Source organism: Choloepus didactylus, chromosome 7 (genome assembly GCF_015220235.1).
Source record: "Choloepus didactylus isolate mChoDid1 chromosome 7, mChoDid1.pri, whole genome shotgun sequence".
In the NCBI taxonomy this organism is placed as follows: Eukaryota; Metazoa; Chordata; class Mammalia; order Pilosa; family Megalonychidae; genus Choloepus; species Choloepus didactylus.
Genome location: NC_051313.1, coordinates 42,795,813 through 42,856,760, shown reverse-complemented (window position 1 = coordinate 42,856,760; position 60,948 = coordinate 42,795,813). Strand labels below are relative to the sequence as shown.

At 40.4% G+C, this 60,948-nt stretch overlaps 2 protein-coding genes and 1 pseudogene across 2 annotated transcripts; 1 reads left to right on the top strand and 2 right to left on the bottom strand.

The window, feature by feature from the left end:
* Positions 1-3,773: 3,773 nt before the first annotated feature.
* On the top strand, positions 3,774-4,572 carry LOC119540249 (annotated as a pseudogene).
* Positions 4,573-40,082: 35,510 nt separating this feature from the next.
* LOC119539600 (AP-3 complex subunit mu-1-like) lies at positions 40,083-42,413 on the bottom strand. Its single transcript, XM_037843280.1, has 2 exons — positions 42,301-42,413; positions 40,083-42,124 (listed from the first exon to the last, which is right to left on the bottom strand). The coding sequence occupies exon 2, from the start codon at positions 42,119-42,121 to the stop codon at positions 40,865-40,867; it is 1,257 nt and encodes a 418-aa protein (XP_037699208.1). The 5' UTR covers positions 42,122-42,124; positions 42,301-42,413; the 3' UTR covers positions 40,083-40,864.
* A 7,947-nt stretch (positions 42,414-50,360) lies between these two features.
* LOC119540544 (lupus La protein homolog) lies at positions 50,361-52,562 on the bottom strand. Its single transcript, XM_037844640.1, is given in 3 exon segments — positions 50,361-51,081; positions 51,083-51,278; positions 52,244-52,562. Coding segments are annotated over 3 exon segments (1,236 nt in total).
* Positions 52,563-60,948: the final 8,386 nt, after the last annotated feature.

The window sequence follows — 60,948 nt, the reverse complement described above, 5'->3', positions numbered from 1 at the left end:
TGTGTATCTGCTTCCCACTTTGTAATCCACCCCTCACCCCCGCCATGTAAAATGGAAACTTAACGTCAACCAATCAGAACATTTCCTCACTTGCTTCTGTTTCCCCTATATTGGCTCCTGGAGCTTTTCCACCCCCTCCACAGTGCTCCCTTCTACTTTCTGAATGGGATGCTGCATGATTCATGAATCACTCAATAAAGGTGTAAGATCCTAAATTTAATGAAAAGTTTTTCTTTTAATAGATGCCACAAAGAATGACTATGGTCCACTGAAACTGGGTAGCTAACTGATGAGATTCTCTAATCATTAATTCCATGTGCTGTGGTTTGTCTCTGGCTGAGACTCTTAATTGACAGAGGAGACTATTAGAAGGCGGACCTCTTCAGGTTGTAACAGTTGTGCCTAGAGCAGGAACTGGGGCTGAGTAACTTCAGAAGCAAATTAAAGTGTCCATGGCAATCAGCTGGGTTGGGAGCCTGCTTTGTAGCTGGGCTGCAGAGGGCTCCAGAGGAGGAGTAGCTGGGGCTGCTATGGTGGTCCTCTGTCCTCACAGCTCACATCAGAGTAGGGCAGACTCAGAGCACCCACCGAGAGCTGTTTGATCACCAGCCAAGAAGTCTGAGCATCAGTGGCATTTCTAGTTCATCAAAAGTACATTGGCTATGACTGCGTGGTATGTGAATATATCTCAATAAAATGATGATTAAAAAAAAAAAAAAAAAAAAAGTACATTGGCATGGGCCATCCCTGCCCACACTAACTTTGGACTACAGATCAACTAGTTTAGCACTCAATTTAATTTCCAATTCACTTGGCAAGTCCATAAGGGGTCAAATGTATTAAATAAATGAATAAACTTTCCCTACAAGTTAAATTGTTGTCTTGCTTTGCTATGTAATGAGAGACTGAGTATATAAACAGGTAAGGGCCAAACCATATATAACAACAGAGCTCTGACTGACAACCTCTACAGCAACCAGCCTGGAAAGCCAAACTACAAATAAAGACACCAGTCAGGGAAGCCGATGCACAATCTCTGCAGCAATCAGCACCAAACAGTCAGGACTCAGACAATAATTGCTGGCTTCCCAAGTTTTTGCACCTGCTTCCAACTCAGGATCAATCAGCCAGTACACTCCCCAAACCAACCATGTAAGACTTCCCACTTCTAGTTAGCCCATCTCCAGCTTCCCAGGCTGACAACCTCTGATCAGAACACACCCAAAGCCTTCCCTTTGTTGTTTTACAATGAAGCTTCCCCATTCCCCTGCCCACCTTTGAGTCTCTGCCAAACATAACTGATGGTGGCTGACTCCCCTGCTATAGCAAATTCTGGGTAAATTGCCTCTGTTTGTTTTTATTTGGGTGGTCTTGTTTATTTCCACAGTAGGTCAGCACTAAATGAGTTAATCTGAGCAGTTGTTGAATATGTCATGACGCATTCCAGTAGGTTAGCATAAATAGCTTTGTGATCTCCAAGCACCTTCATCTTTTCTCACCAAAACCAAGTCACTGTGGGGAAAAAGGCAGACAACTACAACCTGTTAACTGCCTGAATTTGAGACATGACTACAGGAATGAACAGCCTTTTAAATGAATGTTCTTCCTTAGTAGGGATGACAGATTTGACCCTCATAATTAGCCCTTCTTTATGCCCATTTGCATGTCATTCACTGTTTACCTGGATAAGAAGCAACTGCCAAACCTAATCACAGACATATACAAATGTGCTTTTCAAACTTTTTTGACTGTTGTTCATAGTAAGAAATATATTTTACATACTGACAGTGTTTTACTGAAAAGTTTCGTGAAAGAATGCTTAACCCTCACTATGTGCAACATACTATATTTTTCTATCTTGTTCTATACACTTCAATGTATTTAATATCAATAATATTAAATACATGCTTTATAAAAGGAATCCTCAGCTACAGTATGGAAGCTTTCTGAAGAAGTGTAGAGATGCTCAGCCTTAAAATACAGGTAAGTTTCTTTGGGACGGTGTGTTCCTGAACATTCTTTGTATTAGGAGGGGAACTTCCTATTTTGAAGAACTCCTCTGGAATATTAGTTCTCATGCTTTAGTTGCATCAGAATCATCTAGAGGGCTTATAAAAATGCATATCACTGGCTCCATCCCAGAGCTTCTGATTCTGTAGATCTGGGACACCCTGATAATTTGCATTTCTAACAAGTTCCCAGGTGATGCTGATGCTGCTGGCCTGGTGACCACACTTTGAGAACCACTGCTCTAGTGACTTGTTTTCATAAAACAAATAATCCTTCTGCATTGTGAATAACCACTTCCTAATTTATCTGTTTTTCCTTTGTTGAGTTTGCTGAAGCAAAGTATATGATACTGCTTGGATGTGTGTGAATGTCATTTGTGTATGTGCATGTGTACTGGGATGTTCAAAGGTAAGGAATTCAGGGATACAGCCAGCTTTCTGGTTCCTTCCTCCTGCCACTCTGGTGCTCTTTTTCAGGGTTATTTAATCATTCGTTTATTTATTTAACACGTATTTGAGACCTCGTACAAGAGTTATGTTAGACTCTGGATTACAGTCAGTCTGGGAATTGATAAGAAAACATTTTCCCTCAGAAAGCTGTAGAAGGAGCTGAGACCACTGTTCTGTTTTTTAAACCATTTAGTTCCTGATGGATAAGGATTAAGTGTCCTTCCAGAAACTGAGGAAGACAACAAAAGCAGGCAAGCACTGCAGATTTTAGATTTACTAATCCCTGGCCTTTGAAAGCAGTATTTCTCAAACCTCTCCTATGAGAAGGAGCCCTTGCGTGCTGGTTAAAATTCTAGCTCCCAGGACCTTGGTGATTCTGGGGCCTGGTAGTTGTATTCTAAATAAGTACCCCAGGTAAGTGTTAAAATCAAAGAAGTATAGGAAACACTGTTTTAAAGTATCTTTGAATAAAACACAAACCCAAGACTTGTATTAACTGAAAGGACAAAGTAGTGAGAATAAGTCAGTGATTCTCGAACTTGGTGGCAGATAAGAATCACTTTGGGACCCTTAAAATTTTTCCAATGCCTATGCCACTCCCCCACACCAGTTGTATCAGAATCTACCCCAGGTGATTCCGACTAGCAGCCAAATTTTTAGAAACAATTCAATCATTTACCTAAGTTAAGCCCTTCTCATGTTTTCAGTATCCTCCCATGTAGCTGCCTCTCATCACCATGACAACCCACATCCTGCTTAAATGCTGGGGGACTAAGAGCTGGGGAAGGGGAGTGAGGTCTCACCAGGTAATCTTGCCAGTTCTTAATATGCTGAGGCCAGCATCCTATTGGCTTTTGAAATCTCTGTACTGGATCACTACCTACTCTACAACTTAGTAGCTTCAGGATTTCTGATCAAAGCTGTGGACCCGTGTTTCTCAAACTTGAAGTGCACACGAATCCCCTGGGGATCTTATTTAAATGAAGGTTCTGATTCAGTAGGTCTGGGGTGAGATTTGTGATTCTGAATTTCTAACAAGTTCCCAGAGATGCCTAAGCTGCTGGTCCGCGAGGTATACTTTGAGTGGTAAAGATGTCGATCCTCCCCCAAATGCAGTGTTAGTAGATAAAAACAGCAGGAGTATACAGACATGGCAAATATGCTGAGATAAAAGGGAATGGTGGGCGGGGAAATTTAGGGGCCGGTTCCGGTCAGCGGCGGCTCCTCCTCAGTCACTCCGCCTCCTTGGTCTCCAAGAGCCCGCCAGGGGGCGCCCTCAGGCAGGAACCTCATCTCAGACCTTGGTGATAACAGATGCCCAGATTACCCGGTCACTTCTGGAGCTGTTCCTGTGCTAACAGTGGGAGGCACACAAAACACCTGAAAGCCAGGGCTGGAGAGGAATGGCAGCGAAAGTGGGAGAAATGATAAATTCGTCTGTTCCCAGCCCCTCTTTGCTGGTGGACCACAGTGGTCCGTCCGTTGACCCCTTTTGGAGAGGCGGCAGCACTGGTACCAGCATCCACAGTAGCCGCAGCAGCCCCACTAACAGTTGGCGTCATCACTTGGTGCAGAGGAGCCTTGTGCTTTTTTTCTTTGGGGTTGTCCTAGCCCTGGTGCTCTACCTGCTGCAGATACAGAGGAATGTCAACCTTTCCCCAGAAGAAACTATTTTCCTCAGTCTGGGTTCCTCCCTATCGTGGGACAGCAGCTTCTGTCGTGGGCTTACTCTGTATTGCCAGCCATCCTGGAGAATCACACAAGTTTAAGAGAGAGAGGGCCAGCCTAATGTGCTGTATAGCAGTTTTTGTTGGCATTAATCATGCCAGTTAAGTGGATTTTGCCAATAACATTCAGCTGTCCTGGACTTTAGCAGCCCTATCTTTGGGCCCTCGGTGAACATTTGATCATTCAAGACGTGGTCTTGGGCTTGGAATTACCATAGAATTTCTAGCTATGATCACTCAGTTTCTTGTTTGTAGTCAGTATACATCCCCCAAATTTCTCTGTATTTATTCTTGGCTCCATGCTTATTTTTCTCAGGAGGTGTAATGGTAGGAAACACAGAATGACAACTGGCTTTGGTAATCCCAAAAAGCCACATAGCGATTGAGTCTTCAAACCCTCTGATTCAGAAGAATAAGCAAGATTTGGGAAGAAAAGCTGTGATGTTGGATTATCTTTTTCCCAAATAACCTATTTAGATTGGGCTGACTGTACAAATGACTTCTGGAAAAAAATACTCACCTGTTTTAGAATAGTGGCATGGAAAGAATAACTACTAACCTTGAAATCTTCCTTTGATTGACTGCATTTGTACCTGTCTGTGCTCTGGAAGCATCTGATCCCAGGCTGTGTATAGAAGCTCAGGCAGGTGGCAATTTCCCAAGTATCAGATTTCATTTATATTATTAAAAACAAGTTGCCATATTTCAAAGGCTTGAACTGAAACTTAATTACCAATTACTGGTTTTGTATCAGTGTCCAAAAGGGATGGGTTGATGGTGCATAACAAAGATGAAGTGTGGTGTAATAGGAATAATATCTATCCAAAAAATATTTTAAAATAGGGATGTTAAAAAACAAAAAAACAAAAGCCAGAGTGAGTGTAGGGAGGTTCTCCTCCATGTCAGGTCATAGCATTGCCATGCTTTAGGAATCAAACTCTCATTTAATCCTGCGGTAGCACACTCAGTGACACACTTACGTAATATAACCAGTATATAAACTATACTTTTTGCTCTACCCATGGAATTTTGTGTAGACAACCTTACTGAAAGCAAAATGCAATGAAAACTCGGCGTTTGAAGTTATGCTATGTTGAAATTTCCACCTGTTTATGAAGTCTTACCCCAAATCCATGATCATCTAAGAGTGAATACGTCTCTGCCATGTATTTCAATCTCAGTTATCCAAAATTATTTGTTGTTTCTTTGGTACGCCAGAATAGAGATTACTATTTTTTTTCCACAGCCCTATACGATTTGCAATCTGTGACTGCCTTGTAAAAAGAAAAGTGCATATGTCACTACATTAACCATTTGGTGTTTCTAAATATTCAATTATATTGGTGAGTAAAATGTACTCTTTAATGGCATAGACCATATTAGACCTAATTTGCAAGTATTGAGTCTTAAACTTCAAGTGCAATATATGTGAAAACCAATCTGAGCCCTGTAGTCTCTGAAATATTTAGTATTTTTTTTAATGTTTGAGTTGTTCAGGAGAGAAATCTGCATTAATTTCAGTGCTGCATGGGGGCAAAATTCAGCAATAATTTCTTTCAGTTGTGAAGTTACTTTATTGTGCCTTCCACTAAACCATAGTCCTTTGAAATACTCATTTTGTGGTTTTAGTATACTCATAATTTTTACTTACAAATTTACTTTTTGTTATATAACTTAAATATTTTTGGTTTGTTTTAAATTCTGTTAGTTTAGGCTTGATTGAAAGGCTTTCCTTTTAAATAGAAGTCCCCAGCCAGGAGAATGGAAATTTAGACTAACTTGCCTATGAGTGTTGATGTAGGAATGTGGTTTTGTTTATGTGATAATCCTTGCTGGGGTTGTTTTGTTTTGTTTTGAGGGCAATATCTTGGAGTAAATTTTAGGTTACTAAAGCTAATTTGTTTTAGGGGGAAAATGGAATCATTCTGAACTTTGGAATGATCCCTTAAACATTTTTTGAAATTGAAAATGAATGATTAGTTATGTGAAATAATTTTCAATGGAGAGGTCAGCATTTTATGAAAAACCAGAAGTTATCAGATGAAAGCAGTAATTGAATCTTTAAACTCTGCTTGGTCATGCACAAACAATTTAAGTATATTTTCCTCTAAAAATGGAAGTAAGTCTATATCTGTTAGAAATAATATAGCCAAAAAATGTGACTTTGAAGAATTTTTTCTGCCTATACTTTATAGCAAGTATATGAACCAAACTGATTTGAGCTTGTAAAAAAATGTAAAATAGTATAAACAAAATTTGCACTATACCAGATTTGAACGTCTAGTGAGATTCACGTTCGTACAGTTTTCAACATTGTGTTCTTTTTGCATTCATTTTTTTACTTTTATTAAAGGTCCAAAACCAAAGAAAAAAAGAAAAAGAAAAAAGGGAATGGTGACTATCCTGGAGGCAAGATGCTATTGAACATGATGCGCAGAATTTGTGGAAACAAAAAGGAAAGAACTGTAGACCAAACTGATAGATTTGAGATAGTCAAAGTTAAACAAAGAGTGTGTGTAAAACAATACTGAAAGATATGGCTAGAGGAGCAGACTGAGGGAAAGCAAGGTAATATAAAGGTTAAGAGCAAGGGCTTCCGAGTCAGATTAAAATCCAAAACCTGGCTCTACCACTTACTACCTATGTCAACCTTAGGCAAATGGATTAATTTCATCTGTAAAATGGAAACAACTTTTTGTACTTTATAAAACTTTGTGCTCAGTAAATAAGTTAACATTTGAAAGGTGCCCAGCCTCTGTCCTGGCAATAGTAAGCCCTGAATAAGTGATTGCTATTATTAGATAAATTTGCCAGGTGTCTAGGCTTCACCAGAGGTAGGTTCACTTGGCCAATCTAAAGTCTCTCCATCTCTTCTGGGCAGGCTGCAGAAGTCCAGCCTTGTGCGGCAGTTCTGCAGATAACTGGGGCATACTCTTGTGTGCTTCTGTCAGACTTGCTTAGTGCTCTCTGCCATAGCTAATTAGCTTACAACCCTGCAGGTTCAGACAGCAGAAGCCAGAGAACCATTGCCTGGCCCTGATCACTATTGTTACCACTGCCTAAAAGCTGGAGCTGGAATGAAGCCTTTGCATCTTGATTGTTGAAATCCATGCTGTTGCTCTTCCAGAAAGAGGAGAATGTACTCTAGCATTACCTAAGTTGTTTTTCTAGAATTTGGTGATGAGAGTATGGTATTGGGGTGGAAGTAGGGGTGGCTAGTGGAGAAGTTCACAGAAAGGATCTTGAGTGCCAAAAGCTTACAGAATCTTCACACAGACATCTTCTCCCCAGAGCTCACAAATCAAGACAGCAGAATTTCTAGGGTCCATGGCCATTCCATCCAGAACAACCCACTACCCACTCCTGATGCTAAAGCCATGTTGCCGATAACACAAACAATTGCTGAGCACTTTACATACATCAGCTTATTTCATCTTCAAACAAACTGTGAAGTACTATAACTGCACCCATTTCCCACAGGTGAAAAATGAGGCTTAGAGAGGTTAAGAAATGTGCCCAGGTAAGCAGCAGAAGTGAGGTTAGGACCCAGGCAGTCTGAGTCCAGGACAGAGAGGGTCATCTCTGTGTGCACTCACTGTCCAGTTCCCTGCACCAGATTCCTCTTACCAATGTGCTTTCCGAGAAACCCAGCTTCCTCCTGGGGCTTTTAGTCAGACATGTCTATATATCTTGTCAACCAAGAAATAGCAAACTAAGCTGCAGGGCAACAAAGGCATTTATTTGGGGTCTTAGAATTGCAATTTGGGGAGCACAGATTCAGGTAGTAACCCAAATTGTGTCTCATCTTGGCGCTTCCAGGGAAGGGTTTTGTTTTCAATTTTTGCTAAAGCTGCCAAAATGCAAGGAATGGGTTGGCTTTTCAATGGAGTTTTATTAGGGTGCAAATTACAGTTCAAAGGCCAAGAAAATGTCCAAATTAAGGCATCAAGAAGAACATACCTTCTCTGAGGAAAGGCTGACGGCATCTGGGGATCCTCTTCATGTGCAAAGGCACATGGCGACATCTGCTGGTCCTTCTCTCCTGGTTCTGGTTTCAATGGCTGTCTCCAAATGTCTCTGAGTGTTTCCCTCTCTGTTCTCTCTTCAAATGTCTCTGCCTTTTATCCTCTCATAAAGGACTCCAGTAAAGGATTCAGACCCGCCTTGAATGGGCTGGGTTACATCTCAATTGCAATAGCCTAACTAAAAGTTCCCACCCAAAATAGGGCTGCACCCACAAGAATGGATTGAAAGAACACTGTATTTTCTGGGGTACATAACAGCTCCAAACCAGCACAGGTTTTTAAAGAAAATGAAGATAACATAAGTTGTTTATGATTGGTAGATATTTGGGGCACTCCAAATGTCCATCAGGTTAGATGGTTTACTGAATTCTTTACCCTTTGGGCTGTTTATGCTGTCTCGATGTCCTTAGGGTTTTGAGATTTTGCATACTTTGGCAATTTATGATATCTGGCTGAGATTTGCTTAAGAGTAACCTTCAGAATGACCTCCCTGACTCCATTTAAAATCTCTTAGCCATAGTAATTCCATTTTCTTTCATTTCTTTTTATAGTCTTAACCCATTGTAAACAGGGTTCAAGTATTTTACCCAAAGCAGAGAGGTCTTTAGCTCTGATGCAAATCAGTGAATGCAAATAGCTACATGGTGAAGAGGTTCTGGCTCCACTCTCCAGGGGTATCCAATGCTCAGCTCAGGATCAGCAAAGTCATCCAGCATGGGATTATGATAATAATGATGGAGCCAGTCTGTAAAGGGCTTTGAAGATCAGATGAGTGAATCTGGACTTTATAGGCAAATGTTATGACTATATCTTTAATATAATGGGCAGGGGGTGGGGAGGACAAAAAAGTACAAAAGGAAGAAAAAATTAATTCCAGGTCCATTTGATCAGGCCATCAGTGCCTGCAGATATGGGCAGCCTCGGGAGCTTCAGGTGTAGAGTCCCATCTCCAGTAAATGAATATAAGAAATAAATGAGCAAGAGGATGTATGAGATGGTTATATTAACTGGAGAATAATATATGCAATGCTGTAGCTGCAGTGACCACCCCACCCGCACCCCCACCTGCAGGTGTTAGATGAAGTGTCCTAAATGGAAATCAGGCAGGGAGAGAGAAGACAGAGGAGAGAGGATTGAAGTACACTCCAGAGTCCTGCCTAGGTTAATGGGTATGAGACTCTTTAAGATAAAGGTAGAGGATGTGGAGTTTCCAACATGATTTGACCACTGTCCTCTTTAAAAACAAAAACAAGCATAACGAGGATCTAGCATTCTGCAGAAACCACTTTGGGAAATGCTGGTGTAGTGTTTTTGGCAAAATGGATGCCACAATGACATTATTAAGAGTGGTTTCAATAGAGTAGTTGGGATAGGGAGAAGCCAGTTTGCAGAGATTGGAAGGGAAAAAAGAGAAGGAGCAAGTGAGAGTACTTTGCCTCTGGACTGCTTCATCAGGAAGAGAAGTAACAGGAAAGAACTGGAAGAAGGTGTGGTGGGGGGAGATTGAGGCAGAACTGATTGCCGTTGTTTTTATTATTTTTTAACATGGAGATTTTTTCATGTTTATATAACTCACTCTCAGCCCCACTGTTTTCTGTCCCTCGGTACACCTGTAGCTGCTCTCCTGGGAAGAACATTGTAGAAATCACCCTTGCCACCCTTCTCTAAAGCTGGGTCCCCTCCTGATCAGCCACGGGGTTCCCAAGCCCACCAAAGGCTGCAAAGGGGTCTAGGTCCTTCTCTGTTTCAGAACAGTGTGACTTCCAGTCCCTAAAGAAGGTTTGAGCAGCAGTTTACTCAAAGGTTCAGGAAAGAAGTCCTGAGCCAAGCTTTACTGGGGATGAGAGTAGGAGGGCCCGTAAGGTAAGGATCCTCAGGCCCCTAAACAGCCACCTTGCCCCAGGTACCACTCACAGACCAAATCCCCACTGCTGGGGCTTCCTGAAATCTTGCACATCTCACAGCCTCTGGCTTTGGTCCTAAGTGATCAGTGAGGGGCCCAAGCTCTGGTCTTGTGGATGAAGGGAAGAATAAATGCCACCATTTTTTTGTAATGAGTCTTACATTTGGGAATGTTGCTAGTCCCCTCTGATCTAGAGCAACTAAAATCAAACACATTCAATCACTTGGGTAGTAATTTCTTTTCAAAACCCATTTGGGTCATCTTAAGAAACCCAGTAACTGCACAGTGCCTCTATCTTGCGAACTAGTGATCTGGTCGTAGTCTGGTAAAAGAACATCTGCCTCTTCCATGTGTTAACTAAAGGAGAGAGAGAGACAGACAGAGACAGAGAGAGAGAAACAGAGAGAGAGAGAGGGAAGGAGAAGAATAGGAAGAAGGAAATTGCCTGTAGGTGAGTGGAATTAAAGATACAGAAAAGGGTATAATTCAAAAATTTATTTATGAACTCTAAACAGTTTTTAATTCTAATAACTAATATAGTTATAAATAAGCTTGACAAGAAAAATTCTTAGCAGAATTTATTGTTCCAATAGAGAAACTGTGACAGAAAACATTTTCTTAAATCTAATCCATTCTGTGGGTATGAACCCATTATAATCTGTACTCTGTACTTCAAGTTAAGGTGTGGCCCACCTCAATCAGGATAGGTCTTAATCTTATTATTGTAGTCCTTTATCAGGGGAATGAAATTCAAACAGAGAAAGCAAGAAAACCACGGAAGCAAGAAGCTCCAATTCAGCAGAACCCAAAAGACAATCAAGAGGCCAGAAGAGGCCGCCATGTGCTTTGCTGTGTGACAAGCTAAGAACCAAAGATCACCAAAAGCCAGCCCCAGAATGCCACAGTCTTTGGGAAGAAAGCCTCACCTTGATGATGTCTTAATTTGGACTTTTTCCCAGCCTCAAACCTTTAGCCAATAAATTACCATTGTTTAGCCAGACCCATTTCATGGTATTTTCTTAAGCAACCTAGGAATCTAAAATAGAAACACAAGTACAAAACTTTAAAATAATGCTCCTTAAAAAACATGGGTACTAGTTTTGAACATGCTAATTTTGTGACCTTGGGCAAGTCACTTTACATTGTATTTTAAAGTTGTGTGTTTGTTCTTGACTACACAATGGTATGATATTGCACACCTTATCTCTGTCACAGGGATGCCATGAAGGTCAAATCAGATCGTTTTAAAAAATATAATTACTTACCTTTGTATAGCATTTTGTCATTCACAAAGCATTTCCACATATGTAATTCCATTTGCCTGAAAGAGCTTTGAAAATTTATAAAGTACCATAAAAGGAAAACACCTAGGTTTGAAACCAGCTCCATTTTCCTCTCTACCTGGATTTTGTAATCAGTAAAATGGGGATAATAGTAGTATCTACCTCATAGGTTGTTAAGAGGATTAAGTAGTATGCAGCATATGAACTCTCAGCTCAGTGCCTGGCATAAGGTAAACACCAAACAGAATTCCCTTTGTTCAGATCTCTGTGCAAATGTGACCTCCTAAAGGCCTTTCCAAGAGTCCCTATGTAACACAGTACTTGATCTCCCCTATCTCTCCCTGGTCCCTTACCCTGCTTTATTTTTCTGAGTAGCACATCTTTACCCATCTTACTGAATTCTTTACTTACTGTCTGTTTCCCCATTAGAATAGGATCTCCATGAAGACAGAGATTTTTTTTTTTGTCTGTCTTAGTTACCTCTGTATCCCAACATGTAGACTTTAGTAGATGCTCAATGAATATTTATTGAAAGAATAAATGATTGAAGCTAGCTGTTATAATTGTTATTGTTGTCATCATCTAAGGTCCCTTCTTCACTTTGCTTGTTCTGGCATAAGAACAACTCTGCTTCAGGAGTGATCCCCCCACCACTTTTTTAACCATAATTTTATTAACATGTAATTCACATACCATAAAATTCAACCTTTTAAGGTATACAATTCAGTAGTGTTTAGTACATTCAGAGTTGTGTAACCATCACTACTATCTAATTTCAGAACATTTTCATGACCCAAAAAATAAATCTGTACTCAGTAGCAATCACCACCCCCCTCCCCCCTCTCCCCCCCACTTCCTGCAGTCTCTGGCAACCCCTAATCTACTTTCTGCCTCTATAGATTTGCCTATTCTGGGCATTTCATATAAATAGTCATAATTTGGTCTTTTGTGACAAGCTTCTTTCACTTAGCATAATGTCTTTGGGGTTTATCCATGTTCTAGCATGTATCAATCCTTCATTCCTTTTTATGGATGAATAACATCCCATTATATTACATATACCATATTTTGTTTCTCTATTCCTCAATTTATGGGCATTGGGTTGTTTCCATTTCTTGCTTATTATGAATAATGCTCCTGTGAACATTTGTGTACAGGTTTTTGTGTGAATATGTTTTCAGTTCTCTTGGGTATATACCTAGAAATGGAATTGCTGGGTCTTGGGGTAACTCTATGTTTAACTTTTTGAGAAACTGCCAAACTGTTTTCCAAAGCAGCTGCACCATTTTACATTCCCATTGGCAGTGTCTAAATGTTCCTATTTTTCCATCTCCTCCTCAACACTTGTTTTTGTCTGTCTTTTTTTATTTGAGCCATCCTAGTGGGTGTATGGTGGTTATAATTTGCATTTCCCTGATGACTAGTGATATTGACTGTGTTTTTGTGTGCTTATTGGCCATTTGTATGTCTTCTTGAAGAAATCCTTTGCCTATTTTTAAAATTGGGTTACCTGTCTTTTTGTTGTTGGGTTGTCAAAGTACTTCATATATTTGGGATATAAGTCCCTTCTCAGATACTGATCTGCAATTATTTTCTCCCATGCTATGGGTTGCCATTTTCACTTTTTTTGATGGTGTCCTTTGTAGCCCAAGGGTTTATAATTTTGATGAAGTCCAATCTATTTTGAAATCACATTGGCAATTTCTTTTTTCTAAGACCTGAGACAATGATTGGTCTTTGTCCTATTTCCCGAAGAGCTAGCAAGGATTCATTCTTCCCAAGAATCAGAGCACCAGCTCTGCAAAATTCAATCCTCCTCTTCCTCATGGTCTGTGCCTTTTGCATGTACTGTTCCTCACTTGTCATTTCAACCCTCCCACCATCTTCTCTGCCATTAGATTCTCATTGTCCTCCAAGACTTGGCTCAAACATTTCCTCCTTCTCTTTGGGCATTCCCAGCCCTCCTCCCCGGTGGCCGGACCTCGGCCTCATTCCTCACCACTGGTGATATGCAGCTCTGTCTTTCCTCCTGGACTATGAGCCATCGAGGGCAGGAAGTTTGTCTTATTGTCTCTGTTATTGGAGAGTGGAGTCTGACAGGCTTGCATTTGAATTTCAGCAGCATGATGAGCTATATGAATTTGGGCAATGTAAGGTGTTTTGAGCTGTGGTTGTTTTGTTTTTTGTTTTCTGTTTTTTATTTTTATGTTTTTGAATTCAGTTTTATTGAAATATATTCACATACCATACAGTCATCCGTGGTATACAATCAACTGTTCACAGCACCATCATATAGTTTTGCATTCATCACCCCAATCTATTTTTTGAACATTTTCCTTATACCAGAAAAAGCAAGAATAAGAATAAAAAATAAAAGTAAAAAAGAACATCCAAATCATCCCCTCTCTACTCTATTTTTCACCCAGTTTTTGTCCCCATTTTTCTACTCATCCACCCATACAGTGATTAAAGGGAGTATGATCCATAAGGCTTTCACAATCACACTGTCACCCAATTTAAACTACATTGTTATACAATCGTCTTCAAGAGTCAAGGCTACTGGGTTGCAGTTTGACAGTTTCAGGTATTTAATTCTAGCTATTCCAATGCATTAAACCCTAAAAAGGGTTATCTTTTTTGCATAAGAATGCCCACCAGAGTGACCTCTCAACTCCATTTGTAGTCTCTCAACCTCTGAAACTTTATTTTGTTTCATTTCACATCCCCCTTTTGGTCAAGAAGATGTTCTCATTCCCACAATGTCGGGTCCAGATTCATCCTTGGGAGTCATATCCTGCATTGCCAGGAGATTTACACCCCTGGGAGTAAGATCCCATGTAGAGGGGAGGGCAGTGAGTTCACCTGCAAAATTATCTTAGCTAGAGAGAGAGGGCCACATTTGAGCAACAAAGAAGCACTCAGGAGGAGACTCTCAGTACAATCACAAGCAGGTTTAGCCCCTCCTTTGCAGTAATGAGCTTCATAAGGGCAAGTCCCAAGATAGAGGGCTCAGTAAACCAAACCGCCAGTCCTCAGTTTTTGTGAGAACATCAGCAACAATCCAGGTGAGGAGGCCCAACACCTCCACATCTTCCCCCAGCTCCTCAGGGGGGGCCTGCATATATTTATTTTCTGCCCAAATTACTTTGGGATGTGTCGCTATTTCACACTAACCTATGCAAACCTACCAGGTCTCACTTCCTATTCAAAGTTCCATGTAATTATGTTATTTGAACAAGCTGTATGCCTTAAATTGTTTAGGAAATATAGATCTTGCACCAACTAAATATCTCTTCCCTTGGTCTCACATGGAAGTTGAAGTTTTAAAACACAGTATCGTCCTTTATGTGGTCGTTTTTTAAAAAAATGGAAATAATTTCTAAGCAGAGGTTGTCAAAGGATTAGGGATGCAGTATTAAATTTATCTATTTATACTATCTATATAGACAGTATAGATAGATAGATGCTGCCAGAGAGTATTTGGCTCATTTTAAGTTCTCATGAATGTCAGGTTTTTTTTTTTAATTTTCTAATTCTAACTACAATAATGAATGCTCTGGAGCAAAGAGAATGACTAGAAGCCTGTCATACCTGTGTGAGCACCTCAACTACCCTCCTCTTAAAGTTTCCCCGGAACAGTACTTCTTGAGCTATATAGCCATCTTTGGGCATCTGACGAAAGCAATGAACCATTCCCCCAGGAAATGTATATTACTCAACAGTTTGTGTATGCTTTTAGGGGATCCTGAAGCCTCCTGGCACTCACATGGTCCCAAGAACCTTTTATAGATACTGTATTAGTTAGGGTTCTCTAGGGAAACAGAATCAATGAGAGGTGTCTATGACTACAAAATTTATAAAAGTGACTCATGCAACAGTGGGTATGCACGAGTCCAAATTCTGTAAAGCAGTCAGCAAACTGTCAACTCCAAGGAAGATGTTCGATGAACTCCTCAGGAAACGAACCGACAACTTCGATGAACTCCTCAGGAAATGCTTTGCTGGGCAGCCGAAGAAGAAATGAAGGTCCTCTGTCTGTCTCACTTATAAGTCTTCAACTGATTAATTGGATTAAATCCAGCCAATTACATTCTCTCATTGTGGAAGACACACCCTTTGGTGAGTCATCAGTCACAGCTGCAGTCAACTGACTGATTATTTAATAAACCAGCCTGTTGGTTTATTAACCAGCCACAAACATCCTTGCAGCAATTGTTAGGCCAGTGTTTGCTTGATCAGACAGCTGGGTACTATCACCTGGCCAAGCTGACACATGAATCTAACCATCACAGATGCCCATAGCCAGTGCTGCCCACTTAGTACTCTTAAAAATGAGTAGCTCTTGTTTTTATTTAAGTATCTGTTTGTTCATTTTATTTATGTATTCCCCTTTATCCCCATTTCTTATTGTCATTCCCCTTCATTCCCTTAGTAACCATTCTAATGTAATTAGGTGTATTTTTTTATATGTGTTTTTTAAAAATGTGTATTCTTTTAGCTAGCATTTAAAAAATTATATATATATATATAACATGAGCAGCTGGTCCTGCCGAGTAGCAGTACAACCATCTTCCCAGTAAACAACCACACAAAGCATTTTCTGAGGGGCATGTTCTCCAGGAGCTTTGGCATGACTCTCTTATATCATCACAGGCATGAAAAATAACATTCTCTCTGGGGTTGCAAGAACTACTCAAACAGGAAAAATCAGGTTGCTGCAGTTTTCCTGGGAATTTTTATTTTCTGTATAGGGGTCCACCAGCAGATGGCAATCAAAGAATACCAAACCTGAGCTGATCCTATTTGAGATTTTGGTAAATAGCTTTAAGAATAATAAGATTATAAGTTTAAGATAAGCACACAACTGCATTATACCCCTTGAATACCAGTTCTTCACAGAGCCACGATCTCTTACGTTCCAAACAAACACAAATCTTCCAGCAGGGCCTAAAATAAATGTCTAGCCTCAGAAATTGCACTAGAGAAAAATTCCTGGCTTCTTTAGGCAACCAAATGGAAATTTTAGTTACTCTATATGAAAACGAATTGGCAAAGTTTGTTGTTTTTATTTAGACATTGTATTTCCTTTAGATTTTCTGCTTACATTGTGAGTCAGGGTAAATGTTCCTTTGTATGTAAAAAATCAACACTGGTGCAAATGCTTTTCCTACAGTAGAAAACATACAGTTGTGGCACAATCGAGCTGCAAAATTACAGGAAAGGGAAAGAATTTATATTGCTCAAAACAGTTCAGAGTATGTGCAGGGAAGTTGGGAGGGGGAGTTCATAACAAATAGAGGATTTTACAACTGGTTTTACAAAAATTAGAATTTCTTCTTTCCTTCTTTTTGACATTTGCTTTGGGAAATGCACTAGTAAGTAGATTCTCAATAAAATCAAGCACTATCAATAATGTGACTAATAAGCATGTAGGGTAATAGAAGACTTTGTCCTTGTTGGTGAATTCTGGTGTTTATGCCTTCCATTTGCTAAATTGCCATGAGTCCACAGAGTGAGTTGCAGTGTGATAGAACTTACATAAAATTAATATTGCCAATTTTTTTGTTAGCTTGAGACAAAGAGAATTTCAGTTTATAGTTTATAATTCAGGCATATTTGATGGTAAAACACAACTCACTTTATACCTGGCTAATGGGTACTATAGAAAATGATTAACCTGGGTGTTTTTGTTTTTTTTTTTTTAAGTTTTATTGGGATATATTCACATATACTAGTCATCCATAGTATACAATCAGTTATTCATAGTATCATCATATAGTTGTGCATTCATCACCAGAATCAATTTTTGAACATTTTCCTTACTCCAAAAAATAAAAAAGTAAAAAAGAACACCTAAAACATTTCATACCCACATCCCACCATATTTTTCATTTAGTTTTTGCCCCATTTTTCTACTCTTCCGTCCATATACTGGATAAAGGTGGCGTGAGCCTCCAGGTTTTCACAATTACACATTCACACCATGTAAGCTACATAATTATGCAATCACCTTCAAGAAACAAGGCTACTGGGTTGCAGTTCAACAGTTTCAGGTGTTTCCTTGCTATTCTAATACACTAAAAACTAAAAAGGGATATCTATATAGTACATAAGAATGCCCTCCACAGTGTCCTCTTGATTCCATTTGAAATTTGTCAGCCACTGAAACTTTATTTTTCTAATTTCACTTCCCCTATTGGTCAAGAAGATTTTCTTAATCCCATGATGCTGGGACAAGGCTCATTCCTGGGAGTCAAATCCCATGTTGCCAAGGAGATTTCCACCCCTGGAGTCATGTCCCACATTGTGGTGAGGGCAGTGAGTTCACGTGCCATGTGGACTTAGAGAGACAGCCACATCTGAGCAACAAAGAGGTTTTCTAGGGGAGACTCTTAGGCACAATTATAAATAGGCTTAGCCTCTGCTTTGCAGTAACAAGCTTCATAAGGGCAAGCCCCAAGGTCGAGGGCTTATTCTACTAAATTGTTAGTCCTCAATGTTTTTGAAAATATCAGTAATAACCCAGGGGGGGAAGTCCAGCATTTCTGAATTTTTCCCCAGTTCCTTGGGGGCTCTCCAAATATGTTTTTATTCTCTGCTGAAATTATTTGGGGATGTATTGGGATTTCACACTAACCTGTATAAACCTACCAGATCTCACTTCCCATTCAAAGTTTCTTGTAATTATGGTGTTTGAATAAACTTGACCATACAAGTTAAATTATTTAGTGTGCTGCAGAAAATATAGATCCTGCACCAAATAAACGTCTCTTCCCTTGGTCTCACACAGAAGTTGAAGTTTTAAAACACAGTCAGTATGATCCTATACCCTTTGGCCTGATTTGCCTTAGCTCTAATCATATCCGTTTCATTCATATCTCTAATTAAAGTCTGAAGTCTTCAGCTTAACAGTTGCTGTATGAGGTGATACTGTCATTCATAGCTGCTGAGCTCTAGCTCTGATTTCAGGTGTCACACAGATACCCAAAATTAACCTGGGTGTTTTTGAATAATACCTTTATGGAAAAAGGCTTCAACAAAGCACTTTAAAAAATTACACCTGGAGATTTTGGGGAATATTGAGTGTTTAAGAGAAATTATGAATGGAAATGATATTTCTTGGATCCTAATATGCATTAGGAAGTTTTGCAGTCTTATCTCAAGAGAGACAAATTATTTAGGCCCATATTAAAGATGAGGAAACTAAGGATCAGAAAGAGCCATAATTTGCCAAGGTTACACAGTAAATTGCTGACCTGGGATTTGAACCCAGACTGATTTGGGTAAATGTAAGTGTTGCTACACTATTACTTTTTATCTTACTCTAACAGATGGTCTTAAACATTTGACACCTCCTAGCCAATTCAGAAATTTATCCAAATTTATCCAGATCACCTGAGGAAGTTGTTAAAAATTTAGTCATAGGCTCTACCCCTAATTCTAGTTCAGTAAAGCTTCAGGGGACAGGGAAGGCATCCAGAATCTGAGTTTGGACAAGCTCCCCCAGTAGTTCTCATGCAGGCCATCTTCTGACCTTACTTTGAGAAAGCACAGGCCCAGCCCAGTGGATCTTAACCCTTCCCGGGCACAGAACACTTAGAGAACTTGATGAAAGCGATACACCTTTTTTTTTTTCCTTCAGAAAAAAAATGCACATTTTACACTGTCAAATTTGTACACAACTTTAGGGGACACGGACACTTGGTTCTCCTGTCCCAGTTAAAGGTGGTTTAATAAGAAGCCTCTTCCATCTCTCCACCGAGAGATGTCACTGTTTGGTCTCAAGCGAGCTCCCAAAAGACCCTTTAGTTTTTTTGTTTTTTCCTTTCTCCTCATCAACAGACAATAGTTTCCCAGAAAAATGAATTTACTGTTTGAAAAGGAGCTTCACCTTGTAAATAGAGCAGACGCTGATGCAGCGCTTCAATCTTAAGCTGAAACAGAATAGTAGTGTTATCTGTAATCACGATGAAAGCTGATCTGGAAATAAAGGTGTTATTAAAACCAACAGTAGGGACCAAAGAATAACATGGGAACAAACAGAAAGGAGAATCACTAAATTTATTTTGTCAAAAAATCCCTTCTCTAGCCTCTTTTTCCCATCCCGAGGTTTTGTCTTAGGTCTCCTTTTTAAAGCTAGGCTTTGCATTTTTTAAATAACTCAAGACTTAGCACATCATTTGAAAAAAGTACATGAGTAATATTGACCTAGAGTTCTCAAAAACTTACTTTTTATTGGTTTTGGCTTCTGTAAATTAGGGGAAGCATAAGGAAAATATGTTGTTCTCTCCGTAGCCAGGGACTCTAGACCTTGGGTCTAGTAGGACTATGGATGGACTTAAGGGGAGAAGCAGCTGCAAAATGTGTTGTATGTAAATTCCATGTGTTTTTGTAGTTTTCTGGGGAGACATTCCTTGGCTTTCATCAAATTCTTAAAGGGATTTTTGACTAAAATTAAAACAGTAGTCATTTACAAGAAAGGCCTTGTCTGATAAGGTCTAGACAAGCAAATAGGGTCAAAAGAGCCATTGGTATGGGCCTGGCAACTGTCTTCAGTTTACATGCCATTGTCAGACCACATGTCCTGATTTTGGTGTAGACTGGGGACACTCTGCCAGAAGGACCAGTTACCCAGAAATGTGTCTTCCCTGGTATGAGAAGAAAAACACATCCTTTGGAACCGCAAAGGCCTGTCTCAGTGACAAGGACAGATTGTCTAGCCTCCATGATTCCCAGTGTGATTGTAAATCAGAAATGGAACTCCCTGATTTGTCAGATTGTTGTGAGGCTTAAATAAAAGAGAAGATGGAAAGCTCCTAGCACAGAGTCTAACATATGGTGGGCACTCAGAAATGCTTGTTTTTGTCCCCAGTCCTCCCCAGCACACTAAGACAGCTCCCCACAGTTGAGATGTTGAGGACAAACTATCTACTATTCAGATGGGGCTAGACCTAGTTAGGTTGACCCAGAGCCTGGGCTGGGAAATCTGAAGGAAAACAAGTTTTCCTGTAGGAATTCCCATATTTAGGTCTACCATCCAACTCTGGAAAGTCAGGTCAGGGCCTCAGGCACAGAGCATTCCTGAAAATTACAGGGAGTCACAAGGAAAGAAAAGATATTGTCCCTGTCCTTGGAATTACTGGGCCCTAATAGGACTGACCATACAAAAAAATAAGGTAATAGATGCCACAGGGCATGGGACACTAACAACACACATGTGAGCACAAATATTCTACACTTCTGAAAACGGGTTATGATAAAAAGGACTTGGGAAGTATTCAAGAAGGAAGCGATAATTGAGCAATAGTTTTAGTGGGGAGAAGGGGTATTATTTGGAGAAAAGTAAGAGGAAGGAAAAATACCAAGAAAGAGGGAAAGAGTACGATAGGGAGCAGGTTTAGGAGGGAGGTGGACAGGAGCAGGTTTGCAGGGCTGCAGAGCAAGCCAGGCTTGAGGGCCTGTGAAAAGATGACAGCAGTTAGGTGCGGGGGAAGTGAGGCAGCTAATTGGTAGAGACCCTTGAAGCCCATGATTAGGAGTTTTAATTTAATTCAAGAGGCAATTGGAGCTATTGTGGGTTTCTAAGAAGGGGAGTGACATGATCAAAATGACGCTTGAGGACAATGGTTCTTGTTGCTGTGGGCAGGGTGGATTAGATGCAGGAGACCCTCAGGCAGGGAGGCTGATCTGAGGCTGTTGCAGGAATCCAGAGGTGAGAGGGACATGACCTAGAACAGGCTCTGAGAAGGGGGTGGAAGGAGCAGAGCTGGAATATATTATGGAGGATAAACATTTTTTCATTGTTTGGAACAAGGCACTGGGTTAGGTGCCAGAATACCAGGGGAACAGGCACAGTTATTGGGTCAGAGAGAGACAGACAATTAAGCAATTAGAATATGATGAGATAAGGGCTGTGACTATGGAAAGCAGAGAAATATGGGAGCACATAGCAAGAGCAGCACCTAAGGGAGTCAGGAGGAGGGACCTGAGTGATCGGAGGTGATCGGAGAAGTCTTCCCTGAGGAAGTAGCATTTATACTGGGAACATAAGGATTAAGTAGAAAGCGTTAGAGAAAACGTTCCAGGCAGGAAGCCTCAAGATGAGAGGGCAGGAGCAGAGCTGCGAGCAGAGGGAATAATGGTTCCAAGGGGTATTTATGGGGGTAAGCAAGGTGGGACCACACCAAGAATTGGGACCAGTCTTAAGGGCAGTGGAAGGCCAGAAGAGAGGAATGATTCGTTTTTCTCTCTGACTATGGTGTGAGGAAGATGGAATGGGGGGCTGGTTAAGATGGGAATCTAGGAAGCCTGAGGGACAGACGATGCGTAGTGGAGCTAGAGATATGTGGATACGTTCCAGAGACATTTAGGATGGGATGAGAAAGGCATTTAGAGGAAGAGAGAGTAGGAGGAGTATTAGAGGGGATGTCATCATCCCAGAGAGGGGAAGGGTCTTACCTAGAGACCTTGCCTGTGTAGATACCAATGCAGTAATCTAAGTCTCTGGATTCCTGGGCCCAGATTTCTTCACAGCTCTATGGTGAGGGGCTGGGCCTGCCAGTCCTTCATTCCATTCAGTGATATGCTCTGGGGGGGGGGGGGGGGGGTCCCTGTACACCTCCAGGTGAAAGGACTCTACCTTAAAATGTTGCTGATGGTAGAAAGGCCTCTTGACCTGGTGAGGCATCCAATTTTACAAATAAGAGTTTCCAAGGGAATTTTCAGAGTAAAATTTTTATCATTGATTTTCAGCAATTTTATTATGATGTTTCTTGGTGTAGTTTAAGTCACTTTTCCCTTAAATACTAATTTGTGTTCATTTTACTTTTTTTAATTTTTAAAATTATATTTTATTAGAGAATTTATGTGTTTACTGAAGAAATATTTGGAAACCACATATCCAATGAAGGATTAATATCCAGAGTATATAAAGAAATTTTTCAACTGAACAACAAAAAGGCAATTAAAAATTTTAAAATGGGCAAAAGACTTGAATAGACATCTCTCTAAAGAAGACATATAAATGCCCAGAAAGCCCATGAAAAGATGTTGAATTTCATTAGCCATCAGGGAAATGCAATAAGGTAACATTTTGCACTCATTAGTCTGGATGCTATTTAAAAAAAAAAAACGAACAGAAAATTACAACTGTTGGAGAAGATGCAGAGAAATAGGAACACTCATTCACTGCTCGTGGTTGTGTAAAATGGTGCAGCTGCTATGGAAGACAGTTTGGTGGTTCCTTGGAAAGCTAAATACAGAACTACCGTATAACCCAGCAATCCCACTACCAAGTATATGTCCAAAAGCATTGAAAGCAGGGATTCAAACAGATATTTTCACACCAATACTCATAGCAGCATTATTCACAATTGCCAAAAAATGGAAGCAACCCAAGTGTCCATCAACAGATGAATGGATAAGTAAAATGTGGTACATACATACAATGGAATTCAGCCATAAAAAGGAATGAAGTACTGATACATGTAACAGCATGGATGAACCTTGAAGACATCTTGTTGAGTGAAATAAGCCAGACAGTAAAGGACAAATATTGTATCATCTCACTGAAATGAAATAATTAGAATAAGGAAATGCATAGAGACAGAAAGTAGATTAGAGGTTACCAAAGGATAGAGAATGGGAAGTTAAGGCTTAAAATGTAAGGGTTCCTATTTCGAATGATGGCAATGTTTTGCTAATTGATGATAGTGATGGTAGCACAACATTGTGAATGCAATTAACAACATTGAAATATAAATGTGAATATGATTAAAAGAGGAAATGCTAGATTGTATATAAGTAACAGAATAAAAAAATTTTTTAATCCATGGAACTTCACTAAACAATGGACCCTAGGTTAAACTATGGACTTTAATTAATAGTAAAATTATTAAAATGTGTTCTCATCAATTGTAACAAATGTTCCACACCAATGGAAAGTGTTGGCGGTGGAGTGGTGTATGAGAATTCTGTATTTTATGCATGATTGTTGTGTAAACCCACAACTTCTCTAATAAAGAAAAAAAATTGTATTCCATATGTTCAAAAAGTTAAGTAGAGACATGGGAGATATAAAAAAGACCCAAATCTTCAATGGATGAATAAGAAAAAAAGAAATGGTATATTCAGGCAATAGAATATTATTCAGTCATTAAAAAGAATGTAGTCCTGATACATGCTACAAGTTGGATGAACCTTGAAAACATTATGCCAAGTGAAAGAATCCAGACACGAAAGGTTACATATTGCATGATTCCAATTACATTAACTATGTAGAATTGGTAAACCCATAGACATAAAGGAGATTAGTAGGGACAGGGATTTGGAAAGTAATTGCTTAACAGGTACAGGTTTTCCTTTTGGGATGATGAAAATGTTTTAGAACTAGACAGAAGTGGAGGGCAGATATAGAGAAACCAAGATGGTAGCTAGGTGAGACAGAGCTAAGGAACACCTCCATGGAAAACACGAGATAAGGACCAGAGAGTGACCCAGAATACTGGTTACAGCGATGTGCCAGCTGGACGAGACGTGCTAGTTCCCAGGAGCTGTATACTTGGTAAAACTGGGAGTCTGCATTCTGAAACGAGTGAGTAAGCTGGCTGGAAGTCCCGCAGCCGCGCGGCGATCCAGGAAAGCCAGGGTTTGGCATCTGGACACCAACAGGCTCTTTTGATAAAAAAAAAGGGGGGGGGGAACCCAGGAGCAGCTGCAGGTGCGATCGTGGGAAACACGCAGTAAAACACAGCAAGAGGGGGCTGGGCTGGCCTCTCGGTGTCTGGCCTGGAAGATAGCCCACTGCAGATATCCCTGAGGCTGGAGGAATGGAGCGGAGACCCAGAAGCCAAAAGAATCCCCGCGGCTAGCAGCTCGCTCCCGGGAAGGCTGGATAAACTCCTGCCTGGGGCTGTGCCCACAGCCCAGAGCCCCGCCAGCTGTCCCGGAGCTGGGAAGGAGGAACTGTGCGAGGAGGGGGTTGTGGAGATGCCCCATTCGGCCATTTTTGCGTAAGGCTGAAAGTGAGCCGGCTGGGCCTGGCGGCCCGGGACTTCCCTTGAGGGACGGCGCGTGCTGATGACGTAGCACAGCATTCCCTCAGCAGACGTCCTGGAGGATCGCGGCTGGGTGGGGGGACCGCTCGGAGATCCCAGGGACACTACGCCAAGTCCGGTGGTTTGTGGGACAGAGAGGGGAGCTGGGGCTGAAATGAAATGAAGGCTTGGAGTCTTGCAGCAGCCTTGAATCTCTGGGAACCGGGGGGATTTGAATATTGAGGCTGTACTTCCTCCCTGACCACCCATACATGCGCCCTGCATTCAGGACGGAGGGCTCCAGCAACACACCCAGGCTGAGTTCTCCGGCTGGACCCCACAAGAATCATTTCCCCACTCACTGCAGGGACAAGGTGGAGAACTGACTTGAGAGGTATAGGTGACTCACAGATGCCATCTTCTGGTTAGTTAGAGAAAGTGTATGTCACCAAACAGCGTTTCTGAAAAATTAGATAGGTTTTTTTTTTTACCAATTTAAAGAACCCTGTCGAGCAGAGCAAATGCCAAGAGGCCAAAAACAACAGAAAATCTCAATGCATATGATAAAACCAAACGATATGGAGAATCCAACTCCAAACACACAAATCAAGTTATCAAAAGAAACGAAGTTCCTCGCAGAATTAATCAAAGAAATACAATCGAGGAATGAAAGCATGGCAAAGGATTTAAAGGACATCAAGAAGACCATGGCCCAGGATATAAGCTACATAAAGAAGACCCTAGAAGAGCATAAAGAAGACATTGAAAGAATAAATAAAAAAATAGAAGATCTTATGGAAATAAAAAAAACTGTTGGCCAAATTAAAAAGACTCTGGATATTCACAATACAAGACTAGAGGAAGCCGAACAACATCTGTGTCCTAGAAGTCCACAGAACAGAAAATGAAAGAACAAAAGAAAGAATGGAGAAAAAAATCGAAAAAATAAAAATGGATCTCAGGGAAACGATAGATAAAATAAAATGTCCAAACTTAAGACTCATTGGTGTCCCAGGAGGGGAAGAGAAGGGTAAAAGTCTAGAAAGAGTATTCAAAGAAATTGTTGGGGAAAACTTCCCCAACCTTCTACATAATATAAATACACAAAGCATAAATGCCCAGCAAACTCCAAGAAGAATGAATCCAAATAAACCCACTCCGAGACATATTCTGATCAGGCTCTCAAATACTGAAGAGAAGGAGCAAGTTCTGAAAGCAGCAAGACAAAAGCAATTCACCACGTACAAAGGAAACAACATAAGACTAAGTTGTGACTACTCAGGGGCCACCATGGAGGCGAGAAGGCAGTGGCATGACATATTTAAAATACTGAGAGAGAAAAATTTCCAGCCAAGAATACTTTATCCAGCAAAACTCTCCTTCAGATTCAAGGGAGAGCTTAAATTTTTCACAGACAAACAAATCCTGAGAGACTTTGCCAATAAAAGACCTGCCCTACTTCAGATTCTAAAGGGAACCCTACCAACAGAGAAACAGCAGAAAGAAGAAAGAGATATAGAGAATTTTAACAGAAATATATAGTACCTTACATCCCAAATCACCAGGACACTCATTTTTCTCTAGTGATCACGGATCTTGCTCCAGAAGGGACCATAAGCTGGGACATAAAACAAGCCTCAAGAAACTAAAAAAAAAAAAAAAAAAAAAAAAAAAAAAAAAAAAAATTGAATATACTCAAAGCACATTCTCCAACCACAGTGGAATACAAATAGAAGTCAATAATTTTTGAACTGTAACTCCACTATTTACTTCCTACATGATATAAATTACACAAACTCTAATGACAAATCAGTGGTTTTGAACTCAATGTAAAATATGTAATTTTAGACAACTATATAAAGGTAGGGGAATGGGGGAGTATAGGAACATAGTTTTTGTGTCTTATTGAAGTGGAGGTGGTATCAAAGAAAAACAAGATTGACATGGATTTAAGAGGTTAATTTTAACCCCCACAGCAAACACAAAGAAACTATCAGAAAATATAACCATAGAGATGAATTGTACAGTTCGGGTTAAGAGAAATGGGGGAAGGGGCAATGGGGAGTTAAGAAATGAGGGTGGAGTTGCTGTTTGAGGTGAAGGGAAATTTCTAGTAATGGATGGTGGGAAAGAGCATTACAACATTCTAAAGGTGATTAATCCCACTAATGGAAGGCTAGGGAGGGGGTGGAATGGGAAGATTTAGGCTGTATATATGTTCCCACAACTAAAAAAAAAAAAAGTCTAAATAGATGATTGAATGCCAAGGATGAACTTGGATGGAATTGGAGGATAGAGGACAGGTGGCTCAAAGGGACACAGTTGAGACATCAGGTAAAGGAAATATAGAATGTAAGCTTTGTATCATTGTTGAACCTCTTATACTTCTTAGCTGCGCTTAATGGGATTGCATAAAAGAATGTTCTTATTGATGGGAAGTGTATATGTGAATTATAGTGTATGTTCAAGAGTGCGTGCAGCTAGCTCTCGTATGTTCAGAAGACAGAGCAATAGATGATGGATGATAGATAGGGAGGGAGGGAGGGAAGGAAATAGCGATGTGACAGCATGTTAAGGTTGGTGGATTGAGCTATCGGGGGAGGGGGGTCAGGGTATGATGGAATTCTTTGTATTGGGTTAGTATTGTTTTTGCAACTGTTCCTATAACTTTGAATTCATTAAAAAAGAAAAAAAAACAGAAAAAAAGTGGAGGGCATACTATATTGTGAATGTAGGAAATGCCAATGAATTATTCACTTTAAAATAGTTAATTATATTTTATATGAGTTTTACTTCAATTTTTAAAAAAGACCCAAATCTAGAGGTTAAAATGACAATGTCTACGATTTAAAAAAAAAAAATACTTTCAATGAAAATAATGGCAGAAGAAAAGATACTGAGCTTGAAGAAGCTATACAAAATGAAATACAGACAGAAAAAAGAAATTTTAAAAATGAACAGGGCATCAGTGAGCTGAGAGACAACTTCAGGCATACATGTAATTGGACTCCCTAAAGAAAGAGAAAGGGGACAGGGAAATATTTAGAGAAATAGTGGTCAAATTTATTCCTGATTTGATGGAAACTGTAAACCCACAGATCCAAGAAACTTGATAAACCACAACCACAAGAAAAATGAAGAAAACTTCTTCATGGCACATCATAATCAAGTTACTAATAATCAGTGATAAAGAAAAAAAACTTAAAATCAAGAGAGAAAAAATACATGATAGGTACAGAAGAATAAAGATAAGGATGACAGCAAGTTTTTCTTAATATATATATTTTATTGAGATTGTTCAGATACCATACAACTATCTAAAATCCAAAGTGTACAATCAATTGCCCATGGTACCATCATACAGCTGTGCCTCCATCAACACAATTAATTATTTTTTTCAATTTTTAGAACATTTTCATTACTCCAGAAAAGAAATGAGACAAAAAAAGGAAACTCAAATCCTCCCATACCCCTAACCACGCCCCCTTCCATTAATGAATCATAGTTTTGGTCTGGTACATTTGTTACTGTTGATGAAACAATGTTAAAATACTACTAACTGTAGTAGATAGTTTGCAATAGTGTATTTTTTTTCCTATATGCCTCTCTATTATTAACTTCTAGTTATAGTGTCATACATTTGTTCTAGTTTGTGAGAGAGATTTCTAATATTTGCATAGTTAATCATGGACATTGTCCACCACAAGATTCACTGTTTTATACATTCCCATCTTTTGACCTCCAACTTTCCTTCTGGTGACATATGTGACTCTGAGCTTACCCTTTCCACCACCTTCACACACCATTCAGCATTGTTAGTTATTCTCACAATGTGCTACCATCACCTGTGTCCATTTCCAAACATTTAAGTTCACCCTAGTTGAATATTCTGCTCATAATAAGCAACCGCTCCCCATTCTTTAGCCTCATTCTTTATCCTGGTAACTTATATTTCATGTCTATGAGTTTACATATTATAATTAGTTCATATCAGTGATACCCTGCAATATTTGTCCTTAGGTGTATGACTTATTTCACTCAGTACAGTGTTCTCAAGGTTTCTTCATCAACCCCAATCAGGTTTTCCCAGACCAGAACAGACTTAGGTCCCAGAAGGAAGAAATATTCAGCATCCAGTTTCCCTGAGGGTGTGTCTTAGAAAATTGGTACAACCTGTGATGCCTCAGGTCACTGTGCTTTTCTGCCCAGCAGGTGGCACATGTCAGCCTGTAACTCCAGACTGGTGTAAGGAGGTGTGGCCCGTGGCTGTTTTCCCCCAGGCTCTGGGGTCTGGTTCTGAATGGAAGTTGGATAGTAGAGCTGGGTTCCACCTCTTTCTCTTAGGGAAGTGTTCTAGTTTGCTAATGCTTCTGGAATGCAAAACACCAGAGATTGATTGGCTTTTATAAAAGGGGGTTTATTTGGTTACACAGTTACAGTCTTAAGGCCATAAAGTGTCCAAGGTAACATATCAGCAATCAGGTAACTTCACTGGAGGATGATCAATGGTATCTGGAAAACCTCTGTTAGCTGGGAAGGCATGTGGCTGGCATCTGCTCCAAAGTTCTGGTTTCAAAATGGCCTTCTCCCAGGACGTTCCTCTCTAGCTGCATTTCCTCCAAAATGTCACTCTTAGTTGCTCTTAGGGCATTTTTCCTCTCTTGGTTTCTCTGGAGCAAAAGTCTGCTTTCAACAGCCATCTTCAAACTGTCTCTCAGCTGCAGCAACTCTCTCAGCTCCTGTGCATTCTTCAAAATGTCCCTCTTGGCTGTAGCTCCTCTTCAAAATGTCACTCTCAGCTGCACTGAGTTCTTTCCATTTGTCAGCTCATTTATATGGCTCCAGTGATTTAATTTAGACCCACCCTGAATGAGTGGGGTAACAACTCCATGGAAACTATCCAATCAGAGTCATCACCCACAGTTCGGTGGGGCACATCTCCACGGAAACACTCAAAGAATTGCAATCTAATCAACACTGATACATCTGCCCACACAAGATTATATCAAAGAATATGGCCTTTTCTGGGGGTCATAATACATTCAAACCAGCACAGAAAGATAACAGACAACCCCCCTAGGGAGAGGTCATTAGCATTTGAATAGACTCTCCCTATGCTATCTCCACCCTTGTCTGGGTCTGAGCACTGGGAACTGAAAATGGCTGAGGCTTTCTCCACTGAGCCAAAAAAGAGACAGAAAGCCCCCTTCAGAGCTAGTCCATGGCCACCCTCCATCTCTCCAAGGTCAGTCATCACCCAAAGCCTCTGTCTGCTTGTTGGGGATTCATAGCTCATAGTGAGCAGTCCATGCTTGTTAATTAAACCCCAGTTGGAGCTCAGCTGAGCTATATTTGCTTGCTGGGAGAGAGCTTCTCTCTAGCACCACAAGGCTTTGCAGCTCGGGCTGTGGGGGGAGGGGTCTCCCAGCTTGGATACACCATTTTTATTTACAGATTTTATGCTGCAATCTCGAGCATTCCTCCCAATTCAGGTTGGTGTTTGATGAGTGGACGGTCATGTTTGTCCCCTCACAGTTATTCCAGATTATTTACTAGTTGTTCCTGGTTGTTTATTAGTTGTTCCAGGGGGACTAACTAGCTTCTAGTCCTGTCTATGCCACCACCTTAGATCCCAAGAGCAACAGCAAGTTTTTTTTATGGAAATAATGCAAGCAGTAAGAATGTGGAACATCTTTAAAGTACTTAATATCTTTCAGAAAACAAAAGCAAAATAAATTTTTTTCAGACAGACAGAAGCTGAAGGAATTCATCACCAGCAGACCTATACTACTGAGGAGCCATTATTCTAGAACTAACATATCCCCACTACTAGGTCAAGACTCTTCTGTGCACTCTACTCAATGCCCCATCTATTATGTGGTCTTTATATTCTGGTTCATGGGAATACAAACTATTCCCAGCCCTGCATTAGCTGTAGGAACTGGTCAGCCTACCACTTTCTGGCAGTGCATTCACAGGCCTTGGGGAGTATCATCGTACCCATGCACAGATCTTCACTGATGTCTCAAGGGGCCCCCTCTGTGCTTCTGTGGAGTTCTCTCTGTGCATCCCCTCCTCTCTGGTACTCTACACCTCAAAACCCCCAAACTCTGATTTCTCTCTCTCCACTCAGCAAGATCATCAAGCTCTGTTTAGTTTTCTTCCCTGCTCTGAGCACCATGAAGGCTTCCCTTATTTCTTTTCCTTCTCTCAGGGATCACAGTTCTGCCTCTTGTCCAATGTCTTAAAACTGTCATTTCAAATATCTTATCTGTTTTATGGTAGAAGGGGAGTTCCTGTAGCATTTAGTTCTCAGGGGGCAGAAGCAAAACTCTTCCAATTAAGTTTAATTCTGACTCTTCCAATTTTGTCTGTGCACATTGTCTTCAGAATCCAATTACCACCAAGTAAAATGCACTCCAGTCTAGATAATAAGAAAAGTTTTGAGAAAGAAAAATGTTTACTCTACCTGGAGCACCTGTGTGACCCATATCTATGCAGAAATAGGTTAAATGTGAACATTAATCCAGCTTAAGAATTTTTGTGACATATTACCAGGTCATACTTTAGTCAACAACAATCACCAGAAAATTCAGCTATGAACTGAATAGAATTCAGCACTTGCCAAAAACCTCACCTGAGACATACATTGTTTAAAAGCTACTGTGTAAGGGACTTGTTAATTGTTGTTCCTTTCAGTTCTCTAAGCTCTCTATTTCCTGCCAGTGTAGGAGAAAGCCATGGTGGTTGATGCAGGACTGCCTTTGGGCAAATTAGAAAAAGGTGTCCCTTCCTTAAGACACCTTTCTTTAATCTATTGGAAAATTGTCAAAAATTTCTGACTTTGCTACAAAAAGAAGCGTTATTGCCATCTTCCAGAAAATTGTCATAATAAACATTCAAATCTACAATGCAAACAACTCCCCCTCAGATATACATAGGAGCCCTGGTGGATGAAACTACAATTAAAAAAAAATAGGGGACAGACATACAAATTATTAAATTGTAAAAAGTTAATGTGAAATCATAACATAAAAAGGAAATGTCTTCCCAGCTTTGTCATTGAAAGTGGCCCAACTGCTGTACTTCTTTATCCTTCACACCACACATGCTGATATACTCTCAGCACCCTGATTTGTTCTCTAAAAATATTCTCTACAAACCAGAACCAGAATGTCTTAGAGGGTGGTCAATTCCATAGAATAACTCCATAACTGTCTGGGACATCTTATCCTTTGCAGAAAGCAAGGATGTTTCAAGGAGGTCAAAGGCAACACAGAAAGGAAATGGAGCCAACTTCAAGGGGCTCCTATTGACTAGGGTGTGACAGTGTAAGCAACAGAAAACAATACTAATTTTAGGTATTGCTAGTAGTATTAGTAGTAGCAGTAGTAATATGACAGTTATTTTGAACTAGTTGAGCCTGTGAACAGCCATGAGTTTATAATCATAATTAAAAGAAAACATTCTTATGAAGTGGCAATAGATAGCTGTAATAAAAAGGGTGAATACGATGGGATCAGTTTAATTTTGATCAATTTTATTAAGAAGAGCCATTATGTACGGCTATTGGTTTATAAAGCTCAGATTTTAATTAAATGTTTAGATGAGTTTGATTAAATAAATTTTCATTCAATGTTTAAACTTATTTAATCTCTTAAGTTTCAATTAATTCATTCTATAAGTATGATGATTGTTTAAGGAATCCCAGCACACTATGCCACCCCCCATGTGCCACCCTATGCTGCATTTCTTGGCTCTGCAATTTTATGTCTTTCATAAGAGATGGGGAATTTTCAGTGGTTATTTCCTCTATTAATGCTTTGGCCCCTTTTCCCTTCTCTTCTTCTTCTGGGATACCCATGACACATCATTCATGTGCTTCATGTTGTCATTCAATTCCCTAAGATGTTGCTCATATTTTTCCATTCTTTTCCCTATCTATTCTTTTGTGTGTAGGATTTCAGGTGTCATGTTCTCTAGTACCTGCATGCTTTCTTGTGCCTCTTGAAATCTGCTGCTCTATGCCTCCATTGTGTTTTTTCATCTCTTGTGTTGTGCCTTTTATTTCCATAGATTCTGCCAGTTGTTTTCTCAAACTTTAGGTTTCTACCTTATGTCACCCAGTGTTTCTTTATATCCTTCATCTCTTTTGCCATATCTTCCCTAAACTCATTGACTTGATTTTTTAATTGATTTAACATATTTATTTATTCAGCAGTCTACATTGTCTATTAAAACCCCAGTTGGAGCTAGGCTGAGCTATATTCACTTGCTCTGAGAATGCTGCTTTCTCCCATGGTGAGGTCCTGCAGCTCAGCCTGCCATGGTGGGGAGGGGGCTCCTGGTATGGTTCCACAGTTTTTACTTACAGCTTTTATGCTGTGATCTCAGCCATTCCAACCCTTCCAGGTTGGCGTAGGATGTGTGGACAGTCTTGGTTGTCCCCCAGCAGTTGTTCCAGATTACTTACTAGTTGTTCCTGGTGTTTATTAGTTGCTCTAGGGGACTAACTAAATTCCACACCCCTCTATGCCACCATCTTGCCCCTCCTCCTCTACCCTGAAATTTTTGATGCAGAGGTTAGATGAAGAGGACAAACATCCTTCAGCTGTATTCTGAGAAGTGCTTTGTGAATACCTTCTTGGTGATTCAAAGGTAAGATGTGAAATAGTGTTTTACTTATGGGTCATCATAGCCTCAGGGGCCTTGTTAAATGAGAGGACCTTTGTTTGCTGTGCTGGGCTTAATAAAGGGGAGAATTTGAAGAGCTAGGCTGGAGGGATTCTTGTGGTGGGAGCACAGGAGCTAAGTGAGACATTGATTGCATGAGGGAAGGAAGAGAAAAAGAGCTGTGGCTAAAAAGTGTCATCAAAGAAGATGATTGTTAAATGGGGAGTTTTGATTTGTTTGCTCTGGGGTAAACAACACAGTCCCATTCTTCCATCACCCATATAAAATCTTCAGTAAAATCTGCTTTGCTTACTAGTGCTTTGGGATGAGTGGATTCTTTAGGAGAGCTCAAGGGGGCTCTGATTTCTGCATTGAGGTGGAGCACAGGACACACACTGAGACAGCACATGGGGACAGAGCCACAGGGGAGGGTCAACTGAAATCAGAGTTAAATATCAGTGTGAGTCAATTAGCTTTGACAAGGAATAAACATCAAAAATCAAGAAGTGCTTTTGGAACTATTTAAATAAAACATACTCTTCTAGTGTGAGTCTCACAGGTTCAGCTATTCAATGACTACTCACAGGGCACTGGATACTGCTGAGTAATGGGGGGGGGGGGGTCCCTGCCCTAAAGCATTTACAATCCTGTTGTGGAGGAGACGGATGCACATGAGACACTCAACTGATGATGATAACATTGTGTGCTGGGCAGTGCAAAAAATGGATGTTCTGGAGAGAAGGGATCTCCAAAAGCTAGGGGAGGTCAGGAAAGGCTTCTCACAGAGGCAGAGCTTGAGCTGGTCCCTGGAAGAAGAGCTCTCCCGGCTGGGACTAAATGTGAGCAAATGCACGGATGTCGCATTGGGTTGAGTTTTGAAAGTGGTGCATTAAAGGGCAGTGGTGCGTCCTGCCTGGCTGATGCTGAGGCTCGAATAGTGGTAAGAAGTGATGTTGGAAAGGTGGTTGGGCCATTGCTTAAGATGAGGGTAGAAAGAGAGGCTGAGGTTCCTAATTGACACCAATAACTAAAAACAATGTATTGACTAAACATTGTACAGGAGCTATTGGAAAGAAGCTGTTAAGTGATGTTCTACAAAGTTGTCTAGATTTGCCCAAAGAGGCAAGAGTGGACTTTGAGGAAAATGAAATCCTTTTAAAATGGACACTTTGGATGCTTTTCCTTTTTGTATCAAATTGCTGCTGTGGAGTGAAGAAATTGGGGGAGATGATGGAAATGTTCTATATTTTGATTTTGGTGTTTATGTGGGTGCAAACATTTCTCAAAATCCATCAAATTGCACCCTTAAATTGGTTGCATTTTATTGTATGCAAATTATGCCTGGAAAATATACTGAAAAGTTATAAAAAGCAATTTGCACAATAAAAAATATCAGAGCAACTCTGAAAAATAGTAACTGCCCCTGTACTTCCTTTTCTTCAGCTGACGTTTTGGAAATAGTTTAGGATCTTCAGAAAGCAAGAAAGAAAAGAAAAAGATTCTGAATTACTAAAGTGACTGGAAACAAAATTTTCCAATTAACTGTTATGATTATTAACCAGCCAGCATGGGTTTGCATAATTAATGACCCCAGAGGCTATTATGACTTTCATTTTTCTTTTGCCTTTAAACATGTTCTTCAATAAGAGAATCAAGGGATGCACTGTAGGTGGTGAGAGGCATGAATTGCTGAGTGTAATTACCTCCCTAGACATTGCAAATGTTCAAGGGATGAATGAATGAATGAATGAAGAACTGTAGAAGGGTTTTAAGCAGAGGCATCTCTTTTTTCTCGTGAAAAAAGAACCTCTCTTTTCCAGTTTATAATGAATGTGTTTGCTGTGCTATTGAAGAATAACCAATTCTGCCACTGAAGAAATAAAACCACATAAGATGGATAAAATTCATAAGTATTAAGCCTAGATATAAAGTAAACCAGCAGCTTGTGAGAGATAGAACACATAGGATGTCATAAGTACAGATAATGAGTAAGCAAATAGCTTTTGAAACGTAGAATTCATAAGGTGTGTTGAGTATCGGTGGTAAGTAAATTGGCCGCCTGTAAACATGGTGGATGTTAATAAGGACAGAATAAGAAGAATGTTACTTATTGTGATGGCTAGGTTCATGTGTCAACCTGGCCAGGTGAAGGTGCCCCATTGCCTGGTCAAGTAAGCACTGGCCTAACCATTACTGCAAGGACATTTCATGGCTGGTTAAGAAAGTAGAAGACTGGTTTATTAAATTATCAGTTAATTGATGGCATGTGCAGCTGTTTAAATCTATGATCAACTAAGGGAGTGTCTCCTGCAATGAGAGAATCCACGAGTCATTGGACTGATTTAGTCAATCAGTTGAAAACTTTTTTTTAATCTTCATTTTATTGAGATATATTCACATACCACGCAGTCATACAAAACAAATCGTACTTTCGATTGTTCACAGTACCATTACATAGTTGTACATTCATCACCTAAATCAATCCCTGACACCTTCATTAGCACACACACAAAAATAACAAGAATAATAATTAGAGTGAAAAAGAGCAATTGAAGTAAAAAAGAACACTGGGTACCTTTGTCTGTTTGTTTCCTTCCCCTATTTTTCTACTCATCCATCCATAAACTAGACAAAGTGGAGTGTGGTCCTTATGGCTTTCCCAATCCCATTGTCACCCCTCATAAGCTACATTTTTATACAACTGTCTTCGAGATTCATGGGTTCTGGGTTGTAGTTTGATAGTTTCAGGTATCCACCACCAGCTACCCCAATTCTTTAGAGCCTAAAAAGGGTTGTCTAAAGTGTGCGTAAGAGTGCCCACCAGAGTGAACTCTCGGCTCCTTTTGGAATCTCTCTGCCACTGAAGCTTATTTCATTTCCTTTAACATCCCCCTTTTGGTCAAGAAGATGTTCTCCGTCCCACGATGCCAGGTCCACATTCCTCCCCGGGAGTCATATTCCACGTTGCCAGGGAGATTCACTCCCCTGGGTGTCTGATCCCACGTAGGGGGGAGGGCAGTGATTTCACCTTTCAAGTTGGCTTAGCCAGAGAGAGAGGGCCACATCTGAGCAACAAAGAGGCATTCGGGAGGAGGCTCTTAGGCACAACCATAGGGAGGCCTAGCCTCTCCTTTCCAGCAACCGTCTTCCCAAGGGTAAAACCTATGGTAGAGGGCTCAACCCATCAAACCACCAGTCCCCTATGCCTGTGGTCATGTTAGCAACCATGGAGGTGGGGTAGGCGAATACCCCTGCATTCTCCACAGGCTCCTCAAGGGGGCACTACATCTTTTTTTTTTCCTTGTTTATCTTTTTTTTTTTTTAACTTTCCCTTCTTTTTTAAATCAACTGTTTGAAAAAAAAGTTAAAAAGAAAACAAACATACAATAAAAGAACATTTCAAAGAGACCATAGCAAGCGAGTAAGAAAAAGACAACTAACCTAAGATAACTGCTTAACTTCCAACATGTTCCTACTTTACCCCAAGAAAGTTACATAATATAGCAACATTTCTGTGAACTTGTTCCTACTATACCCATTAGAAATTAACAGACTATAGTCATTCCTGGGCATCCCCAGAACGTTAAATAGTTTATCTGTTCTTCTTGGATTATTGTTCCCCCTTCCTTAATTGCTCTCTATTGCTAGTTCCCCTACATTCTACATTATAAACCATTTGTTTTACATTTTTCAAAGTTCACATTAGTGGTAGCATATAATATTTCTCTTTTTGTGCCTGGCTTATTTCGTTCAGCATTATGTCTTCAAGGTTCATCCATGTTGTCATATGTTTCACGAGATCGTTCCTTCTTACTGCCGCGTAGTATTCCATCGTGTGTATATACCACATTTTATTTATCCACTCATCTGTTGAAGGACATCTGGGTTGTTTCCATCTCTTGGCAATTGTGAATAATGCTGCTATGAACATTGGCGTGCAGATATCTGTTCGTGTCACTGCTTTCCGATCTTCCGGGTATATACCGAGAAGTGCAATCGCTGGATCGAATGGTAACTCTATATCTAGTTTTCTAAGGAACTGCCAGACTGACTTCCAGAGTGGCTGAACCATTATACAGTCCCACCAACAATGAATAAGAGTTCCAATTTCTCCACATCCCCTCCAGCATTTGTAGTTTCCTGTTTGTTTAATGGCAGCCATTCTAACCGGTGTTAGATGGTATCTCATTGTGGTCTTAATTTGCATCTCTCTAATAGCTAGTGAAGCTGAACATTTTTTCATGTGTTTCTTGGCCATTTGTATTTCCTCTTCAGAGAACTGTCTTTTCATATTTTTTGCCCATTTTATAATTGGGCTGTCTGTACTACTGTCATTGAGTTGTAGGATTTCTTTATATATGCAAGATATCAGTCTTTTGTCAGATACATGGTTTCCAAAAATTTTTTCCCATTGAGTTGGCTGCCTCTTTACCTTTTTGAGAAATTCCTTTGAGGTGCAGAAACTTCTAAGCTTGAGGAGTTCCCATTTATCTATTTTCTCTTTTGTTGCTTGTGCTTTGGGTGTAAAGTCTAGGAAGTGGCCGCCTAATACAAGGTCTTGAAGATGTTTTCCTACATTATCTTCTAGGAGTTTTATGGTACTTTCTTTTATATTGAGATCTTTGGTCCATTTTGAGTTAATTTTTGTGTAGGGGGTGAGGTAGTGTTCCTCTTTCATTCTTTTGCATATTGATATCCAACTCTCCCAGCCCCATTTGTTGAAAAGACCATTATGACTCAGTTCAGTGACTTTGGGGGCCTTATCAAAGATCAGTCGGCCATAGATCTGAGGGTCTATCTCTGAATTCTCAATTCGATTCCATTGATCTATATGTCTATCTTTGTACCAGTACCATGCTGTTTTGGCAACTGTGGCTTTATAATAAGCTTCAAAGTCAGGGAGGGTAAGTCCTCCCACTTCGTTTTTCTTTTTAGAGTGTCTTTAGCAATTCGAGGCATCTTCCCTTTCCAAATAAATTTGATAACTAGCTTTTCCAAGTCTGCAAAGTAGGTTGTTGGAATTTTGATTGGGATTGCATTGAATCTGTAGATGAGTTTGGGTAGAATTGACATCTTAATGACATTTAGCCTTCCTATCCATGAACATGGAATATTTTTCCATCTTTTAAGGTCCCCCTCTATTTCTTTTAGTAGAGTTATGTAGTTTTCTTTGTATAGGTCTTTTACATCTTTGGTTAAGTTTATTCCTAGGTACTTGATTTTTTTAGTTGCTATTGAAAATGGTATCTTTTTCTTGCGTGTCTCTTCAGTTTGTTCATTTCTAGCATATAGAAACATTACTGACTTATGTGCATTAATCTTGTATCCCGCTACTTTGCTAAATTTGTTTATTAGCTCTAGTAGCTCTATCGTCGATTTCTCAGGGTTTTCCAGATATAAGATCATATCATCTGCAAACAATGACAGTTTTACTTCTTCTTTTCCAATTTGGATGCCTTTTATTTCTTTGTCTTGCCGGATTGCCCTGGCTAGCACTTCCAGCACAATGTTGAATAACAGTGGTGACAGCGGGCATCCTTGTCTTGTTCCTGATCTTAGAGGGAAGGCTTTCAGTCTCTCACCATTGAGTACTATGCTGGCTGTGGGCTTTTCATATATGCTCTTTATCATGTTGAGGAAGTTTCCTTCAATTCCTACCTTTTGAAGTGTTTTTATCAAAAAGGGATGTTGGATTTTGTCAAATGCTTTTTCAGCATCTATTGAGATGATCAATTGATTTTTCCCTTTTGACTTGTTAATGTGTTGTAATACATTGATTGATTTTCTTATGTTGAACCATCCTTGCATGCCTGGAATGAACCCCACTTGGTCATGGTGTATGATTTTTTTAATGTGTCTTTGGATTCGATTTGCAAGTATTTTGTTGAGGATTTCTGCATCTATATTCATTAGGGAGATTGGCCGATAGTTTTCCTTTTTTGTAGCATCTTTGCCTGGTTTTGGTATTAGATTGATGTTAGCTTCATAAAATGAGTTAGGTAGTGTTCCATTTTCTTCAATGTTTTGAAAGAGTTTGAGTAAGATTGGTGTCAGTTCTTTCTGGAAAGTTTGGTAGAATTGCCCTGTGAAGCCATCTGGCCCTGGGCATTTATTTGTGGGAAGGTTTTTGATGACTGATTGGATCTCTTTGCTTGTGATGGGTTTGTTGAGGTCTTCTATTTCTTCTCTAGTCAGTCTAGGTTGTTCATATGTTTCCAGGAAATTGTCCATTTCTTCTACATTATCCAGTTTGTTGCCATACAGTTGTTCATAATATCCTCTTATAATTTTTTTAATTTCTTCAGGATCTGCAGTTATGTCACCTTTTTTCATTCATTATTTTGTTTATATGGGTCTTCTCTCTTTTTGATTTTGTCAGTCTAGCTAGGGGCTTGTCAATCTTGTTGATCTTCTCAAAGAACCAACTTTTGGTGATATTTATCCTCTCTATTGTTTTTTTGTTCTCTATGTCATTTATTTCTGCTTTAATCCTTGTTATTTCTTTTCTTCTACTTGATTTAGGATTGGTTTGCTGTTCATTTTCTAGCTTCTTCAGTTGATCCATTAGTTCTTTGATTTTGGCTCTTTCTTCCTTTTTAATATATGTGTTTAGTGCTATAAATTTCCCCCTTAGCACTGCTTTTGCTGCATCCCATAGGTTTTGGTATGTTGTGTTCTCATTTTCATTCGTCTCTATATATTTAGCAATTTCTCTTGCTATTTCTTCTTTAACCCACTGATTGTTTAGGAGTGTGTTGTTTAACCTCCAGGTATTTGTGAATTTTCTGTCTCTGATGGTTATTGACTTCTAATTGTATTCCATTGTGGTCAGAGAATGTGCTTTTTTTTTTTTTTTTTTTTGGTGTTGATAAGCTTTATTAAACATCAAGAGGGCAAAGGTTTCAGCTTAAGTTTCTTTTACTCCATAATTTACCTTAGACCTTAAACTCCTGTGCTTGCAATAACTTTGTAAAAGCAGAAGTAGCATTCCCTTTTATTACCTTAACAAACAATTCGCCCCTTTGAAACAATTTTTACTGTTTATCTAACAGCTGAACGAGTGGCACAAAATTGAGATGATATTTACTGCAGCAAGGTCCTTGTAAATCAAAATCTGAGCTTTACGTACAAATCTTATTTATAAAAAGTACAATACCAAGTACAGTGAGAATGGAGCATGGAGCAGCAGAGCTCCCTGGCAGGGCCATGTGGAAGTGGCTTTTGCTACAGTGCTTGCTTAATGGCACAAGTGAAAAGCTGAATAAGGCAAACACTTTAAGAGGCAGTTTTCTGTAAACTTCTTGGGGTGGGGGACTTCCTCTGTTGGGACAGATGCTGATTTAGGATGGGAAAGATCAGAAGGTATGACATTTGGCTGCACCTGACACATCACGTCACAGATTAGGACACCTCCTGTTGGCTGATAGCAGTTCACTTGTTTTTAGCAGATAGGTTATCACTGCAGCCTCTGCCTTTGCTTTTACAATGTGCAGTGTCCAACTACTACCCCTCATTGAAGAAATCACCTCCAGAATCTTTCTTAGTGAAAAGATACAAAATAAGCTAAGTCAACAGAAAAGTCTCCTTAGCTTAAAGCTTCTTTAGAATCCTACATTGATTACTAAGCTACTTTGTGAGGGGTGTGTAGCTCGACAAATGCTTTAACTAGAATATGTATTCCCACCCACTTGGTACCCAATAGTAATAAACTGTTATGACACTTGGAAAACAAACTGATCTTGAGGAATTTTGGCTTCTTTTCATGTTCTCACTTGGAACTTTCCAGCTTTCGTGACATATTTGACTCCTTTAAATGGCTTATATTTCTCCCCATACATGTCCAAGCGGTTTACTTTCAAGCCTGAAATAGCAAGTTGCTGGATCTTGAATTGAATGTTGAGGCTCGGATTCTCTTCTGGCTTGGGTGCTCCAGACTGTAAATTGACTAGTCCTTTAAGACTTGGGAGCTTCTGTGGAGTAATTTTCCCCACATCCCATGTTAGTACCTTGGTGACTGGATCAAATGTATAGCTGCCTTGTGTTGGTGTCAGGTTCATATTCAGCATAACTTTTGGCATGTGAACTGTCACTGTGATTCCTTCAATAGTTTTTCCCATATTCTGCTTTGGTCCAATGGTAATATCAAATCTGCCACAAGAACTGTTCTCCTTAAAGCTGATGCTGTGTTTCACATACACTGGAATTGCCACTAGATTTTGTGAGCTGACACGGTACGATATGAGTCGGAAATTTCCATCTGGAGGAATAAATGACAAAACTCTTTCAGACTCCCAACGCTTAAACCTGATGCAGGGGTGGAAGCTGACATCATCCAGAAGCCTTGGGTTCATGAAGGAAAGGGAAAGATCAGGCATTCCAGACAGTTTAATGCAAGCATCAATGACCCCCTGAATTTCTGCAAAGACTGTAGACCCTGATTTATCTATAATTGCGTCTATTTCTTCAATTACATCAAAATAGGCTTCGTTGTTTGTGTACTTTACCCCTGCGCGGCGCCATGGGATGTTGGATAGCTGCCCAGTGGGGAGTGTGTCCCCAACATTACTACTACCTGTAATAGAGTTGACGACAGAACGGAGAATTGTTGGTGGTTTAATCAGTTCTTTCAAAATGTTAGATTCAGTAGCCAGTGGAAATCCATTGTCTAACATTTCCTCTAAGAGTTCATATACTATGACCACATTATCCTTAATTGCAGCCTCTGAACACTCACCAAAGTAGTCCTGAAAAGTGTCAGCAACTCGATGTAGGAACTCAATTACAAAGAGAGGTGGCACCTCAGTCTGTATGACAGAAACAAAGAAGAGCTTGTCCCGGTAGATACTGATGAGGTAATGGTGAGGCGTTGGAATGACAGGTGGTACATTTTCAACATCAGCAGCTTTCTCTTGAGCTTCAAAGAAATAATCACAGACAGACTGACTCACAACACTCTTCCAGTGCTTTTCTAGAAATATGTCACCGGAACAGTTTATAAGAAATAGACTGTGGATCATTTTCCCGGTACCTGGGCCCGTCAGTGATTCGGCGCAGGGTCCTCTCTCGACCTAGGCTGAGACAGCTGAGAAGGCCGTGAGGACCCCGCAATCGGTGTGCCCAAGAGATTGCCTGATTAACAGCTTCAAAGACACCGACTGGATCTGCAGTATTCGAAAGTTTAAACAAGCCGGAAGACCTTAAATGAGAGGAAAGATATTTCTTGAGGTTTAGTATCGAAATCTTCTAGATCACCCAGGATTTAGAAGAATACGGGTTTCGCATCTTCAAGACGCAGGCGCTCATTCGTGCTCTAACTCAGTCTGGGGTCCCCCTGCAGGCGGGGAGGCGGAGTCCAGAGAATGTGCTTTGAATAATTTCAATCTTTTTAAATTTACTGAGGCTTGTTTTATGTCCCAGCATATAATCTATTCTGGAGAAAGTTCCGTGAGCACTAGAAAAGTATGTGTATCCTGGTGATTTGGGATGTAATGTCCTGTATATGTCTGTTAAATCTAATTCATTTATCAGATTGTTTAGGTTTTCAATTTCCTTATTGGTCTTCTGTCTGGTTGATCTATCTATAGCAGAGAGTGATGTGTTGAAGTCTCCCACAATTATTGTGGAAACATCAATTGCTTCCTTTAGTTTTGCCAGTGTTTCTCTCATGTATTTTGTGGCACCTCGATTGAGTGCATAGACATTTACGATTGTTATTTCTTCTTGTTGAATTGCCCCTTTTATTAGTATGTAGTGGCCTTCTTTGTCTCTCAAAACATCCCTGCATTTAAAGTCTATTTTATCTAAGATTAATATTGCTACACCTGCTTTCTTTTGGCTGTAGCTTGCATGAAATATTTTTTCCATCCTTTCACTTTCAGTTTCTTTGTGTCCCTGTGTCTAAGATGAGTCTCTTGTATGCAACATATTGATGGTTCATTTTTTTTGATCCATTCTACAAATCTATATCTTTTAATTGGGGAGTTTAATCCATTTACATTCAACGTTATAACCGTGGAGGCATTTCTTGAATCAGCCATCTTATCCTTTGGTTTATGTTTGTCATATTTTTCCCCTCTGTCTATTAATATCTGTGCCAGTTTGAGTGTATTATGTCCCCCAAATGCCATTATCTTTGTGGTCTTGTGTGGGGCAGGCGTTTTGGTGATGGTTGGATTTGCTTGGAATGTGCCCCACCCAGCTGTGGGCAATGATTCTGATGAGATGTTCCCATGGAGGTGTGGCCCCACCCATTCAGGGTGGGCCTTTATCGGTGGAGCTATATAAATGAGCTGACTCTGGGGGAGGAAAGAGAGTGCAGCTGGGAGTGATGTTTTGAAGAGAAGCAAGCTTGCTGGAGAGGAACGTCCTGGGAGAAAGCTGTTTTGAGGCCAGAGTTTTGGAGCAGACGCCAGCTGCCTTCCTAGCTAGCAGAGGTTTAGAGGACGCCATTGGCCATCCTCCAGTGAAGGTACCCGATTGCTGAGGTGTCACCTTGGACACTTTGTGGCCTTAAGACTGTAACTGTGTAGTGAAATAAACCCCCATTTTATAAAGGCCTGTCCATCTCTGGTGTTTTGCATTCTGTAGCATTAGCAAACTAGAACAATATCCTTTATTGTACCCATACCGAATCTCTTTAGTACTGAACCGTTCTCCAAGTCTCTCTGTCCTTTCTTTGTTTCTCTGTCTGTCGGGCTCCCTTTAGTATCTCCAGTAGGGCAGGTCTCTTGTTAGCAAATTCTCTCAGCATTTGTTTGTCTGTGAAAAATTTAAGCTCTCCCTCAAATTTGAAGGAGAGCTTTGCTGGATAAAGTATTCTTGGCTGGAAATTTTTCTCACTCAGAATTTTAAATATATCGTGCCACTGCCTTCTCGCCTCCATGGTGGCTGCTGAGTAGTCACTACTTAGTCTTATGCTGTTTCCTTTGTCTGTGGTGAATTGCTTTTCTCTTGCTGCTTTCAGAACTTGCTCCTTCTCTTCTGTGTTTGACAGTGTGATCAGAATATGTCTCGGAGTGGGTTTATTTGGATTTATTCTATTTGGAGTTCGCTGAACATTTATGATTTGTGTATTTATGTTGTTTAGAAGATTTGGGAAGTTTTCCCCAACAATTTCTTTGAATACTCTTCCTAGACCTTTACCCTTTTCTTCCCCTTCTGGGACACCAATGAGTCTTATATTCGGATGTTTCATATTATCTATCATATCCCTGAGGTCCATTTCGATTTTTTCAATTTTTTTCCCCATTCTTTCTTTTATGCTTTCATTTTCCATTCTGTCATCTTCCAGGTCACTGATTCGTTGTTCAACTTCCTCTAGTCTTGTACTATGAGTGTCCAGAATCTTTTTAATTTGGTCAACAGTTTCTTTAATTTCCATAAGATCATCCATTTTTTTATTTAGTCTTGCAATGTCTTCTTTATGCTCTTCTAGGGTCTTCTTGATTTCCTTTGTGTCCCGTACTATGGTTTCATTGTTCATCTTTAGTTCTTTGAGTAGCTGCTCTAGGTGCTGTGTCTCTTCTGGTCTTTTGATTTGGGTGCTTGGGCTTGGGTTATCCAAATCGTCTGGTTTTTTCATATGCTTTATAATTTTCTGTTGTTTTTGGCCTCGTGGCATTTGCTGAACTTGATAGGGTTCTTTTAGGATTTGTAGACCAATTGAAGTCCTTATCTCTAATTTATCAGATCTACAGCTTCGTGGAGTACACTTTCTCTAACTAACCAGCAGGTGGCGTCCACGAGCCACCTGTTCTCCACAAGCCAGTTCTCCCCTGCTTAGCCTTTTTGGTGAGTGGGGGAGTGAGTCTTGTGGGGTCCAATTGGTGTACCAAGCTTGCGTGTGTAGTTGGTGTTGGCTGCCCTGTATATGGGGCGTGTTTCTGGGCAGTCAGGGAGGGGGGGGTGGCCCTAACAATCAAATCTCCCTGGTGATCCTAGAGTTTTAAAGCTGCTACAATAGTCTAATCCTTCAGTTCAGTCCTGCCACAGTTTGTCTCTGTCACTGACCCACAAGTCCTTGGTATTGGCGTATGGCTCCTGAGACTTGCAAGTGGGCCCCTCTTCCAGGCTGTGCACCCCGGGTCCTCTGTTGAGGGATGACTGTGCTATGTCACAGGTGAGTGCCGTCCCCCCAGGGCAGTTCTGGGCTGCTGGGCTGTGTAGGGAGGCTCCCAGTCTGCTGAAATGATGGCTGAATGGGGCTTTGTTAATTCACACTGCTCCACCTTCCCAACTCTGGGACAATCAGCTGAGGTTGCAGGGAAGGCTAATGTCCACGCCCAGTTTTGTGGTGTGTGCCTGTTATTTGAAGCGCTTCCGTCACACTGGGTTGTCTGGGGCAGCTCTGGGCTATGGGCCTGGCGATGGGCAGGAGTGTTTCCTGTCCACCAGGATGATGGCTGTGAGCGGACACCCCCCTTTTCTTGGGAAGTTGCGGTGTTTAGTGAATTTTCTCAGCCACTAGATTATTGCCTTTTGTCTCAGAGTTCTCTTAGTTCTGCTCTTGACTTGACCTGCACAAATTGCAAGTCTTTGAAGCTTTCTGTATTGGGCTTCTTAGAGTAATTGTTTTAGAAAAAGAAAAAAGGATTAAAAAAAAGGGCCCTCCTCAGAGATCTAATGGGTTATTGAAATGCTAAGAGACAAAGCAACCAGGGCCATTAAGGAAAGGTCCACAGGGCAGAGAGATCAGCTTTTCTTCGGGATTTGCATATGCGCCTCAGGGCCTGAGCTCTGCCCTTCCCCTTTCTATGTTCACCAGAACTCCAAAAATCCTCCGCTTTTATTTTGGAGTTTTTCGTGTTGTTTTTTTTTCTATGCCTGTCTCCTCTCTGCTGGGCTGGCTGCTCTCAGATTCTCTGGTGTCTGGTCTCAGTCTATCTATGGTTGGAGTTTGGATCAGTAGAATGAGTTTCCGATAAGGGCTGCCACTGCAGTTCTCCTTTCTCCTTCCCGGAGCTGACAGCCCCTCCTCCCACGGGACTGAGCCTGGCAGGGAGGGGTGCAGGTCCCCTGGCCACAAAAACTCACAGATTTCACTGATTTCAGCAGTTCCACGTTTTCATGAGTGTTGTATGAAGTATGCCCAAAGTCAGATTGCTCTGTGGTGTCCAGTCCACGCAGTTCCTGGCTTTCTACCTACTTTCCTGGAGGAGTAACTAAAACATACAGCTCACCAGTCCGCCATCTTGCCCCGCCTCTCCAGTTGAAGACTTTTAAGGTAGAAGAGAGAACTTTCACTTTTTCTTCAGCTGACCAGCCTCTCCTGGGGTATTCATCAAGACCTTCATCAAAGTTGCCAGCTCGCAGCCTGATGGAATTTGGACTTTTGCATCCCCACAGTTGCATGAGACACTTTTCTAAAATCTCTTATTTACAGATATCTTCTGTTGGTTCTGTTTCCCTAGAGAACCCTAATACACATAGACAAAAAGAGATGGAAAGTCCAAGTCATAAAGTAGGAATTATGCCACCTCTAGGCTGATAGTGATGTCAGTCCTTACTCAGCCACCTTTTAGCTATCTCAGTGTGGTCCTATACTGAACAGAGCCCCACGTATGCTCTTCTCCAGAAATGCAGATAAAACCCAGAGCTGTTCAGCAAACTAATCGGCAAGCTATAGTCATGGGCAGGTGTACTTGCTTCTGTGTCTTTTCGGTTAAGCAAGAGTTGCGTGGCTCCAGATATCTTCTTTCTGCTGACCCCACCTGGGGTTGTTCAAGCTCAGCTCTGGTGCTGGTAACCATACCCTAGAGAAGGTCAATGTGGCAGAAAGAGAAAGGGAGTCTTCCTTCCTCTCTGTTTGCCCACTATCCTACGGGTGTTAACTGACCCCATCTCTGTGCCCCTGCTTCCCATTTTGTGTTTTAAATGGATCCAGCCAATCATGTGATTCAAACAATTTATTTTGGTCTGTGAGCCCTTCTGTTCCATCACACCTGAGAAACTTTCCTGGTTGTGAACTTGGAGGCTACCCTTCCCCACAATGCAGCTTGACTTGGGGGATAGAGCAGTCTAAAATCCATGTGATATTTTTTAACATATTTAATGTCCAAGTAATATTTTATTTCTGAGTTTCCAAACCAAGTCAGCATTTATCCTCTCAAGCCCTTGGTCATGTGCTCTGCTGGGTAGTATGAGTGCTTATGTGGTTGCAGAGAGCGAGGGAAAGACCAGAACTTTTTTGACAGGGAGGGGAGGGATACAGGGGGAGAGGCACATCCTTCTATGATTCCCATAATTCATTGATTCAATAAACACTTACTGAACTCCCACCACATTCCTCTTCTTGTGGTAGGGTTAGAGTGATAAGTAAGGCAGAGTCTAACACCTGGGCAACTAAGTAAGTGCAGGAGAGGGGTTTCTAAAGGGCCCTGTGTCCAAAGGGCCATGGAAAAGTGAGGTGGGCGTGTGTGTGTAAGAAAGAGCAGGTGTCACAGAGGATGTGATCTTTCAGAAATCTTGAAGGAGGAATCAGAGTTTGCCTGATAGATAAATGACCACCCTCTGGCATTCCAGCAGAAGAGACTGTTATGAGCAAAGACCCAGGCATGTGAAGCAATGCGAGTGTGGAACGTGGAGGAGCTTAGTGTAAATGAAGCAGAAGATATAGAAAGGGAGAGGCTGGTGACGACGCTGGAGAGATGAGCCAGATAGAATCCTAGGATGAGAAGTCCATAGGCTTTACCCTAAGTCATCCTTTGAGTTGCTCAAAACAAATAAGTGATAAAATTAAAAACTTGCAGTCATGCTTCACCCCTTTCTCTATCTCCCACTCTCCCTCCCTCTGTCATGCTTACATCCATTCCAATGGCAAATCCTGTAGTTCTACCTTCAAAAACATCCAGAGTCCAGCCACTCTCACCACCTGCAGGCTCCACCCTGGTCCAGGTGACTGTCATCTCTGTTGAATTGATGTAACAGTCTCCAAATAGGTCTTCCTGCTTCTGACTTTTGTCAGCCCTCCCCAAATTTGATCTAAACACAGTAGCCAGAGTGATCTTTTAAAAACTGAAGTTACATCAAAACACTCCTCTGCTGAATAGCCTTCAAAGCTCCCCATCTCACTTAGAGTGAAATCCAGAGTCCTTGTGGTGCCCAGATTCTACGTGATCTCCTCCCACCCCCACTTTCTACATCTCGCCTTCATTCTGTTCCAGCCACGCTGGCCTCCTTGCTGCTGATTGAACACTCCAAACCTGCTCCCACCACCTTTCTTACACTGTTGTTTCCTCTAATTTCTGCTTGTTTCTCTCCCTCGCTTTCCCCAGTCCCCATTCAGGGTCACATTATCACGGAGAACTTTCCTAACCTAATTTAAAATAGCACCCCAACACTCTCACTTGTTCTCTTTCCCTCCTAGCACTATCACCATCTGACATACTGTGTACTCACTTGTTGATTTATTGCTTGCTCTCCCCTCACTGGAATGTCAACTCCACAAGCACAGGGATTTTTGAGTGTTTTGTTCACTGCTGAATTCCCAGTACCCACGATAGTGCCCAGTACATAGTAAATGCTCTGTAAATATTTGGGGAATGAGTGAATGAGGAACTGTGAAAAGGTTTTTTTTCTATTTTTGTTTATTAGAGCAGTTGTAGGTTTACAGAAATATCATGCAGAAAGTACAGCATTCCCATATGTCACCCCACACACAATTTTCCCTATTATTGTTTTGCATTGATATAGTCTGTTGTTATAAATGATTAAGCAATATTATTATAATTATACTATTAACTATAGTCCATAATTTACATTAGGACTCGTATTGTACAGTTCTATGAATTATTTTAAAATTTTTTATTCTGGCAACATATATGCAACCAAAAATTTCCCATTTTAACCACTTTCAAATATAAAATTCAGTGGTGTTAATTACATTCACAATGTTGTGTACTATTACTGCCATCCATTACCAAAACTTTCCCTCACCCCAAACAGAAACTCTGTACCAATTAAGCATTAATTTCCCACTACCTGCCCCCACCCCAGCCCCTGATAACCTATATTCTAGTTTCTGACTCTGTTAATTTGCATATTCTAATTATTTCACATGAGATCATATCACATATCAGTGAGATCACACAATATTTGCCTTTTTGTGTCTGGCTTATTTCTCTCAATATGGTGTCTTCAAGATTCATCCATGTTGTAGCATGTATCCAAACTTCATTCCTTTTCTGGCTGAAGAATATCCCATTGTTTGTATATTCTACATTTGGTTTATCCATTCATCTGTGGATGGACACTTGGATTGCCTCCATCTTTTGGCAATTGTGAATAATGCTGCTATGAACATTGCTGTGCAAATATCTGTTCAAGTCCCCACTTTCTATTCTTTTGTGTATATACCTAAAAGTGGGATTGCCAGATCATTTGGTAATTCTATACTTAAAATTCTGAGGAACTTCCAAACTGTTTTCCACACAGCTGCACCATCTTGCATGCCCATCAACAATGAACAGGTGTGCCTAATATTCCACATCCTCTCCATCACTTGTTATTTTCCATTTTTTTCATTAGCAGCCATTCTTGTGGGTGTGAAATGGTACCTCATTGCAGTTTTGATTTGCATTTCTCTAGTGGCTAATGATGTTCAGCATCTTTTCATGTGCTTATTGGTCATTTGTGTATTTCCTTTGGAAAAATGTCTATTCAAGTCTTTTTTCCATCTTTAAGTTGGGTTGTTTGTCTTTTTGCTGTTGCATTGTAGGAGGGTTTTTTTATATATATTTTGGATATTAAACCCTCATCAGATATGTGGTTTCTAAATATTTTCTCCCAATTTTTAGGTTTTCTTTTTACTTTCTTGAAAAGTCTTTTGTTGCCCCCGAATTTTTAATTTGGGTGAAGTGCATTTATCTGTTTTTGCTTTTGTTGCTTGTCCTTTTGGTGTCAAGTCTAAGAAACTATTGCCTAACACAAGATCTTAAAGATGTTTCCCTGTGTTTTTTTCTATGAGTTTTATAGTCTTCGTTCTTGTATTTAGGTCTTCTATCCATTTTTTTTTTCTGTTTTTATAGTTTATTAAGTTTGTACTAACACAGTCTCATATTACAAGGGCAATTCAGTGGAGGAACTCTTTGATATTTGAAATAACACAAACAGAACCATATATTTAAAAAAAAAATCTCAATTGGATAACAAAACAAGGCAAACAAAAAATCTTTCCTTTCTTACAGGTGGATACTGAAGTGGACCTAATTCTGTTTTCTTTTTAAAAACCTCCAAAGACAAAAGCAGCTTAAAATCTAATTAAAATGAATAAATATTTTGTTTCCTAAGCTGCTGGTCTCCAGTACCGTTTTCTGTTTTCTGTTGTTTTGATGCAGGTTCTTCCTTGTCTGCTTCTTGTGCTCTTTTCACTGCTCCAGCTGCACCATTTTTATTACATTCATCATCATTGTCCAAATTAGTTTTCTTGCCCTGAAACTGTAATTTGCCTTTAGCAGACCCAGCCTGGGCAGGTTTATTTCCCTTTCCTTTTCCTTTAAATCTGTGACCTTTTGATTCCCCTTTGTTTAGGGATTCTTGTTGGTCTTCTATGATTTTTTTCAATGCATCTTTCTCCACCTCTCCTTCTAGTACTCCCCAAGTCACAACTTTATTCCTTAATTGCAGATTACCATTATTTGCATCTTTAGCTTTATTCAGTGCTTCTTTAGCTTTTTCTTTAAATATAATTATTCCCTCTTTTGCTCCTCTGACAAAGTCTATCCATTTTATTTCACCATGACTTGAGAAAAGGATGTACAAATCTTCTCTGCAGGTCTGATCATCTAAGTCATCCAAAAATTTCAGCAAGCATCCAATCTTTTCTTCTAGAGATTTCATTTCAGCATCTTCTACCAACTTCTGTTTTTCTTCTTGCTCTTGTTTAGCTCTTAATTTAGCTTCCACTTTATTTTGCTTTCTTTCTTTATTCTTTTTTGCAAAGTAATCTTCCTTGAAAAGTATAAGCAGGTCTGTGTCTGCATTTCTGGCCAGGGGTCTCTGCAAACTTCTTAGCAGATTCAATTCTATTGAACACAGCAAATATTGATTCCTTAAATGCTTTGTGCAATGTTCTCATCCAAATATTTAGTACTTGACCTTTACCTTCCAACCATGTTTTTATGTCATCTAGGTTTGCATCAGTTGGGAAGTCTTTAATATAAACGGATCTGTTTTTTATGTCATTTTTTTCAAAGTTTTTAAAGTTTTATTAATCCTCTGGTGAAAACTCTGCAAATCATGGATCAAATCCCTGAAGAATCTTTACTCCTTTTTGCCAACATCAGCGTTTGCCTTTGCAGTCCCCCTGACTTTCTTCATTCTGTTCCTGCGTTCCTTTTGCTATCTACTTGAGGTCTTTTTCTTCTCATACAGGCCATGTTTTGCAAGTCTGTGTTTGGGTTAATTTTTCTTTGCATAATCCAAGGAGTCTGTATAGAGCTCTCTAGGGAAACATAACAAGAGATATCTGTAAATATAAGATGTTATAAAAGTGTCTCACACAACTGTGGGCATGCACGAGACCAAATTCTGTAGGGCAGGATGCACGAGTCCAAATTCCATAGGACAGAAAGCAAACTGGCAACTCCCATGAAGGTGTTCAATGAACTACCCAGGAGACTCTGGCTAGCTGAAGAAGAGATGAAGGTTCTCTCTCATTCTCCCTTAAAAATCTTCAGCTGATAGGATTAAATCATTTTGTTGATGTGATCAGTCACAGGTGTAATCAATTGACTGATAACTTAATAAACAAGCCTTCTGGTTTACTAACCAGCTACAAATGTCCTTGCAGTAATGGTTAGGCCGGTGCTTGCTTGACCAGACATCTGGAGACCATCACCTGGCCAAGTTGACGAATGAACCTAACCATCACAGTCAAAAATCATGCCAAAGCCCATTGTCTTGCCAACACCAAAATGGGTTCTGAATCCCAATACAAAGATGACATCTGCTGTAGTCTTATACATTTTGGCTAGTTTTTCCCGAATTTCTGTATTAGGTACTGTCGTCTTTCCAGGGTGAAGAATATCGATGACCATTTGTTTTCGCTGAAGTAGTCGGTTGGTCATAAACTTCCTGGTCCTGATAGTTACCGTGTCATTCATGATGGCAGGTGATCCTCAGGTAGCCAGGGAGGAAAACTACATCATTTTTATACTTGTCAGTCACTTCAGCAAGAGGTTTACTTGGAGATCTTCTTATTTTAGTTTTATTTTCACTTATTTCCATGAGCTCTGCCTTAGATTTGCTCAGTGCTTCTACTATTACATTAAAGTCTGTTGTTAGATGATTTAAGGTATTGAATTTTATCGTCTCCAAAGGTACCCAGCCTTCGTCCAGTTTGATCTGTTCCTTTAAAAATTTGTCCCATGGCAAATTAAAGTTGCCAAAATAATACTCAATTTGATGACAGATTTTGGCCTCCAGAGAAACCATTTTTTCATTATCACTATTTTCAGCCATTGTGGCAATCTTTAGGGTCCTGGTATCTCAGAGCTGCTCCTCAAGCCCACCAGCAGCTGCAGTCTGGACTTCCAATGCCTCTGGCTGACCTAATGCATTTTCTTTGATCCATTTTGAGTTAATGTTTGTATATGGTGTGAAGTAGGGATCCACCTTCATTCCTTTGCATATGGCTACCCAGTTCTCCTAGCACCGCTTGCAGAAGAGACTATTCTTTTCCCATTGAGTGGATTTGGCACCCTTGTTAAAAATCAATTGTCTGGATGTATGGGTTTATTTCTGAGCTCTCGATTTGATTCCATTGTTTATGTCTGCCCTTGTGATAGTACCACACTGTTTTGATTACTGTAGCTTTTTAACAAGTTTTAAAATCAGGAACTGGGAGTCCCCCAACTTTGTGCTTCTATTGCAAGATGGTTTTGGCAATTTGGTGCCCTTCTGTGGAAAGGTTATAACCAGAGGGTTCTCATGACCATGTTTGTGCTTTTCAAATATCCATCTCAAAGAGGCTGAGACTGAAGCAGGGAGATGGGTGAGAAGTAATAAAAGTCCAGCTGCAGAGGAAGAACTGAATTCCAGAGATATTTGTAAACAGAATAGAGATCATAAGAGTGTTTTCAGACTGACTGGCTGAGACTAGAGTGAGTAATAAAGAGTAAATTCAATTTAGCCCAGCAAATATTTGCTATAGCAAGGATCTTGGGAGGGAGGGATAACATAGAAAGGACAGATTGTGCCACAAGAGGTCATGATCAGGTGAGTTCAGCACAAGTTTTGGGGAAGTGTGGAAAGAAAATATGTGATTCTTGCCAGTGAGGGCAAATTAGAGAAGACTTCATGGGGTGGGTCACATTTGGAAGGGCTTAAAAATGGGTAGAATTTCAGGGACAAAGACAGGAAAGAGTAGAATGTGACATGACAGATTTTGAATTTTGCCATCTCTACCATCACCTACACAACTTTTGACAGAGCTGCAAATGGCCTGAAAAATACTCCAAAAAATTAAATAAGATAAAATAAAATAAAATAAAATAAAATAAAATAAAATGGGGGTCAGACACACAGAAAAAGCAGAAAGGAAGAGTAAGGATAGTCCGCCACCTGGATAATTTGGTCCAGAACAATTGAACCATGGCAATAAGATTTCAAGAAAATACGGATAAAATCACTTCCTTGTTCAGATGTGTCACAAAGGGGAAAACAAATCCTCCAGGTGAATAACTCTGCTGACTCCTGGACTTCAACCTGGGAGAACAATTTTCTGCTAGAGTGATATTGTTTTACAGTCGATTAAGACCCTTGGTAAGCAGGATTCCTCCATAAAGGCTGACAGTCACGCTGGCTCACAGAGCTTGTGTACATTTTTAATAAAACTGTCAGATTAAGCAATGCCTGGCTGCAGTATATTACTAATACAAATTCTTAACTGTCAATTAGCTAACTGGCTAGTAAAAAGAACCCGGCTTATAAGATTGTTGGTAATGAATACAATGCTTTGTTCTCCAGCAAAACATATGCATTGGATATGTAATTAGAAGAAGGGCCCCCTCCTTCCCTCCCCATAGGGAAAACATGTGCAGCTGAATAAGAGAGCTTATTATACCTGCAAGGGGTCAAAGTCTGTAGATCTGTGGCTTATGGTATTATGACAGATTACAAAATCACTTCATTATGTTAGTCAGTCTGTTTCCAGGCACCTCTCAGGGAGCTAGCTGGGCACTGGAAGCTTGGAAACAAGACTCCCATTGGTTTTCTTCCTAAGGTCTTGTGATGGGTCAGCTGTTGTTGACATCACGGGGCAGCTCATGTGTCAGAGCCTTTCTGTGTCAGAGCCTTCCAGTCTGACTCCTGTCTCTGCTCCTGCTAAGCTCTCTTCTGAGAGTCAGCCCTTGCCTCAGGCCATGACCAGCTCCCACGGAGAGCTCAAATGAATTTGAAATTCATAGGTTTGTGCCAATGAGAGAGAAAGGGAGCAGAACACTTAAACCCGTGTGTGCTTTGTTTCTCCTTCTACCTGCACCATTTCCTTCCCCCAGCTCCCCTCTTTTTCTCTTCCACTATTTCCCTGCCTCCTTGTTTTTAGTCCTTCCCCCGGGCATGCATAGATCATCTCATAAAACTTACATAGAGAGAAGAGAGCTGGTAGAGATGTTTCTCCTCCAAAAGCCTTTGTTTTGAAGTCAATTGTCACATGTACCTACAAAACCATTCCAAACTCAAGAGCATGAAAGATATTCAATTTTTGCCTAATACTTTAAAGAAGTGATTGTAAGGAAAGTCAGTTTTATTCCCTCAGCAGAGACATAATTACTCTTAGAAGTTTTCTTCCCTTACACTTCTGCTTTCCCAGCAGTGCCCTCTTCCCTGGCAGTCATCCCTGCCATTGACTGGATTGGATGTGTGGGAAAGGGGAGTGATCTTCCTTTCTGCTATCCCCAGCCTCCCAGCCTAGTTCCTGCGAGTGTCCAAAGAGTTTACAAAGACGCAATGCATTGGGGAATATGACATGTCAAATCATAATATTTATAATACTTAATGAGCAGGAATAAAGTCACAATTTTCCAAGTAGTAATATCTGAAAGAATAAATTATGAAAACTATATCCACAGGGTAGAGGAGTGGAGTGTTTCCCCAGAGGTGGAGGGAGAGTCTGACTCAAGTGGGAAACCAGTGCTTACTGCTGCTCATTCGTCTGTTGGGAGCCACACGACTCGGTAGACACCACCACCTTTCATCAATGAATACTTTTTAGGTGATTGTAACAGACTGAAAATAACCATGCTAAGGCAAGAGATGAGAGGAAACTGGACAGGCCTAGGATACAAATGGTGTCACCCAGAAGAGCTCTTCAGTTATAAAAGAGGAAACGGAAGCAGAGCTCATTAAGGGCCAGTCACATCTGTATTCGATGGAATGGTTAGTGTTATTTTTTCCCCATATCTTCTATGTATCCTTGTACCTCCTACAACCTTATTTAGTGTTCTATCAATACAATGTGCCATTAGACGGCACCTTCTTAATAAAGAAAACTGTCTGGGATTATGGTGTTTGACCTCCTGTCTATAAGATGTTCTCTGCCATGATTAGAGAAAGCAAGCTGGGAAGAGAGCCACTGCGGGTACAACTGGAGGAAGTGGGTTCTAGAATATTTGAAATGAGAGCCTGTCATATGGTGGAAAGAGCATGGGCTCTGGCATTGAAAGACCTCGATTTCATTCACGGCTTTCACTTACTAGTTATATGATTTTGAACATGTTGCAAGAACTTTCTTGAGCCTCTGTTTCATCATATTTTAAATTGAGTACAATATAATCAGAGCTACCTTGTGAGAAAACCAATGTAAAAAAAATGCCTAGGACTGGGTCTGGCACAAAGGAGGAGCTCACGAAAGGGCAGCCTTTATCATTATTAGTTTTGAAACTCCAGATGTCTTAACAGAGTCCAAAGTGTCCTAGGCTTCCAAAGGTGAAGAATTTAGGAACCATTTCAGTATCTTACATAACAAAACAACTCTGATGAGACTGCTTCGTGTACTAATGAAAAGCCTGTGGTCTCGGCAATTTACAAAAGGTAAAGGCCCTCAATGTCTCCCCTCATTAGAGTACAAGTTCTTTGAGGAAAGGGATGGTGGTTTCTTTCTTTCTGTGCCCCCAGCACCTACCGTTTACAGGCACTTCACAACTCCCAATCCTGCTGGGGCATTCTATCATTGAAAACCTAGGCTTATGTGTGATAAAGTCATAATAATGTTGCAAGATGGTGGGAAACATTGCAAGGACTGTCACAGTGCAACCTAGGTTTATGAAAAGTTTCCTATCAGAAGCAACTGCCTTGGGACGAAGAGTTTATGCTGCCTTTAGGCCCGCGTTGATATTCTTGGGGCTTCATTCTAGGCAGACAATTCAAAATTCGGTTGACATCGTAACTGCACAGCCCGTTGCTATTTGAACAATAGTCTACAGTCCTCCAGCTTGTTCTATTTGTTAATTCTTATGACCAACAAATGTTTATGTAGCATCTACAACATGCTAGGTACTATCCAAAGAGCTGGAGATATGTATGGAAAAAAGACAAGAAAATCTTTGTGGAAATTTCCTATTGGAGAAGGGAGAGGCACAGACAATGAACAGCAAAAAAATAAACAAAATAGTTTAAGATCATAGTCATAGTAGGTTCTATGAAGGAAACAAATGGGATGATGTGTCAGACTGGACTGAGTGGACAGAGATGGCACCTCCTTCAGATAAGCTGCTTCCAAGAGGCTACTCTTGGGATGAGAAGAGGCCAGTCCTGAGGAGGAGGGCAATGCAGAGGGAGGGAAAAGGTGAGGGCAGAGCAGGGCCTCAAAGCAGGGACTAGCCAGTGCAGCGGGAGGAGCAGAATGGAAGACAGCTGGGTTAGAGCATGGTGAAGGAGGCGAGAGTGGTAAAAGACAAGCCCAGGAGAAGCAGCAGGGGTTGGAATATGAGGCTAAACAAAGTGAGAGGTTCAGGCTGACCACGTGGTTCCTCAGGTTCTCTTGCACAGTTTCGTGGCTACTTCCCATTTGTGTACACACTGCCCCTTCTGGGGGTACAGGCAGGGCAGTCTGGACCTTGAGAAATGTGGACTGTTCCTCAGCATCCAAAAAATAGAAAAATCACTAATCAAATGCACAAAACACAATTCCTTTGCTCTACAAACCCCATTACACTAGAAGCAATTACTCTTAAATCAGACTTTTATCTACCCTGATGGGCCACAGGCCCTATGTTCTCAAAGTCATGTTTAAAGACCGAATTGGCAGCGGCAACCCTCCCCAGGAACATTCTACCAAGAGTGATCTATTTGATATTGCATTTTTGTTTCAATTTTAATTTTTATTGTGCACTTGAATAAAGAGACACTTTGATGGAGAACTTTCAAACACCTAAGAATGTAGAGGAAGGAAAGTGGTCAACTACACCCATGAAAAGAAAGTGAAGAAATGGGTAAGGCACAAGAGAGAGTTCTGAGCCTCTTGAAGCAGTCCAGGGTTCAGAGTTGCCATTGCTCAGAAGGACATTATCAGAGCTTTCTACTTGAGAAATATTGGGCAGCTAACCAGTTAACCAGAGAAACAAATCAGAAATCTAATGATTAAACTGATATCCAAAGCATTTCTTTCTAATTTAATTAGCATTTCCCTTTTATTCTATTATATAGGTTTAGCTCTCTAACTCAGGAAACTGATATTCTGAAAGCACAAATGCATGTGTGATATACTGTCATTAATTTTTTGAAATTAAACAAAAAGAAAATTTTTCTGCAAGTCTTCTTTCTCCTATTATCTTAGGGAAGCAAGGCAGCAAGCGTTACATAGACTTAGACATGGGAGACTTGGTTTTGAACTGCCGGTGGCAAATCACTTCATCTCGCTGAGCCTCGGTTTCCCCCCAGATACTGGAGAAGCTCTCAAGTCCCACCTGGTTCTAACAGTCTGTTTCTAGAAAGCAAGGAGATGTTTCTGAAGAAGGATCAAGGAAATATAATGAAAAATGAGAGAGGCAAGAGAGACAAAATGTAAATAGAAGTGAGGTTCAAAGAACACGAGTCCTCAGTATTGTACTGTAAAGTCAACCTGCTCCCAGTTAAACTTCTTCAGAAATGGTAGATTAACTTTTCTGAGATTTTTGCCTTTCTCTCTTCCCCCAAGCATCTGCTAGTAGAAGTGCAAATGAGCACTAAATTGGGGAACAGCCACGGGGCTGGAGGAATAAGGACAAGAAAACAAAGGATGGATCATTCAGACTCTGCATAATTAGGAAGAACCACGTCGTCTAGAGATGAACATAACTTTCCTTCCTCAGCTGATTAATAGGCCCTGAAGGACCAAAAGGTTAATGGGTAACTTTTTTTTGCATAGGCTGCTCCCAACAACCTTAATACAAAATTATCCCAGTTGTTTAATTTATCCAGAGCCTCCTTTTAACTCCTTGTAGCGTGCTTCAACAGGGGATTTCAACAACATGATGAAAAAGCCCTGAAGATACTTTACGGTGTGACATTTAGAAGAGTTTCATGGTTCTAAATTAAGTTTTTTATCTTACTATCTAAACTTGATCAGGATTCATTTCAGGCCAACACAGCCTTGAAAATATATCTACAGCTTTCTTTTGGGGTCTAGAGGCCAGAACTAGGCAAAGAATAGTCTTTTTGAACATACTGATTAGAATTTACAACCTCCTTGTCTCTGTCAATGACTTAGAAAATAGTGTTACTCAGGTTCATTTATCTGTTCAACAAACCAGACCCTGAGCTAGTGTTGGAGGAGGCAGGCAAATAAACAGCAATCACAGCACTCAGCAAGAGGGGCTGGTGTAAGGTGCTGAGAGAACACCTACAAGGCTGTTGCAAAATGAGCCATGATTGTGGCTTGGAGCAAGATGGTGGCTGTGGAAAGAGAGAGAGTGGATAGACTCCAGATATATGATGGAGGAAAAACTGATAAGAAAATATTATGGCCTGCATAAAGAACGTCAGGGAAAGAGTGTGTTTGTAGTTTGAGCAACTGAGGGCACTAGTCCCCATTTACTGAAATAGACAACCAAGAGTTCAGTTTAGGACATGTTATCTGATATCAGTTTAAGCTTCAACTCCTCCCAGGGTTATGTGCATTTTAAATAAGAAAGCTCCAAAGAATCACGACGGGTGAAGCTAGAGCAGTGGATTGGCAGGCAGTTGGCTGGTCATTTTTAAATCAGGGATCCCCCGCTCTGCCTATGGATAAGGTTGGATATGTGGGAATAATGACCACATTTTAGGGAGATGGGAACAGGCTCTGGGAGAAAACCTGTGCACTTCCTCCTCCACCTCTCCCGTCTATATCTCTCCCTTCCCCCTTTTAAAGATTTGTTTTGGTGCTAGGAATCTAAGATTTGGGGAAGAATTTCCTGAGTTGCTCTTGACTACACCTTGACTCCAAAGGCTGGAAATACCTGTCTCACCCTGCAGTGGCTTGTGAGGATGTGACCACCATTCCCCTCCCAAAGCAGCCTCCCATCCCCACCCCCAAACCCACTGCCTTTGAAGGAGGCAAAGGCTGAAGCCTCCAAAAACCTGCCAATCTCTGTCCCTGCGAAAGCAACTCAATTCATCCTAAAATCAGCCAGAGGAAGAAGCTGGAACTGAGAGACTTGCATATTCACAGAGAGAGAGGGAGAAAGAGACTACCATATGTTTGAAGCTGAGTTTTCTGAGCTCTGATTCAGAAACACTGCTCCTCTCCAAAGTTATCCAAACTTGGTGTTATCTCCCAATCCCATCCCAAAGTGTACCTTGAGAAAATAACAATCCTCAGTTCAAAAGAATTTGTACCCCAGAATGTTCTCCATAATAAATGCTTGTTTCTACATATGTGGGTATCTACCATTCACTTGGCATTTAAAAGATTTTGATTTATGATGCCAGCCCTGAAGAAGCTTTGTATTAGTCTCAGGTAAGTTGCTAAAATTAGAATAAGCAGCCACCAGGTAAACCTTGGTTATGGTTATATTATCTACAAGAAGGGTTAATCTAGAGGATTATCGTCTTGCTTTTCTTGTCAGTTTTGCTTTGCATATAAAATTAGAATTCTTTATTAAAACAAGCTAGAAGCATCTGACTCAGCCCTCACTTATCCATGGCCCTGGACTCACCTGTGTTCCCATTTTAAAGATGGTTGTAGATTCCATCCTGGAGGTCCCCATTGGAGGTGTTTGTCAGAGGGAGATTGATGGGGGCTGGGAAATGTGGCCCAAACCCACTCTTTTTTTTTTTTTTTTTTAATAATAAATTTTATTTTGAAATAAGTTCAGTCTTACAGGAACAGTTGCAAAAACAGTACAAACCCCATACATAGAACTCCAGATACCCCGACCCCCCTCCCCCCATACCCCGATCCATCACCTTTAATATCCTGTCACACCATTGTCTCTTTCTTTCCCTCCCTCTCTCCCTCCCTAACACCCATCATCTATTGCTCTGTCCAGAGGTTACTTTTTTTTTTAATCTTCATTTTATTGAGATATATTCACATACCACGCAGTCATACAAAACAAATCGTACTTTCGATTGTTTACAGTACCATTACATAGTTGTACATTCATCACCCAAATCAATCCCTGACACCTTCATTAGCACACACACAAAAATAACAAGAATAATAATTAGAGTGAAAAAGAGCAATTGAAGTAAAAAAGAACACTGGGTACCTTTGTCTGTTTGTTTCCTTCCCCTATTTTTCTACTCATCCATCCATAAACTAGACAAAGTGGAGTGTGGTCCTTATGGCTTTCCCAATCCCATTGTCACCCCTCATAAGCTACATTTTTATACAACTGTCTTCGAGATTCATGGGTTCTGGGTTGTAGTTTGATAGTTTCAGGTA

Coding starts and splice junctions, on each gene's coding strand:
- LOC119539600 (XM_037843280.1), bottom strand. CDS start 42,121: ATGATCCACAGTCTATTTCTTATAAACTGTTCCGGTGACATATTTCTA.